Consider the following 72,089-nt stretch of genomic DNA (forward strand, 5'->3'; position numbering starts at 1 on the left):
AGGTAATCAGATTGTCCCACATGGGGCTCACAGTCTTAATCCACATTTTCCAGATGAGGTAACTGAGGCACAGAGAAGTTAAGTGACTTGTTCAAGGTCACACAGCAGACAAGTGGCAGATTAGGATTAGAACTCAGATCCCTCTGACTTCCCAGGCTCACGGTCTATCCCTTAGGCCATGCTGCTTCTCCTACTCAATCATATTTATTGAACACTTGCCATGTGCAGAGCACTCTACTAACTACTTGAAAGAGTACTTACTATATAACAGAGTTGGAAGGCATGTTCCCTGCCCACAATGATACTCCCTTCTTCTCATACGTTGAGCTTAATATGGAATAGGGACTGTGTCCAACCTGATAACCTAGCAACTATGCCAGTGCTAAGAACAGTGCTTAGCACATGGTAAGCACTTAAAAATACCATAAAACAAAATAAGCAAAACAAAAAAACCAAATACTTCACCTTAGTGTTACTTGACATGACAATAGTCCCAGAAACAGACTTCCCTTCTTTCCTGACTTTTTTCTGATTCTGTTGTGTAATTTCAGGAATGCAAATGGGAAACCACTTTTCAAAAGTTGCAGAACACATCCTCTAGAATTACAGATGCTAGGCTGGAGCCTACTTTCAGTGATTACCTGATACATTTTCCCTCAAGAAAGTTTCCCTCATTACAGTTTTGGTTATCTTCATATCCAGCTGTACTACCTTCATACTGTTGCTCATTCTCTAAGTTATCCCCAGGTTCCCATCAAAAGTCCTGCATTCCCATGGCACTATTAAAATGTACTAAAATGAGAAGTTGAGACACTCAACCTCTAAAAAACTGGTCAAACTGGCTAAATTTGCAATTTTCTAAATTGACAATAAGAACAATGGATTCTGAGTAAACATTTTCACAAAATGTATTTTGAACAATTTCTTTAGCCACAGCAGAGGAAATTCATTTTATATACGAACCATCAGCATGTATGTTTAAGGTGGCTATTTACCATCTCTGGTTTTATTTGTGTTTCCTTTTTGCTCTTCTGGGGAATTCTTCATTGCTTCAACAAGTCCATTTCTTACATTTCCTCTTTTGCTGCTTTAAAGGTTGACCCATCTGAAATCCATAAATTATTTCCCAGTCATCAGTGTTTCTTTGCAGGTTAAATTATTTAATGGCATTGTTTTTTTGAAGGGTTCAGATTACCTGCTGACACTTATTGGCAGAAAGAAACACGTTTGTCCACTGGGATAAAACTTTTTTTCTTATTATTATTATTAAAGAAAAAAAGCAATTCCAAATTGGGTTTCTGTCTTTTAAATTCTAGTAGTGGAAAATGAAGATGTCTGCCTCTTTAAATGACAAGTCGCCTAGGTATCAACATAAAACATCAAGTTGCATTCTCTTTCCCTCTTTTTCTCCCCCCTCTATTCATCACACTCTCCCACCCACTACTCTCTTTCTCTAATGTCCTCTGTTTCAGATGGCTTATCTACTCATCTTCCTATTCTTTATTCCTCTGGGTTTAGAGGTTTTCATTCCAAATGCCAGTTGTGTCATGGAGGAAATAAATCAGGGATTATGAAACTGAAGAGGGTGGAAGAATGAAGTTTGATCTCAGCTTCCTTTATCACCTGCCGAGTTGTTCACCCAGAAATCTTGTAGATGCCGATGAATAGGATCACCAACATGTTCCCATCTATTTTCGTCATTTCACCCTAGAGCCAATATGGATAAGGAAAGAAAGCAGGTGATGAGCCCCATGCCTAATATGTGCAATTGCGGTACTCCACCTGAGCTTCAGCTTTCTTAGTTAAATGTGAACATTGCATCCAATGCCACATTTTAATATGTTTGGGATATAAAAACCTTCTGGGTTCAAGAGCTGTTCTTTCCAAAGAGATGTCAATATTGATGTAGCAGTCCACTGGTGAGCTGGAAGAGAAGGCTCAGAGAAGTGGAAAGGGACTGACTCGTGCAAACCTGCACGTTTTCTATCCATGATTTAACTAAACACATTTAGTATCACCGTACTAAACACAGCACTTAACTCTAATGCTATAGAGAAAGCACAGGCTCTTAGACTTAATGGTCCTACCAACTCAGCTTTCCTGTAACTCTCGCCCGAAATTGTATGGCCATGAATAGCCTGAATACATTAATTGGACTCAATTATTCATCTCCAACCAATGAGGCAAGTGTGCTGCAGGAGGGTGAGCGGGTGGGAGTTCTTTCTTTCAGAACTGGCAGGACATCGACCAGCATAAAAAATCTCATGAAGAGAGGGAGGGTTGATGCAAAGAAGACCCTCTAGTCCCATGCTAAGACCAAGAGAATACTAGGGTAAGGAAGAGGATGGGGTCAAGAATCCTATATTACATCATATCTGAATTTTCAAATAACACCTTGAAGGTCTGAGCCACAACTTTTGTCTTGAAATTTTACAGTATTCCCTTTTTCCTCAGGGACCCACAATGTCTCCAGGGCCCCTCTTCCTCACTCTGTGGATTTGGACCACCTCTCCTGCTCCCCCAGCACCCAACCTGACATTCAGTATGTAAATCTATTTTACCATCAGCAAGGCTGCATAGCTAATGGGAGAAGGAAAAAGATTTGTCACCCCAAAATAGGGCAAAATATATTCTCTTTTCAGGTCCTGATGCAGAATATGGCTGTTATATTGTTCTGTTGTACTCTCCTGCTCCCGTTCCCCTGGCACCCAGGGTTACTAGATTTTATAGAGCCCTCACGTGATATCTACCACCATTATGTCACATTGAGCAAGGCATAATCTGATAATATCACTGCACCTCATGTCTGCTTCATAGAAACAGCTGTTACTGCCAGGGGGAAGGGGAGAGAAAAGAGGGGAGTAAAAGAAAAGAAAGGGAAAGGAATGAAAATGTGGGATAAGGGGAGGTAAAGGAGTGGGATATGAAAGAAAGGGGAAAGAAGGGGGATGGGAGATTTGGAAGAGGGATGGGACAGGAGGGGTAAAGAAAGGAAAAGGAAACATATGAGGGGGAGCAGGGTGGGAGGGGAAGAGAGAAAATGGGAAGGGAAGCAAGATGAAGGAAATGGATGAAAGGAAAAGAAAGAACAGAAGCACTGGTCTAGAAATCGGAAGGTCATGGGTTCTAATCCCGGCTCTGCCACTAGTTGACTGTGTGACCTTGGACAAGTCACTTCTCTGTGCCTCAGTTACTTCATCTGTAAAATGGGGATTGAGACTGAGAGCCCCAAATGACACAGGGTCTGTGTACAACCCAATTTGCTTGTATCCACCCCAGTACAGTGCCTGGCACAAAATAAGCATTTAACAAATACCATAATAATGATAATTATTATTATTCCCTCCTTGCTCTGATGATCTGGCAAGCCCAAGGGCCCTCCAGAGTGCCCAGGATCTCTTCTGTGAGGGGGCAAGAGCTCCCTGGTCAGAATGGTCAAGGATTCCCTGAAATGGATGGCATAGGGTGGGTGGTCAGGATTGGGTGTGTCTACACAAAGAGTCCAAGGGGCCTCTGGGAGAGGGACTGGGATGGTGGCCCTCCCAACCTTGGAATAGACTTTAGGATGGCAGCCTTTTTTTTCCCCTTCTTCTTTAGAATAGTATTTGTTGAGCATTTACTATGTGCCAGCACTGTACTAAGTGTTGTGGTAGATAAAAGCTAATAGGGTTGGAAACAGTCCATGTCCCACTTGGGGCTCCCAGTATTAATCCCCTTAGCAGCATTGCACAGTGGTTAGAGCAAGGGCCTGGAAGTTAGGTCACAGGTTGTAGTCTCGGCTCTATTTGTCTGCTGCGTGACCTTGGGCAAGTCACTTCACTTCTCTGGGCCTCAGTTACTTCATCTGTAAAATGGCAATTGAGACTGTGAGCCCCATGTGGGACATGGGCTGTGTCTAACCAGATATGCTTGTATCCAACCCAGTGCTTAGTAAAGTGTTTGGAACATAATAAGCACTTAGCAAATACCATAATTGTTATTATTATTACAGATGAGGTAACTGAGGCCCAGAGAAGTGAAGTGATTTGTTTAAGATCACCCAGCAGAGAAGTGACAGAGCTGGCTGGGATTTGTACCCAGTCCATTGATTCCCAGGCCCATGGTAGTTGGCTCTCCCAGGCCCAAACAAGACTGCCCCTGTGGCCCCACTCTTCCCCAATTCTCCTTGGGCCAGACCACCCCAACCCCCACAAATAGTGATGGGCACAGAATCAAGCAGTTAAGGGCCAGCTGCAGTGCCTCTTATATAGCCTGCTGTGGTGGTGCCTTGCTAGGTGGTGTCCCTGCATGTGGTGTACAGTTTGGTAGAGGCTACTTCTTAGTCTGAGGCTAAGTGACAGTTACAACTTCCTCCCCCCGCCCCCCCCCCCCCAAAAATGCTGGTGCTACAATACTGGCCTAGTAGCTAGAACATGGAACTGGGAGTCAGAAGGTCATGGGTTCTAATCCCGGGTCTGCACTTGTCAGCTGTGTGACCTCAGACAAGTCACTTCACTTCCCTGTGCCTCAGTTCCCTCATCCATAAAATGGGGAATAAGACTGTGACCTCTATGTGGAACCAGGACTGTGACCAACCCGATTACCTTGTATATACCCCAGCACTTAGAATGGTGTCTGACACATAGTAAGCACTTAACAAATACCATTATTATTATTGTTTTTATTATTCTTGATGCTTCGAGGACCGAATCTGAATGATCCAGCTCCCTCCATTTGAATGGATAATTGTTATCTCTTCCTATCTCTACTGGCTGGATAGAAAATGCTTTTTATAATTCATCTTTTCAAGCTTTCAGAGCTTTAGATGAGTAGGGTTGGCTTTAATTGACACTTCCTCCTCCCTTCGTCATCATACTTGTGAATCTGAAGAATACTTAGTACAATGCTCTTCACACAGTGAGGACTCAGTACATTGCATTGATTGATGAGTGATTCTGTTTTGTTTTCCTTTGTTGGAAACCTGGCAGTTAGTAGTGTTCTTAGGAGGTATGCTATTTACTCTTAGACTGTAACTTACCCTCTAGCAGCAAGCAAAAGATACTTTGAGAAGGAAATACAGCTTTTAAGCCCACTAAAGAACAAACCATTTCATTAGTAATGAACTTAACAGCCTCCTAGACATCTGAAAGATTCCAAAGATACCTAATTTATTCTTGAGATGTCATTCATGTCTTGGGTGACTCTAGCAGCAAAGAGAGATCTTTGTGTGTAATAATGATATTTATGGTATTTAAGGCACTTACTATGTTCAAAATACTGCTTAACTCTGGGGTAAGTCCAAGAAAATTATCCTAACCCATAATGGGTTCACAGTCTGAGTCATTTTACAGATGAGGAAACAGAGACACAGGAAAGTTAAGTGACTTACCCAAGGCCACACAACAAGCAGCTGCTAGTTGTGGGCAGGAAATGTGTTTGTTTATTATTTTCTACTTTCCCAAGCACTTAGTACTGTGCTCTTTACACAGTAAGTGCTCAATAATTACGATCGAATGAATGATTGAATGAGGTTGCAGAGGTGTCATTAGAACCCCATCCTTTGACTCCTAGGTCCATGCTCTTCCACTAGGCCATTGCTGTTTTCATTAAAAAGATTTAAGAATATGTATTATGGAAGTGGATTGCCACATCTGGGTATAGGGAAGGGGAAGGGGAGAAATTCTGGATTAATTTTTTTTCCTAATGAGCATGTGTCTTGCTAAGGCAAGCAGTGACTCTCTCATTTTCTGTCTTTAGGCTACCACCACATCTGGAAGAAGAACGCTCATGAACACTGGATGTCATTTGTCTTGGGCCCAGCTGTAGCTTGGATATTTCCATCAATCCCATCTGTAAAAGTTGGCTCTCTTCCTGGACAGTCTGCATCATTAAAAAAAATGAATAAATCCACATTGAGGATGTGGAAATCATGATTTCTTGAATGCTTCAAAAATATCAAACAATCAATACTGATTTATTAGTGCTTACTCTTTGCAGAACACTGTTTTAAGTGCTTGAGATAATGCAGTAGAGTTAGTAGGGATGTTCAGCGCTTGAGATAACACAATGGAGTTACTAAGCACGTTCCCTATCCTCAAAGAGCTTTACAGTCTACCAGGGAGACCCATATTAATATGAATTAAAGTAATAATAATTGTGCTATTTGTAAAGTGCTTACTATATGCCAAGCACTGTGCTAAGTGCTAGGGTAGAAACAAGGTAAACAGGTCCCATATGGGTCACTTCGAGGATGAGTTGAGGGAACAACTTCCCAGAAAGGGTGCCTGCCCTTCTTTCTGCACCTGTCCAAACCTTGCTGACCTTTCAAGGGTATTTTTCAGACAGAAAAGTCTTGAGGTTGCAGATCAGAATGCCCCTTCAGTGGTCATAATGGACTTCTGGACAGCTTCAGTGGACTTCTGGGCCACAGGTAATTTTCTGAAGGTGGGTGTGCCTTGGGAAAATGGAGAATTTGACCAATGGCTAAAGAGGCCCTGACCGATGCCTCTTTAATGGGGACATTTATAGACTCACACAGTAAGTTCTCCATAGATGTCAAACTAATAGCAGGAGGATAAAAACCTAGGCTAGATCAAGATTAGTGGATAGTTAGATGTGGAGTCAGTGTGGGGCTAGGGTAGCATTATCATGGGCTACTTTATCTCTCTCACCACATTTGGCTTCTAGTTAGGCTCAGACCAAGGAGTTGACAGGTCTAGGGTCTTTATCCTAGGGGAAGAAAAAATGAAAACACATCCAGTCGAGTACACTGTTGAGTTTGGGATGGATTAATGGGAATTTTCTTGCTTTTAATTTATAGGCCAAGTTTGCAATAGATCCACTTCCCTCCAGGGATGCTACTTAAGATATTATATAACACACTGCAAATCTAAATCAAAGGCTGCTTCCAAAATACCTTTAAATGTTGGCTGAATGCAAACAGGTGAAGAAAGCCAGCATTCCAAGAATTCACATATCTTTTTCCAAACATGCCTCTCGCATATGTAGGACAGCTAAGCCCAGATATCAAAAGCTGAAATGGATACAAGCCCAGTTCAGTAACCAAGGGCGGCAATTGTGTCTATCACCATGGCACCTAGCCCTTTGGTTGAGAAACATTTCTTCTTTTAATAATGATAAACTCAGAAATACACCATTCCAAGAGAGCTCATTTATAAAAAATGCACGAGTCATCCATAATAGAGGGGCTTGGGTAACCATTATGTAGATAGGTTCAGTTTGTTAAGTGGAAATACCAGGAATTTGACAATTTGTCTATTTGGAGAAAAGTGTAGAACTAGAGGTCAGTGCTCTTTTATGTATCTGGGCTCCAAATCTTTCCCTTTACAATTTTGTTGATTTCTGGGTTTGGCCCTGGTAGCTTCCTTTGGCCTCAGTGATAAAAGGTCTTTTGTGTAATTCTTTAACATGTTGAACCTGTTACTTTCCATTTCTCTCAAAACACAGACATATTGGGGTGAATGAATCACTCAGTTAATACATGATATCAACATGTCATATTAGATAGCACATGGGTCTAGAAGTCAGAAGGTCATGTGTTCTAATCCCTGCTCTGCCACTTGCCTGCTGTGTGACCTTAGGGAAGTCACTTCACTTCTCTGTGCCTTAGTTACATCATCTGTGAAATGGGGGTGGAGACTATGAGCCCCATCCGGGCTTGCGAGTCAGAGGTTATGGGTTCTAATTCCGACTCCACCACTTGTCAGCTGTGTGACTTTGGGCAAGTCGCTTAACTTCTCTGTGCCTCAGTTATCTCATCTGTAAAATGGCAATTAAGCCTATGAACCCCATGTGGGACAATCCAATTACCTTGTATCTACACCAGCGCTTAGAACAGTGCTTGGCACATAGTAAGCATTTAACAAATACCATCATTATTATTATGTGGGCCAGGGAATATGTCCAACCTGATAAAGTTGTATCTTCCCCAGCATTTGGTACAGTTCTTGGCATATAGCAAGCACTGAATAAATACCACAATTATTATTGTCCTTGGGTGCCTCATAAAGAATGGACAGTGTCTCCCAACTTTTTTTTGTTTGGGAAATATCCAGCCCCAAACCAGAATCACAGTCGAATGGAAAGAGCCCTGGACTAGAAGTAAGGGGACCAGATTTCTAATCATGACTCTGCCTGTAGGCTATGTGACCTTAAGTAAGTCACTTAACTTCTCTGTGCCTCAGTTTCCTCATCTGTATAATGAAGATTCAATACCCTCTCAGACTGTGAACACCAAATGGGACAGGGACTGTGTCACATCTGATTGATTTGTATTTACCCCAGCATCTAGCACAGTGCTTGACACAAAGTAAGTGCTTACCAAATATCACTATTATAATTTGTAGGAGAAGCACTTCCTGCATCTTAGAAATGGCTCTGGAAAGGAGGGGGAGGAGGGACTTTTATGACCTACCTAGTGGAAGGTTGTGATGAAATGAACAAAGGCGATGAGATGGGGTAGTCCCTAATCTGTAAACTCTTGTGGACAGGGAATTGTCAGTTCATTGTCCATTTATTCATTCATTCAGTCGCATTTATTGAGTACTTACTGTGTGGAGAGCGCTGTACTAAGTTCTGTGGAGAGTATAATTCAACAATAAACTGTCATATTCCCCTCCTACAATGAGCTCAGTCTAGAGGGCGGGGAGACAAACATCAAAACGAATATATTACTTTTTGATTTGGCTTCTAGTTAGGCTCAGACCAAGGAGTTGATAGGTCTAGGAAAGTGAAGAAAAAGTGAAAGCATATCTAGTTGAGAACACTGTTGAGTTTGGAATGGATTAATGGGAATTTTCTTGCTTTGAATTTTTTGTCTCCCCACCCTCTAGACAGGTATGTATGTAAGTGCTGTGGGGCTGGGGGCGGGGAAGAGCAAATGGAGCAAGTCAGGGAGTTGCAGAAGGGAGTGGAAGATAAGGAAAGACGGGGCTTAGTCTGGGAAGATCTCTTGGAGTAGATGTGCCTTCAATAAGGCTTTGAAGAAGGGGAGATAAATTGTTTGATTTGAGGAGGGAGGGCATTCCAGGCCAGAGGCAGGATTTGGGCTAGAGGTCAGCAATGAAAAAGGGGAGATTGAGGCACAGTGAGAAAGTTTACACTAGAGGAGTGAAGTGTGCAGGCTGGGTTGTAGAAGGAGAGGAGCGAGGTAAGGTAGGAGCAGGCAAGGTGATGGAGTGCTTTAAAGCCAGTGGTGAGGGTTTTTGCTTGATGCGGAGGTGAATGGGCAACCACTGGAGTTTTGTGAGGAGAAGGGTGACATGTCTTGATCTTTCTTCTAGAAAAATGATCCAGGCAGCAGAGTGAAATATTGCCTGGAGAGTGAAGAGACAGGAGACTGGGAGGTCACCAAGGAGACTGATACTGTAGTCCAGGCGGGATAGGAAAAGTGATTTTATTAACGTGGTAGTAGTTTGGTTGGAGAGGAAAGGGCAGATTTTAGTGATGTTGTGAAGGAGGAACCAAGAGAATTTAGTGACATTGAATATTTGGGTTGAATGACAGAGAGGAATCAAAAATAATGCCTTCTACAGTGGGGGTGCTGTTTATAGTGACGGGAATGTCAGGAGGAGGACAGGGTTTGGGTGAGAAGATAAGGGACTCTGTTTTGGACATGTTTAGTTTGAGATGACAGAAGGACATCCAAGTAAAGATATCTTAAAAGCAGGAAGAAATGCGAGCCTGGAGAGAGGGAGAGAGATGCAGATTTGGTTATCATCCCCATAGAGGTGGTAAGTTGAAGCCATGGGGCCAAATGAGTTCTCCAAGGGAGTGGGTGTAGATGGAGAATAGAAGGGGAACATACTCTCCGAAGTGTTTAGTACGGTGCTCTGCACACAGTTCTTTGTAGGGGAGTTCCCAATCTTGGAATTATACCACATGCACACTTAGTGAAATTAAAAGTGAGTCCCCTTCTTCCGTCCCCCAATTTTAGATTACACTTTAGATCTCTCTAGGTTCTGCCACTGTGTCTCAGCACATTGTTTGGATGGTAAAGTCCTAAGTTATAGATCATTAACAGAACTGGGAAAAACAAGATCATGTTTTTTAATCTTAGCACCAGTCAATGGAAAGCAAAGACCCTTATTCGTAAATAATCTGTACTGAGCTTCTTTTCTTCCCTCCTCGGTCTTTAGGTCTTTTTCCCCACACTGTTGAAACTTTTCTGAATGAAGGCAAAACATATAAAAAGGTCAATACATTCATTTTTCTCTTAAATAGATGGTGAAAATGCTATAAGTCCTGGGCACTTTTCTTCCTGTCATTTTTCATCTCCACGTGCTTAATGCTCTTGCCCAGGCATCTATGTTTTATGCAGTCAGTCCCAGAGCTCTGGCCTGCAGACTGTGGACTCCTGTGTATGAGGGAAGGTGTGCAAAACCCATCTTCTAGACTGTGAGCCTGTTGTTGGGTAGGGATTGTCGTTATCTGCTGCCTAAATGTACTTTTCAAGTGCTTAGTACAGTGCTCTGCTCACAATAAGCGCTCGATAAATACAACTGAATGAATGAATGAAAATAAAGAGGTTTCTATATGCCAAGACTTCCTGGCACTTTGTATAAGCCCAAAGTGTCTGTCTCCATTTCCCAGAAATACTTCTGAGACAGAACTAAACACTGGGAAATCAATCAATTATTGAGAGTTTATTATGTGCAGAGAACTGTACTAAGCACTTAGGAAATGCTCAGGTTTCAAGGATTAACAGTAATGGTGAAAGGACACAGTGTGACCACAGAATGAAAGCATCTTGAGTTTTCTTACTGTGAGTGGACACTTGGAGTCTTTCACAGTCCTGGAGACCAATTCAGGGGTGAACTGCCCCTTCAACGACTCTGACAATTACTTAGAGGTCTTTCCAACAGGACCTTGAATTCCTTGCTAATTCTTTGAGTAAAAAATTAGCTGAGGTATTTCACAGGTGAAGGATTTGCTCTATTCTTCTTGGTAAAATTATGGTTTGCAAGTACCCAAAAACCTGGTATGTCTCCTCAGGAGGTAGGTCTGCCATCCTGTCAAAGTTCAGTGCTTTGTTTAATTGCAGTATATAAAAAGGCAATGTACTAATAACACTTCACTGTTTGGACCAAGTTCTTCTTATCCAGCTGCTCTGATGCCTCTGTAACAATGTTATGAAGTTATATTTGACATGATGCTCAAATGATGATTGGGATCTCTCTCAATTTTGGATGTTCTGCTCCACTCCTGTCCTCTTTTTTTACTTCTCAGACACCAAGGTAGCTAAGTATTAATTGCCATCTGAGGGCAGGGGATAGTGCCTACCAACTTTGTTGTGTGGTACTTTCTCAAGTGCTTAGTTCAATGCTCTGCACTCATTAAGTGCTCAATAAATAACATTGTTTGATTGATCATTTGATTGGTTAAGGATGCCCAATGATTCTAAGTGGGCAGCCATAACTGTTTTCTTAGTCAACTAAAGTGTGTTACCCAGCTCAGAAACAGAAACCATACAGGGCAAAAAGATTTAATCAGCCATGATGTCTTTCATCTTCAGTCTAGACCTAAGTGAATTAGATGGGTTTATTAGAGTGTGTGGATTATCCAGGCCTGTCTTTCTTCTCCTTAACTAATTAGTCTTTTGGACATTTTATGGTTACAGTATAGAAAGCTGAGAAGTAGAAGGGGTTGAAGTTCCAACTTGTGAATTTTGCTAAGATTCAATAATTAAAATTTGTTTTGGGTTTCTTCTATAGATTTCCATCTATGTATCCCTTTACATCCCAATGGCATGGAAAATTAAAAAGCTGGCCACACAGTAGGATTAACTACAGGTAATAATAATAACAATGACAGTATTTGTTAAGAGCTTACTATGTGCCAAGCACTGTTCTAAGCGCTAAGAGATAAATGGCTTCCAATTTATACACAAAATTATCCTTCATGCTTGGCGCCAACAATGTTGGCAGATTTGGTTGAAGAATTCAAGACCTGGCCTATCTAGACCAGATACCCACAACAATTTATCTTTGCTCTGAGGTTGTATTTACTGTACCTGGTTCCTGGCTCTTTACGAGATTCTTATTCTTAATAGTGCAATCTTCCCTAAGCCGTGGTTCAAAAAGAAGCACCCTTCTGCCGATCCCTGTATGTAGCAGAATGAAGCATCAAGTCAAACAAAAACATCAAGATAGAAGAGTTTCATTTCTGAATGATTTGGGACAAAACTCAAAATGAGATCAAATTCCAAAAACTCAGACTAACATCCCCAACAAGGCTAGGGTCCAGTGCGACCCTGTGTCTCTTATTATGTCCCCCAAACAACTGCCCTACAGAAAGCTGAAATTGGGAAAAAAATGAAAGCAAGGAGGGGAGAGGAAATTAGATATGTTTCAAAGTCATGGCTTGAGAACTAAGCCTCAGACCAATGCTCCATCCCAGTTGAAATCCGGGAGCCAGTGACTGAGGATACACAAGCTTGACACATACTGCTACCAAGAGAGGAGAGACTCTTTTTGAGCAAAACCTTAGTAAAGAATGAGAGACAAGGAGACAAAAGAAACAAACAGTGCCTGGAGCTGTAAACAGCAAACTTGACAACACAACAAGGGACAGACTTTGTATGTACACAGTGTGGTCAGGACTGTGGAGCCGATATTAGCCTTTTCAGACAAGCATGCATTAATAGATGTATGTCACTGTCGGTGCTGTCTTCTTCAAATACAGAATGTTATATATCTATATCTATCTATCTATCTATCTATCTATCTATCTATCTATCTATCTACGTATCTATATATCAATAGTTCCAAATACACCCCAAGTCCCAAATTATCAGGTAAATGTCCAACACAAATATATAAAACCGCATAAGCACTAATGACTTTTAGCCTTAATAACACATATACTATATAACATGAAACTATGAATCTCTGCACACATCTTCAGGCGAAACATTGAACTCAAGATTGGCTCTCCTGCAGAAGTGAAAAATCTTTGACAGCTGTTCTTACTACTGTTATGGGTCGTCTTTTTGATCTCTTTCCTTCAGTCACCATCTCTGCTCTCATCTTCATCTCCATCTCTAGTAGTATGTTTGCTTATATCCTCCCACTCTAACACACACACACACACACCCTGAGAGAAGCAACGTGGCTCAGTGGAAAAAGCCCGGGCTTGGGAGTCAGAGGTCATGAGTTCGAATCCCAGCTCTGCCACTTGTCAGCTGTGTGACTGTGGGCAAGTCACTTCACTTCTCTGTGCCTCAGTTACCTCATCTGTAAAATGGGGATTAACTGAGAGTCTCACCTGGGACAACCTGATTACCCTGTATCCCCTCCAGCGCTTAGAACAGTGCTCTGCACATAGTAAGCACTTAACAAATACCAACATCATCATCTTTCGTTTTCTCAAATCTTACCCCAAATGTTTATATCATTTTGATGGCAATTTGTATTCATGGGCTTTGGGTTTACTGTAATTTATTATGACTTTTTGTCCCACAAAATAATACCAGGACTCAAGAATAGGCCTTGTTTTTAGTGATATTTTTATTAGCTACTTCTCCCCATACCTTTGGATTTTAGGAATAGCTGCTCATATTTGCTTTGGGTCTTTGAAAGATCTAACAACTCTGAAATCTTGTACTACACTCTAAAATCATATGTCAATGTATTTACTGAGCATTTACTGCCTGTAGAGAACTGTACTAAGCACTTGGAAGAGTACAATACAAGAGAGTGGTAGACATGTTCTCTTCCCACAGTGAGCAATCTAGAGGTATGATGCATGTGCTATGTTTACAGAGGATGCTGAGGGTACACACTTATCTACACACCTTAGCCAACCCAGAAATAACAGGCATAAGTAGTGTGCACTATGTGTATTTGCACAATCAATGGCACTTGTGGAGGGTTTTACTGCATCCAGATCCCTGTACTAAGCTCTTGGGGGTGCTCGATAGAATAAACATGATCCCAGCTCTCAAGGAGCTAACAATCTAATGGAGGGGCTTTACAACCCAGGGGAGAGCTGGTAATCTAGTGGGGATCTGGCACACAGCAAGATATAATGACATCATGCAGAATCCTTAGGACCAAGACTGTGTCTCCCAGCAGGCAACCCTTAGCTCTCTCACTTGCTCCAGAGACCATTCGCCTCCCAGAATCTCATAAACCCTGAAACTTTTTTCAGGTGAGCTGTAGGACTCAGGAACTGGTCAGGAGCTAAGAGGGAGCAAGATTGAGAAGCAGTGTTACCTAGTGGAAAGAGCAACACTATGGGAGTCAGGAGACCTTTGGTCTGATTCAATTTTCAACTCTTGCCTGCTGTTTGACTTTTCAAAAAAATCCCTTATCTTTTCTATGCCTCAGTTTTATCTTTCATAAAAATGGAAATGTAAGATATGACAAGTTCTCTGAAGGCAGGGATCATGTCTACAAATTATAGTATTATACTCTCCCAAATATCTAGTAGAGTGCTCTACACACAGTATTCAATTAAGACCATTGATTGACTGATATCTGTTCTCCCTTCCCTTTAGACTGTGAGCCCCATGTGGGACAGGGAATCTTGTCTGATCTACTTATATTCCATCCATCCCAGTACTTAGTAAGTACATAGTAAGCCCTTAACTGATACAATGAATACTGAAATGAAAATTTCAAATAAAGTGTTGTGCTGTGACCTATCAGTCCCAGACATCAGTCAATACAAGCCTCAAACTCAATCATCAATCAATCAATATTTTTGAGTGCTCACTGTGTGTAGACCCTGTACTGAGCACTTGGGAGAGTTGGTACAGTTGGTAGATGTATTCCCTGCCCAAGAGGAGTTTACAGTCTGGACGGAGAGACAGACTTTAAAATAAATTATGGATATGTAGGTAAGTGCTGCCCTTCTCAGGGTCACACTTGGAGAGTTTCCAGTACCCTACCAGTCTCAACTATGGGAGGGAGAGTCAAGCAGAGGCATACCCATTCTATTCCTACCTTAGTCAGTAGCTAGCATTAATGCTCAACAGCAGTGACATGGGAGAGAGTCGAGGGTGTAGACTCAAGTTTATTGCGCGGAAGGAGGCAATAGTAAACCACTTTTGTATTTTTACCAAAAAAATTCTATGGATCCACTACCAGACTGATTGCAGATGGAGATGGATCGTTCTGGGACAGGCTTGTCCATGGGGGCGCTAAGGGTCGAAGATGACTTGACAGCATAAGACAAGTAAGTACTGAGGGGGTTGAGGGTAGGAAGGGTGGGGTGAATATCGAGTGCTTAAAGGGTGCAGATTCTAGTGCAAGGCATGAGGGAGAACAGTTCAAAACTAATGGCCACTTGAGCTAGTTACCTTAGCTCTGTGGTTTTTGAGACCCTCTTGCTTCTCTTAGCTCCAATGCCTATGTATGTCAAATAGGTATCTCACTCCCAACATTACGTTACTATGAGATAGATGCTAATCCCGACCAGGTTTAGCTCATACCCAACCTTTCCAATTTGTAAGCAACCGTATATTCAGGTCCTAAAAGAAATCAGGCAGCAGAGCTAAAATAAATCAGGCAGTGAACCTAAAAGAAATTCCATTAACTCTGCCTTTCCTTTCTACTGCCTCTATTACGTTTTCTGAGTATTTGTGTATGTGGAGGAATTGTGCTGTAGGCAGATTTGTGTTCCTTAAGGCTAGTGATGTGGGGATCAGCAAAATGTGATGGATGTGATTAGGAGACTATGGAGAAGGGGCCCTGAGAAGTGTGGCTGAGACTGAGGATGCATTTTTCAGAGAACAGGTTTCCTTGAACCATTAAGAAGCTTACTCTAATTGTATTAATAAAGTCTAGGTATTTTTTTTTTCTTGGGGGTGGGTATAAAGATCACCCTATGAACAAGTATATAAAGGAAAAGACACAGAAGAGCCCACACTTGGCCATACAAAGATCAGTGTAGAGAGGATGATTTAGGGAGACTTTTTTCCCTCCCACGCTAAGATGAAGATGATGGTGAAGTCTCCCATGGAAAAGAAATAGGTGAACCTTGTCCCCAAGAGTTCATGACTGAGGATCTAATAATCATAATAAATCTGGTGTCTGTTAAGTGTTCATTATGTTCCAAACTCTGGAGTAGGTGAAAAATAATCAGATTCCTGCATAGAGAAGAGTGTGAAAAACCAGGGCTTGGGTGTCAGAGGACCTGGATTCTAACCCCAGCCCTGTCACTTGCCTGCGATGTGATCTTGGGCAAGTCAATTTTTCTGTCCATCGGTTTCCACATCTGTAAAATGGGGATTAAATAACTGTTCTCCATCCCCTTTAGATTATGAGCCCCCTGTGGGAGAGGGACTAATTATGAAATCCAATACAGTACCTTCCCCACATGGAGCTCAACCTAATGGAGCAGAAGAACAATCCCCATTTTGCAGATGAGGAAACTAAGGGCCAGAAAAGGAAGTGACTTTCCCAAGGTCACGCAGCAGGCTGTCAGCAGAGATGGGATTGGAACCCAGGTTCTCTGAGTCCCAGGCCTGTTCTGGGACTACACTGCTTCTCATACCATTCACCTCCAGGAAGGAACTGATCAATGGCCATTGTCATTCTCTTTTCCTCTGGTTCGGATTCCTTTTGGGGCTCAAGGTTGCAACAAGATGTTCTGTGCCCCACCAGCTCTGGTTTTAAGACTGATATTTTTGAAGACAGTTATCTGACCCCTTCTTGGGCTCAGGCCGCAAGCCAGAAATTAGAAAAAAAAAATCACTGATGATGGTTATTTCTGATCTGAAATCAAAAGAACGCTGTTTCTGTTAGGTGACTTTAATGCATTCATGATCAGGTAATGGGCTCTACAACACACCAGGCTATTTTTTCATATGAGCTCTGTAATGGTGCTTCTGTAAACACACAAGGATAGAAGAGGAGAAAAACGCCACTCTGCCCTCTTTTTGCAGCTCAGCTCTCTCCCGAAACTCAGTTTTACGGCTCTGACCTGTCTCCTGAAAGCGAGAATAGAAAAGCAGCTGATCAGAGAGTGCTGGTGTTAGCCTAGCTTTTAGGTCACAAGCTACATTAATTTGCTTAAGCCTCTTTTAGGACTTCATCATTTTCACTAGCAGAAACTAGGCTAGGCCCTGGCACATATGTGCTCAGACATGCAGAAGCAAATGCCAAAATGGATTAGCTGGAATAGCTCTATTAATTTATGCCTCGACAGTAATGACCTTAAGGCACTGAAGAATTATATATTAATTTGTTTCTAGTGTATAACACTGCTAAGTTAACACATTTAGGAGAATACACTTTCCTCATCTCCAGCTGTGAAGGTAAATGAGGCAGATTGTAGGCAGAAGAGGGAATTCTAGAATTTTACCACTAGATGGCACGTTGTCCTCAAGGAATAACTAAAACGTAGGTGCCGCAAACCCTATTTCTGTGGTAATTATTTTAGAAACTGAAAAGCGTACTGTTTTTCTCCTGTGACTCTTGAGGATATAGATTCATATATACTTATATTTTATAAATATATATAAATACATATACAGAGTATATGAGTACAATGACCGCTTCAAAATCCTCACTGTTCTTCTCAGGCTTCCCTTATTGTTAGTCTCCATGACAAAGTGGAGGACACTGCACTCTAGTTTTATTGATGTTGGGAAGGTGAGAGTTCTCTGTCAAAAGTCATAATTTCTCACAAGAGGGAAACTTTTAAACAAATGCTGAGGTAAATGTTGTGTTTGTGGGCAGTATGAAGCACCCAACCTGCTGAAAAATATGTCATTCACCTAGCATTTCTCTGTACTTTACAAATAGATATCCTCTTTTGAAACAGTGAGTTAAAGTGAAGATCAGGGTCCATTTGAGTTCAGAATTTTGTTTCATACCATTTTCTCTCTCTCCTCCCTTTCCATCTTCTCTTCCCTCTCTCCGTCCCTTTCCCTTTTCTTCTCATTCATCCTTCCATTTCTTTCTTCTACTGTCTTTATCTCTCTCTCTTCCCTCCCTCCCCCACACCTTTATTTTCCCAAGATTTGTTAGTGGTATCCAGTCTATGACCAGTTCACTATCAAGCTCCCTGATTTGTCTGTTGCAGAAATTTTTCAGTTAACAAATTGTTACAATGTACTCCTGTCATTTCAGTTTCTGGTCAACACAGTTGTGCCTGCTGCTTTCCTTCCAGTCCAGAAAAGTCAGTGACATCACATATCTGTTCCTTCTTCTTCCAACTCTTTCCCATTTTGACTGTGTGGTCTCTCTGTCCATCCTCCCACACAAGTGTTGGTCAGGAGAGGAACTGGAATTTAGTGACACATCTCCAAGGGAAGAATGAAAATGGACATACCAGGAATTTTCTGAGCAATTGTTCTGGGTAGCATTTTCAGCAAAGGAAAGGTTTCAGGGAAAGCAGACAAGCACCTGAATATCTGAATACTGATCAGAGCTGCATTTACCCTAAGAAACTTTGGGGCTCTCAGATGGACAGCTACTTCACATCTCTCTGGGGAGTGAGAAGGGGTGGGGGTAGGGGGGTAGCTTCTCAATAAAACCATGATCTGCCACAAGATAGTTCTCCTAACTCGGGTCTGGCTGCAATTTTTGGTACCCCTCCCATGATTTCTTTTACTAAGTGTGTTCTATCCCCTCTGACACACACTTCCAATGTAGGGGTCCTATCTCTCAGAATGGCAAGGTGAGGAGGAGAAAGGTTAAGGGGAGGAAAAATAGCATTTTAACTTGGAGGGTGGCTGAGATTAGCCTACTCAGCCTATGTGAACATGCATAAAGCATATGCAAATACACTGTGGGGATCCTATTTCACATACGTGAATGCTGCCACCAGGACATTCCATGGTTTTAATGCCATTGTAGCTTGGCCTCCAGGCTACAATAAGTGCTAATTTACACTTCCAATAATTCACTCAGAATAAACCCCAGCCCTGACTGCAGTGTTTTGTTTTTTTTCTGGATCACGGCGGTACTACAGCCGATCCTGGGGATGGATTTTGAAATTTAAAGGTAAAAGAAAATAAGCCTTTCTCTGTGATCTCCTGTGACATTCATCCTGTTGTTCGATGAATAATTGAGTAGTTTATTTTAATCAGGAGTTTCTTACAGAGAAGCGTACTGTAAAGGGTTAATTGCTAGGCTGAAGCAACTCCAGGAATTCATCTTACCAGGGTGATAATCGGGTAACAGGTGAACATAAATAGTGGGGGGAAGGAGGAAATTAGAGCAAGGGATGCTAAAGTAAAGATGTCATGCTCCTTGGCACTGTATAAAGGCACTTAACTTATCTTTGTGGCAGAACCTCTTATTGAGTCCTGTATTTCCCCTAGCAGATTCCTCTCTAGAATATCAGGCTGCATCTCTTTGGCTCGACCCAGCTCATGGAAGAAAGAAACTGATTTTCTTCACACTCACATCTACCAGGCCAGAGAGTGCAATTCTTTGCATTCAGTCTCTCCAACTAAGGCGAGACACCGGTCAGTTGTTCCGAGCTGTACAAGCTGTGATGACCTCTACTCTCCATAGACTTCAACTAGATTTCTCTATTTGACTCAATCAAAGTGCACTGAGTCAGATCTCCTAAAGGAGCCACTTTAAAAGGGGTGCTCAGTGGGAACTAAGTAAAACTCATCCTCCTACTCTGGCCCCTGGAGTTCCAGAATACAATATTCTGAGCCCTATCATAGAATAAATACATGTGTGGATTGTTTAGAGAGGATCAAATGGAGGGTGGTGGAATGCTTAGAGCTTGGAAATAGGGTTTAGGAGGGAAGCCCAAAGGAGCAGGCTTGATGACTATGATGATGATGTTGATAGGAGGACCAGGATAGCTGAGTACTGAACATAAAAGATTCCCTCAGAAACCCCGTGTAGAGCAGGGCTTGATTTGATTATCTGCACCTGGCCCCAGTGTTTAGCATAATGTTTTGGCATAGAGGAAGTGCTTACAAAATACCATAATTAACTTTGGCCAAGAAGTCGAGGGGGCAGGGAGGCGGGCATTTCTGCAAATCTGTACTCCAAATGTAAGATTTTTTTTTTTCCTGATGTTTCTCTTTTTAAGCTAAGGACCCATTTCCCTAGAGGGAAATTTATTAGCCTCTTTTTGAACGTTGTCTTCCGAGTTATGGTCAGGAAGACCTGTAAGTTCAATTCAGTCATAGTACAATCTGGTGCTCACATGTCCTTCTCCACCTGGTTTATATTGACAGTCTTTCAGCATCTCTTAGGGAAATATCTTTTTAGGTTTTCAGCCTGACAGTCTTGATCTGGAAGCCCTTGCTACTAAGAGGCAGACCATTCTGTAGAAAGAGTAAACTCTTCATTTCCCAAAGGGTTGGAAGTATGGGAAAGCAGGCATAAATGAAAAAGCAGAGGAAATTTTACAAATTTATCTTAACAAATGGTTTAGTCTTCTTTTCCACCCAACTCTATATCAGAGACACTAACAAGGAGTCACATGGAAAATTTCTCACTCAAGTCCTTGTTTTTCCTTCCACTTTTTCTGATGAAGATGTTTATAGAGTAATGGAATAGTCAAAACATGGACCAGAGAAGGATACAATTTGGAGCAAGAAGGATCCTGGAAAATCCACAATCAGTGTAGCCTGCACTTGCATGATCAAGTAGCAAAAATTACTTATCCTCTGGGAGTGTCTTTTGTGGAGAAAAAGGTGACAAGTGGGAACTTCAGGGTAATCATCTGAAAACATTTAATAACAGTTCCCCAAAATGATGAGGAAACCATCTTCTCCACTGTCCCAACCATTCTGGAGTTGAACCCCATTTTTTAGCAGATCTCAGGCAAGGTAGCCCCTCCCAAATTGATTCCATTCCGTGTTGTTGGCTCAGGAAAGATGAATATTCAATGTTAAATGAATGAATGAATCAGCTATATGGAAACAAGGATACTTGTTGCCCCAAGAAGATCATTGAAAATTTTATCTCTATTCTTAAGTTGGCTTCAAACCCAGCCTCAAACATACCTCTTCAGGTTCAAAGAATCAGTTGGAGGAAAAGGATTCCCATTGTATGGAAAGTTTGACAGGTTTGGTGCCATCCAATTTGATATTTTGTTGATTTTTTATTTACATTTCACATTCTAAAACTCAACCAGTTCCAAAACTATCCTGATACATTAAAAGACTCCCATTTGATTATATCTTTCTACCCAAAAATGGCTGCTGACAAAAAAAAAATAGAGTAAACTCTCAAATTCAGAAATGAAGCCTCACTAGGTACATGAACAAAGGGTTTTTAATTGTTATGGCTATTTGGGAAATTATTTTTTTTAAAGGAGACATTTTGTTATTTTGGAAGTCTTGTTTATGACTTTAAGAATAACACTTTTTTTTTTAACTCCAGATATATTGAATAGCCCATCGAGTTCTATATTGCAGGAAATGTATCAAACCACGAATATTGATCAAGAAACATGGTTGTTGCAGATCAAAGAGAGCATTACTTGTAAAAATGTGCATTTGGGTCAATATTTATTCCTTTCCAAAATTACACAATTATGTTTTCTGCTCTTAAACTCAATTTGACCAATTTACTTTAATGCAATTTCCTGTGCTCATGTATAATTCACTTATATGGTTACGCTATTCTCTGCGGCATATCCATATGAAACATATCCAAATGAAACCTCTCCTTTTCAGAAACTCTGAGATAGAAATTAGTCGCACCAGCTAAAGAAACACTGAACTGGTGACACATGGAAATGAAGGTGACTGAGCAATTGTTGAACTTTATCCTTGCCAAAAAGCTTGAGATGGCTATTCTTTAGAAGAAGGGATACAAAAGAATTGCATGGTGTTCACATACATTTGTTCCCCCCTAATTCTCAGAAAAATAGAATTTAAGTGTGGTTAACCAAATAATGGTACTTAGCCAAAGTAACCATAAAAAAGACCAAAGGGATGGAAATAAGTCAAATAAGGAGAGATTGAAGGAAGTGAACTTTAGCAAGGGAAAAATGAAGGCTATGGGGACTTATCTCTTTTAACAAGTACAAAGTGATTTGTTCTTTTTAATGAGAAAGCTGACCTATTGTTCTTCATGTCAACTGAGGACACTACAAAGGGAAATGACAAACTGTGGTGAGAGTTGGGTTAGTCATAAGATATTAATAATAATAATAATGATATAGATAATATTTGTAGTATTTATAAGGTGCTTACTAAGGGACAAGCACTCTACTGACAGCTGGGTTAGAAACAAGATAATTAGGTCCCACAGGGTGTTCACAGTTTCAGTAGAAGGGCCAACAGGCATCGATTCATCCTATTTTGCAGATGATAAAACTGAGGCATAGAAAAGTTAGGTGACTTGCCCAAGGACACACAGCAGACAAGTAGCTGAGCTGGGATTAGAACCCAGGTCTTCTGATTCTCAGTCCCTTACTCTTTCTACTAGGCCACATTGCTTTTCAAGATGGATTCAGTGGGTGAAATGACCAGCAAGGGATGTTGTAGAATCTCCACCCCTTGCCATCCTTAGAAATCCATCAGTCTTGAATTGTTTTTGGCTTCCAGTTGCTGGAGGGAGTGGATTGGTCAAAGACATCTTCATGGGCTTCCTATTCTATAATTCTCTAGAAATTGTCTTTCATCTGATATCAATCAACCTTTAGTGATTTTATAAAAATGTCCCTTAAAGTCAGTGGTCTATGTAGGCAAAGAGAAGCAGCATGGTCTAGAGGAAGAAGCATGGGCCTGGGAGTCAGAAGGATCTGGGTTCTTAACTGTTTTTCTACTTGCTGGCTGTTTGACCTCGGGTAAGTCACTTCACTTCTCTGTGCCTCACTTACCTCATCTAAAGTGGGGACTGAAACTGTAAGCCTATATGTGACATGGACTGTGTCCAACCTGATTAACTTGTATCTACCCCAGCACTTAATAGAGTGTGTGGTGTATAGTATGTGCTTAACAAACACCATAAAAAAAGACATATACCTTTAGTACAGTGCCTGGTACATAGTAAGCACTTAACAAACACCATTTAAAAAAATGGCAAATGCCTTTTTAAGTTTCTGACATGTAGCAATATTGTCCTAATCCCTTTGTGTGTTTTTCCCTAAGGGATGGATGGCCAGGGCATAACAAGCCTTGCTGCCACAACCACCAAAGCCACCTGGAACCATGCTCATGTAAACTAACTTACACCTTCCTCAGCACTTCTGAATATATATGCTTTTTCTATTTATTTTAATAGAGCTGAAATCATTTTTATATTTGTCTCTCCCATAAACTCTCTGTATGCAGGTAACATGTCATTTCATTAGTTTGTATTTCCAAGTCCATAACAATGCACCACACTGAGCGTGACAGAAATGTTAAAACTAATGATGTTACTAGACTACAAATCAAAAGGTCATGGGTTCTAATTCCACCTCTGCCACTTGTCTGCTGTATGGCCTTGGGCAAATCATTTCACTTCCTCTGAGACTCAATTACCTCATCTGTAAAAGGGGGATTGAGACTGTGAGCCCCATCTGGGCTTGGGCGTCAGAGGTCATGGGTTATAATCCCGACTCTCGAGGTACAACCCTGAGAGGGGACTTTTGTCGGAAAATGGTAATTTTCTGACAAAATAAATGCACTAGAATTGAGTACTCATTCAATCATATTTATTGAGCATCGTTTGGCAAAAACGGTACAGTTGACCAACCCCATTTTTGCTTTTCTATGAGAAAATTATTTCCAAAATATCACAGATCACAGATTTCAGAAGTCACTTAGGTCATAGGTCCAAAAAAGTAGTATAGTGACAGAGATGGTAATGGGAGAGAATGTAAGATCAACATGAAGTAGGGGAAAAAGCTGCAAAGCACTATCTTAAGATCATGATCTCTACTTGGGAGTCCTGCTGTCACCTCAAATTCAATATGTCCAAAAGCAGTGTGAAAGCAGCATTGCCTAATGGAAAGAGCATGGCCCTGGGAGTCAGAGGGCCTGGATTCTAATCCTGGGTCTGCCACATGTCTGCCAGGTGACAGAGCCTCATCTGTAAAATGGAAATTAAGACTGTGAGCCCCGTTGGGATATGGACTCTGTACCCTTTTCCTCAGCTCCCCCTCCCTTCCACATCACCTTGACTCCCCCCTACCACCTGCTGCCCCACAGCACTTATGTATATATATATATATAATTCTATTTATTGATATTGATGCCTGTTTACTTGTTTTGATGTCTGTCTCTGCCCCTCTAGACTGTAAACCCGTTATGAGCAGGGATTGTCTCTCTTTATTCCTGAATTATACTTTCCAAGCACTTAATACAGTGCTCTGTACTCAGTAAGTGCTCAATAAATACAATTGAATGAATGAATGAACCTGATAAGCTTGTATCTATCCCAGTGCTTAGTTAACAGTGTATGGCACTTGAGTGTAAGCACCTAACAAATACCATTTTTTTAAAAAAAACCCTGAACTCATTATCCCTAAAAAATGATCTTCTCCTCCTGAATTTCCCATCACAGTAAACAACACCACCATCCTCCATCCTCCTTGTCCCACAAGCCCACAACCTTTTCATTATCCTTTATTCATTTCTGTCAGCCCAGATTTTGTTAGTCACTAAATCTTGTTTTATTACATCTTCACATCTCCAGAATTTGTTCCTTCCTCTCTATTGAAACTATACCCCACCCTTTCATGTCGACCACTGCATCATCTTCCTCATTATCCTTCCTGCTAGCAGCCTCTCCCTTCTCCAGTCAGAACTCCCTTCAGATGCCCAGATTATTTTTCTAAATATTTATTCTGTACATATCTTCTCACTGTTCACACTCCTCCAACTGTTGCTCATCCATCTCCACATCAAGCTGAAACTCCTCACCCTCACTCCCGAGACAATCTAAGGGCCCTCTCTCCCCTAATTATCCTATTCTTCTCTCATTACAACCCAGACCACAGACTTTCATTTGATAATGCCAATCTACTTGAAGTGCCTTTATCTTATCTCTCTTATTATCACTATGTCTCTCATGCTCTTGTTTTCCTTTCCTATCATAACTGGCAGGCCAGCACTCTCTACATCTTCAAAGCCATGCTACAATAATTCATCCTCCAAGAAGCCTTCCTTGCCTAACCTCTCATTCTCTCCATTCTATTTTCCCTCCCTACTGCATCACCTATGCATGCACTTAATCCAACCCCCAAAGTGTTTAGGTACTCACCCCATCACCAACTACTTGATACTTAGCTACACAAACTTGTACTTGGTTGTCTTCCTTACTTGTACCTTTTTAATGACTTTTCCTGCAAAACCATAAGCTCCTAGACAGTAGGGATTGTGTCTACTTGTTCTATTATACTCTCCCAAGTGCTTAGTACAGTGCTCTGCTCAGAGTAAGTGGCAATAAATTCCACTGATTGATAGAAATGAAGGGGAACCCAGAAAAAAGCAAGACAGCATAGGTACAAGGATAGTTAAGTGAAACTGAGTGGCAGGGATAAAGGAGAATTGAAAGGGGAAACTAAGGAAACATGAAAAAAGAAAGAGATGGGGCAGAGAGCAGAGGAATAGTACAATCCAGGAGGACAGAAGGGGCAGACAGAAATACAACAAAGCAAACCAGGAGAGGAAGCGACAGGAGAGCAGGCCAACACAAGGGTTTGAGGACCAGAGGGAGAGGAGGAGATTAGCAGAGGAAGACAAAAAGAGGGACAAGACATAAATCCAGATATGATGTCAACCAACTTATTTGGAGGTTACTGCTGACCTTTCAGACTCCTGTCTCTCCCCTCTCCAGTCTATACTTCATTCTGCTGCCTGGATCATTTTTCTACAAAAATGTTCAGGACATCACCCTGTGTGAAAACTCCAGTGGTTGCTCACCCATCTCCACATCAAACAAAAACTACTCACCAATGGCCTTAAAGCACTCCACCTAGATAGTCAACCAACTTATTTGGAGGTTTGGGAGTTTAGAAACTCAGAAGTAAAGATCATAAGAGTGCATTTTGATTTTGTGGAAAAAAATCTGTAAGTTCCTTGTGGACAGGGTATTGTCTACCTATTTGATTGTACATTATGTTCTCCCAAGTGCATAGCATGATGCACTACACACAGTAGTAATAATAATAATAATGATGGTATTTGTCAAGCCCTTACTATGTGCAAAAAACTGTTCTAAGCACTGAGGGGGATACAAGGTGATAAGGTTGTACCACGTGGGGATTACAGTCTTAATCCCCATTTTACAGATGAGGTAATTGAGGCCCAGAGAAGTTAAGTGACTTGCCCAAAGTCACACAGCTGACAAGTGGCAGAACTGGGATTAGAACCCATGACCTCTGACTTCCAAGCCCGTGCTCCTTCCACTGAGCCATGCTGCTTCTCAAGCACCACAGGTTGTGGATAGAGCATGGGCCTGGGAATCAGAAGGTCATGGGTTCCCAGGCCCATGCTCTGTCACTTGTCTGCTGTGTGGACTTGGACAAGTCACTTCACTTCTTTGTGCTTCAGTTCACTCATCTGTAAAATGGAGATTAAGACCCTGTGTGGGACAGGGATTGTGTTTGACCTGAGTTGCTTGTATCCACCCCAGCCTTTGGTACAGTGCTTGACACAAAGTAAGTGCTTTAATAAACACCAAAATTATTATTAACACTGATTGATTGAAATGAGCCCTAGAGTCATTAGAGCAAACAAGGAGAAGGGGCATTAGTATATACCAAATGATCTTCATAATGCAAACTCATTTGTTATTAAATGATGCCCTTTTGAAACAGTTCAATTGATTATTGCTTGAAACAAATCCCCATTTTTATATTAAGAAAATAAATGAAATATTTTATCAAAATGTTTTGGCTTCAATTTGTAGAAGAATTTGGTTCTAGAAACTGAAAAAAAAAAACTGAATAAAACAAATAAGGATAGTTGAATTGCAGAAGAATGTTTCTGAGACTATTGCTAAATGCCTGAAAAAAGCAATTCAGTTTTCCCAATATTAATTATTGGGCCATATCCTGCCATTGATTTGTGTGTGTAAAAATCAATGCTGGGATAAGGACCTTAATAATTGACCGAAGTAATTTTGTGGTATAGTAGTCATTGACATTCAAAGAGTCAGAAAACAGTGAAGGCAATAGGGATATACAAGGCTGGTTTCACTTTGGATTCCTTTGAAATCTTAATAACTACTCTCCACTCTTTTGAGGCTTGGAGAGAAAAATAAAGAGGAAGAAACCCAAGTATTTATCCATTGTTTGACGGACTTTTTGAGGTAGAGGAAACCATTGTTGTCCAAAAAATGTCTTGATCAGTATGGACATTCTGGATGCTTTCTTTCCTGAAAGATGATGTTACGTTTTGCCAGGCAGATCAATTATTATTGCCAGGCACATAATCTCAGTAGGTTTGGGTCCAGTTTGGACCTAGATATATGTATATACATATATGTATATATATATGAAAATTGGCATGATCTTAGTCCTCAGATCCTACTTAAAGTCAATGGAGCATATAGCCTTTTAGTAAGGTGAGTGTAAGCTAGTTTATTTCATATATCTAAATATGAACAGAAAATGGAAGCAATGAGTAGCTATCATTGAAGACAAATTGTAGATTGAGCAACAATTACACCAAATAACCAGTTCTGCTTTCTCTCTAATTTTCATGACATTATACTGGCAAAATGAAAATTTAACACAGTACCCCCCCACACACCCCCTGAGCCCTTATAAAAGTTCAGGAGAAGACATCAAGAAGGGAATGATAAAGTGCAAAGACAACTTCTCATAAGGAGAGAATAAAGAACTCAGCAAAGACGTGGAGAGGGCAGCACAAGGAAACAACTAGACTGATTAAAATTGAAAAATAAACATGATCCTGATTAGGAACTTAGTATTTAAATATAAGCATGGTGGCTCCTCGGTCAACAGGAACCAACTGCTATCCCTGTAGAACCCAACAAATGGATGACCCAACCTGGAAAAATTAAGCAGAGAAAAAGTGAATCCAGAGTGATTTGAAGGGAGTAGAAAGAAGACCACTCAGAATATTATCAGGCATGTGCATGAGTGAGTAAGAGAGTTTATAGGATCTCCTTCCCCAGAGGTCTTTAAATCTGGAATAAAAATAAGACCTATCTGTACAATACCGTCTCAGGACAAATGCTAGCCAGAGGCAGGAGAATGACTAGCTGACCTTTCAAGGTCTCTATTAGACTCATGCTTCTGGCAGGCTCATAAAGGCATTATTTAGCAGCATTGCAGGCATGATTGGACAACCTGCAAAACTTTCCCATTTCAGAGAAGTGACTCGTTACGGGATATTCCACTGCCTGAAATTGTGGTTTAGAAGGACTGTATTTGAGGGTCTCATTGAATGTGTGGCTCTATAGGTCTTCATCTTGAAATGCCACAGAGGTTTTAAGATCAGTTCCTTAACTGAAACAGGGTAATGGTGATGTTTCAGTGAGCTGCCCAGCAAAGTTAATTAGCTCCTATTTTGAAGGGCATTTGGGTTCAAGAACATGTAGCTGCCATAAACTCAACTGCAGTGGGGAACTGTGAGTGTGTTTATGTCATTGCCAACATTAACAGCACTTATGATTGCTTACTCTGTGCAGAACACTGGTCCTTGGTCCTTGGGAGAAAAAGAATAGAACTAAAAAATACTTCCCTTGTTGGTGAGGAGATTTTTACCTCAAATGATCCCCAAGAACTGAATTTTCACACACTCTTCAAAATAGTAGCCCTTACTTGAGAATGCTAAACTATTTTGTAAACACTTGACAAGAGAAACCATCCTCTCTCTGGACTAAACTTAATAAAATAAAAACTGAGACCTTGTCTAATTTTCCCAGTCACCCAGTATTAATTATCAATGGTTTGGATTGAGTGCTCGTTGTGTGCCACGAATATAAACTCTTGGGAAAATACAATAGAGTGGGTAGATAAGATCCCCGCTCACAAGGAGTTTACAATTCAGTTGAGGAGACAGACAATAAAACAAGTTACAAATACCTGAAGGAGCAGGGAATGAGGATATGTACATAAGTGTTCAGGATTGGGGGGGGTACCAGAGAATTTAGGGTATATGGATGCAAGTGCATAGGTGAAGCAAAATGGATGAAGAATATGGTGGGGAAATGATACATTAATCATGAAGATGATGGAATTTTTTAGAGCCTTGAAGTTGGAGAGTGTCAGATATGAATCTGGAGCAAGAGAGTGGTCATGAGTAAGGTATCAGTAGTGAGACTGACTAGTCTCTCTCATTTATCTCACATATTCAATCCATCACTAGATCCTGTCGACCCCACCTTCCCAGCATCACTAAAATCTGCCCTTTCCTCTCCATTCAAACTGCTATGTTAATACAATCACTCATCCTATCCCACCTGGATTACTGCTAACCTCACAGCCTCCTGTCTCTCCCCACTCCAATCTATACTTCACTCTGCTGATTGGATCACTTTTCTGCAAAAATGCTCAGGATGTCACCCTGTGTAAAAACTCCAGTGGTTGCCCACCAATCTTCACATCAAACAAAAACTCCTCACCAATGACCTTAAAGCACTCCACCACTTTGCTCCCTCCTGTCTCACCTTGCTACCCTCCTTCTACAACCCAGCCTGCCCACTTCACTCCGTTAATGCCAACCTTCTCGCTGTGCCCTGATCTCACTCATCTCACTGCTGACTCCAAACTTCCTCCTTCCTCAAATCCGACAAACAATTGCTCTCCCCCTCTTCAAATTCTCACTGAAGGCACATCTCCTCCAAGAAGCCTTCCCAGACTAAACCTCCCTTTCCTCTTCTTCCACTCTCCTCTGTGTCACCCTGACTTCCTCCCTTTGTTCTTCCCCTCTCCCAGTCCCACAGCACTTATGTACATATCTGTAATTTATTTGTATTGATGTCTGTCTCCTCCCTTATAGACTGTAAGCTTGTTGTAGGCAGAGAATGTGTCCGTCTTTTGTTGTATTATACTCTAAGCACTTAGTACAGTGCTCTATATACAGTAAACAATAAATATGATTGATTGAATGAATGAATTAGACAGATGAGATTGAGGCAGAGTAAATAAATTGCTGTAAGTGTGTCAATTTGATCTTTTTTAAGGTTTTTTTTTAAACACTATATGTCAGGCACTGTAGTAAGCACTGGAGTAGACACAAGATAATTGGGTTGGACACAGTATCTGTCCCACCCAGGACCCACAATACTAATCCCCATTTTACAGGTAAGGTAACTGAGGCACAAAGGAGTTAATTTATTTGCCCAAGGACACACTGCACACAAGTAGTGGACCCTGGATTAGAACACAGGTCCTCTGATTCCCAGGCCCGTTCTGTTTCTACTAGGCCATGCTGCATCTCAAAATAGGAGATTGCGATAGGAGAGAAGCAAGGATAGGTGGGAGGAAGAGAGCAGACTGAGGGTCTTAAGAAGGTTGATTGTGAAGAGTTACTGCTTAATGTGGAGATGGATGGGCCAGCCACTGGAAGGTTTTGGAGGAGTAGAGAGATGTGCCTAGAACAATGTTTGTAAAGAACTGAGCCTAGCATTAAAGTGAAGCATGGAGTGGAGAGGGTTGAGGCTAGAGGCAGGGAGGTCAATAATGAGGTACTAGTACTAGTAGAGGTGGGATATGGCAAGTGTTTGGACCAGTTTGGTGGAAGTTTAAATGGAAAGGAATAGGTGAATTTTGGAGATGTGGTAAAGGTAGAAATGACATGATTTGTTGAGTGAATAAACAGGTTGAGAGAGATGGGTTGAGGATAATGCCAGAATATTAATAGTTGTGAAAAGGAGGCATCAGCATAGATTTTTCTCTCACTAAACACTTGAAAAATCATTTCTTCTCATAGCCTCTCAGCACGGGCACTGCTTTGCACACATTCCCTCCCAGATAAAAGCTCCATTCACAATTTTACATAAATCCTATGTGCCCTAACCTACATGGAAAAATAGGCAAAATTCACCTCTCTCGTTTGTCCCGTATCTACTTTTTTCCATTTGTTATAAAATGCATCTTTCACATAGGTTTTCAGGTATAGAACAAGGTTTTAAAGCTCTTTTAATCTAAAGAAAATGATTCTAGGGAAGGGGAAAGATAGGGTCTCTAAAAGCAAAGCAGGTCTACTCAGGGAGATAAGCAAAAACACATCATGTGTATGATCAGGGAAGCTGGTTCAATAAAGCAAGCCTTAAAAAGTTCAACTGGTTAGAGCTCCAAGAGACAGGTTATGAAATGACTGATGTCAATCAAATATCTGATTGCAAGTAACAGAGGCAAATATTATCTTTTAAAGGAAAAACATGGTTGAAATGTCATATAGAAACCAATGCCAGTCACTGGAGTGTCAGTACAGTGAAACCTTTCTAAGGGCTGACACAGAGAGAGGTTGTGAGAACCCAAAAGTAGTACTTAAAATATTAGAATTCACCTTCATGCACCTAAAAACCAATATTTGATAAGAATATTGGAGGCACTACATATGTTTCAAACACAAAAGCAAGGTGGGAGATATAATAATAATAATAATTATGGTATTTGTTAAGCACTTACTATGTGCAGAGCACTGTTCTAAGCACTGGGGTAAATACAGGGTAATCAGATTGTCCCACAGGGGGCTCATATTTTTTAATCCCTCATTTTTACAGATGAGGTAACTGAGGCACAGAGAAGTTAAGTGACTTTCCCACACTCACACAGCTGACAAGTGGCAGAGTCAGAATTCGAACCCAGGACCTCTGACTCCCAAGCCCATGCTCTTTCCACTGAGCCATGCTGCATAACATAACACAACCATAAAGAGCCCCTCTCCCCAGAAAACACCAGGTTCTCTGAAACATCTCTTTACCATCCAGTCCATCACAAGCAATATTTATTAATTCTCTTCAGTGCAAGTGATGTTATGATGGTACTGCATCAAATTTGGATCAAAAAGATAATACACACCCTCTAAGATCTTACAGTTTAGTGTAGCAAGTAACAGTGCATTTACATTCCATTTAATCTCTTCAGATTATTAATTGTTTCTTTCATTTGCTGACCTCCCTGACTCCTGTCTCTTCCCACTCCAGTCCATATTTCACTTTGCTGCCCAGACCATTTTTCTTCAAATAAGTTTGATCTATATTTCTTCACTCATCAAAAGCCACTAATGGTTGTTTTTCAGCTTCTGCTTCCAACAGAAACTTCTTACCATTGGCTTTAAAGCACTCAATCACCTTTCCCCATTTTACCTTACCTCACTGCTCTTCCACTACAACCCAGCCTGCACACTTCACTGCAAATGCCAGCCTACTCACTGTACCTCCATTTTATCCATCTCACCATTCACTTCTCACCTATGTCCTGCCACTGGCCTGGAATGCGTTCCCATTTCATAAGACAGACAATTACTCTCCTCACCTTCAAAGCCTTGTTAAAGGCAAATCTCCCCAGGAGTTCTTCTGCAACTAAGCCGTAAATTCATCATCTCCCACTCCTTTCCACATCACTCTTGCACTTGGATTTGCTCCCTTTTTTCACACCTCCTTCAGCTCCACAGCATTTGGCTTAGGGGCAAGAGCCCGGGCTTGGGAGTCAGAGGACATGAGTTTTAATCCCAGTTCCACCATTGGTCTGCTGTGTGACCTTGAGCAATCCCTTGACTTCTCTGTGCCTCAGTTATTTGATATGGGGATTAAGACCGTGAGCCCTATGTGGTACAACCTGATTACCTTCCATCTACCCAGTGCTTAGAACAGTGCTTGGCACATAGTAAGTACTTAACAAATGCCATAATCATTATTATTATTGCTATTTGTAATTTATTTATTTATATCAATGTCTCTCTCCCCCCCTAGACTGTAAGATCATTGAGGCCAGGTAATATGTCTGCCAAGTCTGTTATACTCTCCGAGGAGCTTGGCACACACTAAATGCTCAATAAATATGATTGATTGTTTCAGAAAATTTATTGATGCATCAATAACAAAATTATTCCAGGGTGAGTCATCCATTTTAGATGTTTCTGGACTCTAGTTCTACTTTTCTCACTTCAATTCTCTGCCTCTTTTTTTTTTTTAATGGTATTTGTTAAAGTGCTTACTATGTGCCATGCCGAGTACTAAGTGCTGGGGTAGAAGCAAAATAATCAAGTTGGGCACAGTCCATGTCCCACATGGGGCTCACAGTTTTAATCCCAATTTTACAGATGAAGTAACTATGGCACAGAGAAATGAAGTGACTGACCCAAGGTCACACAGGCGACAAATGGCGGAGCCCAGGTCCTCTGACTCCTGGGCCCGTACTCTTTCCATGAGGCTGATAATGACTTTTGACTGACAATGCTTTGATCATGATGGGCAGGGAAAATTATTATTATTATTGTTAATTAATCATGTTCATTCAGCACTTATTGTGTGTGAAACACTGTAGTAAGTTCTTGAGAGAGTACAGAATCAAACATATTCCCTGCCCACAACAAGTTCACAGTCTAGAGGGGGAGACAGACATTACTATAAATAAATATATAAATTACAGGTATATACAGAACTAAACATATGTGCCATGGGGAAGGGAGAGAGGATGAATGAAAGAGCAAGTAAGAGCAGCACAGAAAGAATTGGGAAAATAGGAGAGGAGGGCTCAGTCAGGGAAGGCTTACTGGAGGAGATGTGCCTTCAATAAGGCTTTAAAGTGAGGGAGAGCAATTATCTGTCTGACATGAGGAGGGAGGGCATTCCAGGGCAGAGGTAGGATATGGGTGAGAGGTCAACAGCGAGATAAATGAGATTGAGGCACAGTGAGAAGGTCAGCACCAGAGGAGCAAAGTGCGCGGGCTTGGTTCATTCATTCATTCATTCAATAGTATTTATTGAGCGCTTATTATGTGCAGAGCACTGTACTAAGCGCTTGGAATGAACAAGTCGGCAACAGATAGAGACAGTCCCTGCCGTTTGATGGACTTACAGTCTAATCGGGGAAGACAGACAAGAACAATGGCAATAAATAGAGTCAAGGGGAAGAACATCTCGTAAAAACAATGGCAACTATATAGAATCAAGGCAATGTACAATTCATTAACAAAATAAATAGGGTAATGGAAATATATACAGTTGAGCGGACGAGTACAGTGCTGTGGGGATGGGAAGGGAGAGGTGGAAGAGCAGAGGGAAAGGGGGAAACGAGGGTTTAGCTGCGGAGAGGAGGGCAGTGAGGTGAGGTAGGAGGGGGCAAGCTGGTTAAATGATTTAAAGCCAATGGTGAGGAGTTTTTGCTTGATGCAGAGGTAGATGGGCAACCACTGGAGTTCCTTGAGAAACTCATGAACCTCCAAACATTTCATTTTGCCAAAGGTTTGAGAAGGGAAAAGATTGATGATATTGCCTGATTTTTGGATTGTCTATGGATTTAAATTGTGTGTGCTATACCTTTTGAGCATCTGGTCTATATTTGCAATATTTTCATGGTGCTAAAATAATCATATCTTCTTCTCTTTCTATTGGCACTTATTTAACATCAGGAAACTACTAATGAAAAAGTTTCTTTTGATGGTCAAATAACACTGTATTCATATTTCACTCAATCTTCTTATTAGATAGAAAAGAATTAGCTATGTTAGGGGATATAGAGACCTGGAGAGGTGACATCTTGCCATGATCACCTCTATCCTGGAGTGCAAACAAGATCATCCCCCATCTCCTTTAATTTAAGAAATTAAACTTTCCATTAAGCTACACTGACTTTAGCACCACAGACAAGGTGAAGGGGCTATCTGAAGAAGGTGAAAGCTATTTTTACCTAGTAAAGGGTTCATCAGCCAAAAATACAAATATTCATTTTAATTCAATGTAAAGCATATATAGACAAATAATAGTCACTCACCTATTGCGTATCTTTAATAAGCACTTCAAAATAATTTATAGACATCCAATAATCCATAAATCTCTGGCCAGCACAGAGTAATCCCAATTAGAATATTCTCCAGTGTATTTCAGAACTTGAAAATGCTCAGACCAAGCTAATCAAACTACACTATATTGGTGTAGAACACCCCTTAGAAGAGCTCAAGGCACTTCATAATCCTTTCCTTTGTTGAACCACTATAGGATTTTTAAAAAATGATGGTACATACTGGCATCACATAATTTCCCCATACTATTGTGATTACTATAACCTTGTGTTTCATTTTTTCCCCCTTTTACATATTCCACTTCTTGTTCAGTGAATTTCAACTACATCCTCTTCTTGGGGTAGGGCATAAGAGATGAACATCATGTTATTACAGCCTCTACTCCAAGAAGAACCCCATCTCTCACCAAGCTATTGGTCTGTCTTGCCAGCAGTAGCAGCCATTTTAGGCACAGGGCACAGGCATCCATTTCATCCTTCCAACCAATTTTAGGAGGTGAGGTAGGGGTAAATGGGACAGTAATCCTACAGAATCTCTCCTTGTCAGGGATTCTGGTCCCCCTTCTAAAATAGGGGAATCACTGCTGCCCTGCTCTCCCTCTCTCTAATGGATGCAAGGTCTCGGGGCAGTTCCCAGATTTCTAGTTTGGGCATCTGCCTAGTAATAACAGTATTTATCAGTAATAGTATTTACTAAGTGCTTCATATGTTCAGAGCACTGTACTAAGCACTGGTAAAGAATGTACAAGGGGGACTGAGACACCAACCCTGTCTCTTGAGGGGCTTACAGTCTATAAGGACTCACAATCTATGCCTACTACACCTCAGAGTGCAGGCCAGAGACTAATAGGAGCATCAGGTAGCCCACCAGAAAAGTTTGCAACACTCTGCTGTTCTATTTCCTTCCCACCAACAGAAAAACCAAACAATTAGAACAGGGACCAAAGCCAATACACAAACCGAGATGAATAATTCAGAAATCATTTCCCTTTCTCCTCTCCCTAGCTTAACCCAACCTGAGACCCATTTCATGTTCCCTGGCTCCTTTGTGAAATAACTGCTCTCTTTCTCAGTCCATTGCCCAATTTCTTTCCGTGTGGAATCTGACAACTGCTGCAATGTGCCAACCTTTTTGAAATACCTCATTATTTCCACTATCCCACAGCGAATGCAGTGCTCTGGCATTTGCCGAGCCCGAGGTATCTACAGATGGCATTCCTTTCTTGAAAATCCCAAGCTCTGCGTTCTTTGTGCAATGAATTATTTAATCTAAGGCATCCGCATGTTCCTCATTCCTTCCAGTAAAAGCTGGAAATCGTATCCCCATTTTACAGAGCCGATAAATGAGGTCCCAAATCTCCCAAGTTATTCCTTAATAAAGAAAGCCAGGTCCTGGGTTGCTGATAAAACAAAGCCGTGCCTGATTCCTTTGCTGAAAGCTGATACACAGGGTTTTGGGGAGGGAACCATAGAAACAGTTAAAGCCCTCACCACGGTCAGTTGAAGATGAGTTTAGCAGATGAGTCACATTGTTTCCTTTCTGACCTGTTGGTTTATGCATCACTTTATAACTTTCCATACTGCCTATCACAAAACAATATGAGCTTCTTTTCTAAAATGGCCCAAAGGATTAGAACATCTTAAGAGAACAAAATCCAGAAAGTTAGCCAGTAGGGAATCCATTTTTCAGTGCTATGCAACTGATGGTGTTTAAATATATGCTTTTGAATTTAGGTTGGAAAGATCTTGTCCAAAAGCACATGAAGTGGACTTATGTTTGGTTCACTTTTTACAGTGGATTATATCAGATAGTTCTCCCTCCTTTTAGTCTCCAGACAGTTGCCTGGCCTGTGATTTCCTCTTTGTTTTAGGACCAGACTGGGAAAGAATGCTATGCTGTGAACAAAGCTAGGTCTAACGCTTACAAGCTGGATTGGAGGCAGAAATAAACAAGGTGAAGCTTGAAAGAACAAATGCAAGCTAGTTCCCTCAAGAATAATTTTTTTTCAAAGTTTTCAAGGTGGGAACTCTGCCAAGTCAGCCCAGGGTCAACAAAGGGCTGGATGAACCGTACGTACATGTGATATCAGTCTAAGTTTTTGGGAAAAGAGCAAGCAGTCTATTCTGTAATATAACTCATATGGATACATGTATATTTGTATTGATGAGTAGCTTCCATCATTGTGTAGATATGGCTGACAAGACCTATGAGTGAAGCTTTCTAAGTGCTCTGAATGCCATAAGCAATTACTAAGTACTATTGTTACTACCAACGCACCATTCCACACACTGCTGTTGTTGAAATAATCCCTTGCTATGGCAACTCCTTGACACTTGCAGCCCTTCTCACTGTTTTCTAATAGGCCTCTGGGTTTCTCAGTCTTCCTAAAGCTCATTCGTGGAGAACAATGCCATTCCTAATTACTTCACAAAAAGGTTGGTTTGCTGGCATTGTTTCCCAACACTGTGCTGCTCTACAACATTGATTCAATGGACCTTTAAATTATATTCTCCCTAGGTCTTGTCTTTGTCTTATGTTGTCGAGTTATCTAGTGCATATGCTAAATTTTAATCCACCACTCAGTGATTTAGTCATTCACTGGTATTTATTGAATGCTTACTATGTGCAGAACACTGCACTAAGCTCTCAGGAGTGTTCAGTAATAATAATAACAATGATGGTATTTGTTAAGTGCTTAGTATGTGCCAAGCACTGTTCTAAGATCTGGGGTAGATACAAGGTAATTAGGTTGTCTCAAGTAGGACTTACAGTCTTAATCCCCATTTTACAGATAGGGTAATTGAGGCCCAGAGAAGTTAAGTGACTTGCCCAAAGTCACACAGCTGATAAGAGGTGGAGCCAGGACTAGAACCCATGACCTCTGACTCCCAAGCCCAGGCTCTTTCCAATAAGCCTCACTGATCCTCTCAGTACAACAGAGTTAGCAGATGTTTTTCTTGCCCACAGTTTGTTTACAGTCTAGAGGGTTAAGGTATCATCCATTCTTTGCACATGACTTGCTCAGTGAAGTTGAGTTTCAGTGGGCACTGTTTCTAAGCTGGTGAGCTGACTGCAGCCCAGGACTTCACTGACTGTCCATCTTGCCTTTTGATACTAAGCATCCCATGTAGGTGACCCTAAAAACACCTCTCAAAAAACTAAAAGTGCCTTGAGTGCTAGATCCAATTTTCTCCACCACTTTGAGATTGAGATACTTTTACAGCTTTATAGTTTTTCTGTTTGAAATGAAACTTGGTCCCTCATTTCCCTATCAATTTCCCCGAAACATGTTGAACTTCTAGATTTGTTTTCTACTTTGCCTATCAATCCCGGAATAAAAATGATGGTATTTGGCAAGTGGTTACTATGTGCTAAGCACTGTTCTAAACACCGGGGGTGATATGAGCTAATCAGGATGGACACAGACCATGTCTCACATGGGGCTCAGAGCATTAATCCCCATTTTAGAGTTGAGGTAACTGAAGCACAGCAAAGTTAAGTAACTTGATCAAGGTTACACAGACAAGAAGTGGCAAAGCAGGAGTTAGAACCCAGGTCTTTCTGACTCTTAGGCCCATGCTCTATCCACTAAGCTACTCTGTACCAAAGAGTGCTTGGCTTGGGTGGCAGAATTCATTGGAGGAATTAAGCTCTATATTGCTGATGGTATGTGAGCATAGTTGTGAATAGAAATTCCCAGGAGTAGCCTGACTGGGCTCTAAGCTCTGCCTCCTGTTGAATACAGTAGTTTGCACTCAGTAGGTGCTTAATCAATACTACTACTAAAAATAGTGCTATATAAATTTAGGCTTGTTACCACATATTGACAGTTCATAGCTTTGCCCTGTCTCTGTGGCACAGATCATAATCATTTCTGTGCTTTCCAAGCCACATTCAGCAGCATTTAGCAGTTCCTAAGTAACTGTCTAAATGACTTCCCACATTGCTGAGCCTTTTGAGCCAGGAGAGTTTCCAGGGGGAGTGGAAATGTATTCTGCTACCGGACTCCACCTTTCAAGCATAGCAACACTGAATAGGTTCAAAAGCACTGGCACTATTACCCAGCCTTAATCTATTTTAATGGTGGTGGGAGTCTTCCAAATAGAGGCCATTTCTCTGTACTTGCTTCAAAATTCAAAAGTTCTGGACTTGGATCTCTATTTTTTTTTTCCTCCCACATATAAGTGATTCTAAAATGTTTACATTTCCCCAGCATGCATCACTGGGGGATGGAGCTACGCACTTTGTAAAATATGATTGAAGAATCCCTGCTGTGCATGTGTAACCCAGCATCAGCGAAGACAAACTTGCACTGTGTTTGATTATAACCAGTTTCCACAGTTAGCTATTGTATGTCCTCCATGTTCCAAGTTTTAAGTAGAAGCCCCAAAGTTTTAATCAATAGAATATAGGGAAAAAGATACTCCTCCCATTACAGTATACAATGCTTGAGACTTCATTAAAGCCCTGCAGATTTTTGTTGCCATTCAGTGTTTATTGGAAGAGCTTTCCTTTTAATGGTTGTTGTGTGGTCATTTGAAGGTGGCCAGTGACAATCTACATTTCTCTCAGGGGGACTATATGAAGGAATGTGACAGGCCATTTTTTTTTTCCTTATCCTTTGGGCGCTACAGCATGGTGACTTGGGTTTAACTGACAACAGGAGGATTTAGGTTAAACCATAATTTCTAATTCTAGGTAAGAGTTAGAAGAAGATCACAGAGCCCAGAGCTCCAGAAACTGTGATTGTTTTCTAGGAATGGAGAGGACTCTGGGTAAATGGTAAGTATGAACTGATCTGTCACTTTCCAGGCTCCTAGACTAGCCCCTCTCTCTCCCTTCAGCTTTTCTCTTCTCCCAGATACCAAGAGGACTTTCTACTTGTGGGAGAAGACAGATACCAGAAAAGAGATTAGGGGATGAAAATATTTGAGAACCTTTAATTAGCTGTTAGGAAAATATCCTAAATAAGCAGTGGAATGGGACAATGAAGGCACTTATAGAATCTGTGAAAATTTCTGATTATTGAACAGTGGGCTGCCTGTGGATTCTTTAATTTACAAGATCTTGGAAAATCTAAAATGATAACACTATTTTAAGAAGCTGACTGCTGTTTACTTTTTTGAGACACAAAGGAGGTTGTGGAGATGGCATGGAGTGAAGAGAGATGGAGGATGGGATTCCATTTTATGAACTGAATCCCCATCTTCATTTTGGAAAGGATAGTGACCTAACTTTCTTCTGCTGTGTGGTTTTGGTTTTTTTTCCCCACACTACAGCTACCATTCTGTGTCTACATTCCCCTAGAACTGTATTTATATTTGCACTGTGAAGCGTGAATATGCTGTTGTCCTTTGGGGAAAGGGATTCATCAAATAATCCTTTTTGTTTAGTATTATTAAGTAGACCATGGCCCTTACTTTGCTTGTTTTTGCTTTGAGCCCTTGGGACATGAGGTGGCCTTGTTCACTTCAGTGGGTTTTAACATAGTGAACAAGATTTAAAGAAACATAAATTCACTTGAGAGAGAAGGTAACACGGCATAGCTGAATAATGGACTTTAATAGGCAAACCAAACAGTTAAATAAAAGATGCATGCTGCATGCTAAAACTTAAAGAATGCATATTCAATGCCATGTATTATTAAATACAACAGTGAACATATGGGTACCTACAATTAATGTATATAAATAGCTGATAAAATTGCTCAGTATTAGAAAGCTAGCGGCAAAAATGACCTCATATGTCAAGCCGACAAGGAGGCAGCTACCATTTTCTTTGTACACCTTACAGATGATAAATTAGTTTTATGGTCTGCATGGGGCCCTTATCACATTACAGCACCAAGTGCTTGATAAAGAAAAAAAAATACCTCCGCTCAAAAATCGAACTGAAATTTGGAGTCCCAGGGTAACTCATTTTTTAAATGTAAAGAATTTTAACCTACTTCCTTTGGGTAAGATTTATTGCAGCAGAGAGAAATGTGGATCTCTGTTATGTATTTTGATTAAAACTTGATTTTTGTTTTTATTGACAGTCAGTAGAATGTGAATCCGTCATAACTGGCTGGGTATTGATTGAGAGCAGTGTGGTCTACTGGTTAGAGTCGAGGGTGAGGAGGAGGTGGGATTCCAGATTTCTACTTCCAGCTCCCCTAACCGTTTGCTAGCTGACCTTGGGCAAGTCTCTAAAATTATTATCTGCCACCGAACCCTGCCTTTAATTCCCAGATAGGGCCACAAGGGAATCACCCAGGAACTAGTCTTATGAAAATATCTACTGGGAGTCACACTAACCTCAAAGGATAGGAGGTGAATTCACTGATGTTGGAAAACCCACTTAAATGAAAAGCACTGCAAGCAGGGCATAAAACCTAATCGAGAAGGGGAATGTCCAAATCTACTTGAAAGCTCTGCACAAAGCATACAGTCCTATCCCTTCTAGACTGTAAGCAGGAAATGTGTCTACCAACTCCATTATATTGTACTCTCCCAAGTGCTTAGTACAGTGCTCTGCACACAATAAATCCTCAATAAGTACCACTGATTGATTGCTCTGCATATAGTAAGTGCTCAAATAAATACAATTGATTGATGGATATCCCTCCACAGAGGAAATAAAGTCATGCGGTGAGTATTATTATTACTTCAAATGAGATGTGGCTCTCTCTTATCTCAGATTTGAGGTATGCAAACATTTTATACCTGTGACAGGATTGATTATTTTGCTGGGGCCCAGCACTGGGATCAGGATTTGAAAAAGTCAGGAGAGCACTGATGCCTCTCATTCGCTCTGGCACCTTTGTGATGGCTATGAGCACAGACACAATGGAGAGAGGTGAGCAGGAGCAGCTGTAAAGGCTTCCACATCCCCTGACTTAGTGGAATACCCCAGGGAGAGGGGCTGTGGGGAGATATCTGTGGCAACTGGTTTGGGGCAGGGCAAGGCAGTCAGGAATTCTGAGTTTTTTTCACAAAATAATTCTGTTGACCACTCCTGGCACATGAACGGAGTGTGGCATACTAGGACATCTGGTTTGACCCGCCAGTTCCTATTGGCCATTGTCCAGGCTGGTTCGCATAACACTTCTGCTATTCTACCAGATCCTGCGCCACCTTAACAGTCAATCAGCCAGGTTCAGAGACACAGGGCTGTACTTGAGCTGAAGAATTCAGGATTGGGAAAGCTTAATCAAGCTCTGAATTCAGAGCTTTGGGGATTTAGGAGCTGTTCTGTGCCTGTAGTTCTTGTAAGTGGATACCCTGGGGTTTAAGAATCTCCCAAGGACTTTGACAAGGACCCTTAAATATCAGAGTCAGAGGACAATTCTCAAGCAATACAAGGGTTGGGGTGGCCCCTTTCAGCTTTTTATTATTATTATTTTAATGATATTTGTTAAGCACCTACTCTGTACTAAGTCCTGGGGAATATACAAGATAATCAGGTTGGACAGTCCTTGTCCCACAAAGGGCTCACACATGATGAGGTAACCAAGACACAGAGAAGTGAAGTGATTTACCCAAGGTCACAGAGCAGACAAATGGTGGAGCTGGTTTTAGAACCCAGGTCATCTGGACTCCCAGGGCTAAACTCTTATCTACCAAGCTATGCTGCATCTTGGAACAGATGTCTGCCAGGGCTCGTCTAACAACCAAATTGCAGCCTCACTATCCAGGCCACCGTCCTCAGCCCTGGCATAACCACTCCAGAGTTCAGTGCTACTGTTTTCACTCCTTCTCTTCTCTCACCTTCACCTCTGTCCTCTGTCTGGCTCTGCCTCCCTTCGGAGAGCAGAGATGGAGTGGGTCTTTTTTGGAGTTGAGACTCTGGACAGATCATGATTCTTAGATGTCAATGCAAAACAGCCCTACGTCCTTCCTACAACAGCTGCAGTCCCAACCCCAAGAACATGTATCACTGTAGAAGGGGATGATGGTCGAGCATTGCTCTTTTCACCCACTCTCCCCTTCCGCGCACAGAAAACCGGGTAGTAATCACTGTCAGCAGCATGGTCTTCCAACACAAAGGACAGCTGCATATTCAGGACATGGATAGGGCAATCTCGAATGCTGAACTGTCTGGGCACATACTGGACAGGTGGCAAACCAGCAGGATGATGAGGTTAGACCCAATGCGAACCTTTGGAAGTCATTGTGGAAGTCAATGTGGCTACAGTGAATGGTGTTTGAAAAGAAACTCCAAGGCAGGCCAGAGGGGACAACTTGCCTCTAAAGAACCATCCTGCCAATGTGTGGCTTCTCTTAGCTGGCAACAGACTTCCCATCACTTAATGAAAACTAATCAGAATGGTAATGACAAAGATGAATGAAGCATTTTTCATGCTCTCTGAAACAACGGTCATTAAAAACAAAATAGGCCTCCTCTCCAAGGCCTGCCATCTTGACAGTCAGATGACATTGTTCCGAATAGAGGACATGCTGCTCAGAGTCTGAATGGGGAAGAAAAGCAGCAGGGTTTTCAAAAACAAAACCTCACTCTCTCTCTCTCTCTCCCTTTTTTCTCCTAACTACAACTTTCCTTATTAACAGCAGTCAACCTGATTTAGAATGGAAATGAGAGTGCACCATTAAGGTGTTGTCCATCACGTCAGCTGTTAGCGACACAGTATATGACATTAATCAGAGAGCATGTGGTTAGTCAGCCGAATGCTAAGTTTGGGATGTTTGTTTCAGCTGAACTCATTTCTTTGTCTCTCTTGGCATATTTATAAATATTTAGTTACTTGTAACACTTACTGAGGGGACAACATGTCATGACCTTGCTTAACTGAAAGGTCATTAGGCCCAGCTATTAAAAGCATTAACATTGCAGTTTTCAACACAGATTCAGATTAAGCACTCGCATACACACACATAAGCGCAAAGAAGGAGAAGAATTTATGCTTCTGAATATGGCTTGCAAGGAGGGAGTAAACCTACTGAATTTAGCAATCAAATTTGTTAAGGCTTCTCTAAAGCCTAAACTTCCAATTAACAAGCAAATCATCATCAGACAGTCAGTGAATGGCAAATTCATTCTATTCAACATCTTTTCAAAAGTAGATTTTGGGCACTTATCTCCATGAAAACCCAGCAGGAAAGTTTTCCAAGAGAGTGATCCTACATCTGCCTGCTTTTAATGACTGTAATGGCAAGCAATATTCTACAATTACTTTGGCGATCTCATTTCAAGCATGCAAATCATATTATTTAAGAGCCCAGCAAAAGCCATTTATTTCTTGGAATCTCTAGCTAACTTTTGTGGGGTGATGGAAATACTGTGCCGAGAATCAAAAGCCCTGGTGTCACAGAACCTTCCATGGTATAGCTGTAAAATTTATCCAACAAGGGCAGATGAGAAACCTGAAAATGAACAACAAAGAAAAGAAAAGAAAAATCCTTACTTCATTCCCAAGCAGGATAGGTGTTCTCTTGACTTCAGTGATGAATGAGGAGTTCATAACTGGTTCATTCAGTCATACATGCTCTAATAACAAAAAAAAAAAAAAAAAAAAAGACAAACCACTCTATAAAGTTAATAAAGTCATAACAGTGGGGACTCTAGGAAATGAGAAGTTCTCTTAATAATAATAATAGTAACAATAGTGATATCAATAGTTGTTAAGCACATACTATGTTCCAGGCACTGTATTAACCACTATGGTAGATACAAGATAATTGGGTTGGACACAGCCCCTGTCCCACATGAGGCTCAGTCTTAATCCACATTTTACAGATGAAGAAACTGAGGCACAGAGAAATGAAGTGACTCACCCAGGGTCACGCAGAAGATAAGCGGTAAATTAGGGATTAGAACCCAGGTCCTCTGGTTCCCAGGCCCATGCTGTTTTCACTAGGCCATGCTGCTTCTCTCAAAACCAAAATTGTTCTGAAAATACTTGCTAAATATCAGTAACTCTTTCCATATAGTATTTTCTCTTTGGCTATCTTGAGGTGGGAACCACTGCGTGTAAGGAGTGTAAGACAAAAGTGTCACAAACAGGGGAGCTTATAACAGGGGGTCTGGTTGACTACCCTGATAGCCCTACATACATGTCTGATTGTGTATTTGCCCTCCCTCAATGTAAATCCATACATGTGAAAATGAGCCTCTTCCATTCTGTTTCCTCTGTCCATCTGTATGTATTTGTCTGCCTTGTTTCCCCCTTCTGATGGTTAGCTTCTCAAGGGCAGGAGCCTTATTTTTTTCCAGACTCTAAATCCTCCCTAGGGTCTGCTTCACTGCCATGCACCAAGTGTCAGCTCTCAATAAATATTTGATGCAGTTGCCGGTTTCAAACAAAGGAGATTTTGAATCAACCAATAAAACACACTAAAAAGAAATAATATGAATAATGAAACAGCAGTTTTTGCATAGGATGTCTTTGGTTCATTGCCCCTTAAAATTAAATTCATAATAGAATCCAGAAGGGTCTCAGTTATGGACTATGGCCACCAGGGTTAACCTATGTGGGGGAATGTCTGTAAGAAATTATCTGTGATGGCAGCCTGGAGGTTGGTGTGGAAGGTTTCTATCCAAAGCCAAAACCAGGCACTGCTGCATCACAGGCCTCCTAGGCTAGTCGTCATAGGCACTAAACTGTGAGAGGATCCAGTCAGTCAGTCAACTGTATTTATTGAGCACTTACTGTAGGTAGAACATTGTGCTTGGGAGAGTAAAATATAACAGATACATTCCCTGCCCACATTCCCTGTAAACAAGCTTACAGTTTGCTAGGAGTTCAAGAACAAGATTAAGTTTTAACCTACTTCCTCTAAGGAGTGGATTTATTGACTGATGTCTGTCTGTCTCTCTCTCTCAAAAGTTATGAGAGATATTAAAGCCAATTACCGTATACTGATGCTTACTGTTGCATTACAACCACAACTCGTGCCCTGGAGGTGGTCCCTGGAGGTCCAAACCAGGACAGTGTTGGCAAAAATTTACTGATGTTGCCATAACTATACCTGCACTGAGGTTAAATGTGTGATCTCAACTCTTAGGTGGTCAAACTGATCATCTTCCATTTGTCCTAATTATAAAACCCAACTAGCTAAACAAGTACCTCAAATGGGAAGATTACCTGTTAAATCGTATGGATTGGAAGGGGTGGGGGAGGGATATTAGTTGCCTCTGCTAATACGTCCACATATTTTCTGCGGGTGTATAATTAAAGTCCATATCAACAATTCTTATGGAAAGGCAAAATCCCAAAAGTGATTGTCAGCTGGCATCCCAAAATACTCTGCAAAGAGAAGGATTCTCAGTGGCACATCTGACAGGTTTGGCTCACATTCATATTTGCTAGCTTCCCAGTGGTGGGCTTGCCAATAGCTTAGCAGGAACATTACTTATGCCCAATATCAATCAATCATTCAGTTCTTCAATCAATGACTTCCAGAGATTTTTGCCTCTCCCTTACCATTCATATCCCACATTGGCCCCCAAGCTGAGGCAAGCAATGGGCAGAATGAGTCAGACTAATTTCTGTTCCTTTAGTCTCTGCCAGCCCCAGGCAAGAGAGATCCCAGGATGGTTGGGCAATGAGGCTCCCCGGTGTGATAGAGAACAGCACCGCAGCTCGACTCTTCTTCCAGCCCAGATAGCATTCAGTTTTGGATGGAGATTCCACCCAATTAGAAGACTTTTGTTTGAAACTGGGATTTTCCGCTCTCTCTGGAGGGGAAAAAATTAGTGGGGGAGAAGAATGCCTTCCCTTCATTATGTTTATCGTGTCTGTGTCCATTTGCATGAGAACTAGACATTGTATGATTGTGCATGGGGGGGTATGCCTTATCAAATCTGAAATGATGGCACCTAGGATTGTCAGTCATTTTTCAGTGGAATCAAATCATTCTAATCTTATGAATATGCAATGAAATAAAAATACCAATCCTACCCCAAAAGGGTTTATGGCTTTAAGTAGACTTGTGCTAACCTCTTATCATAATTGTAATTAGAAATAGCAGGCCAGTTTCCTGCTGTTCTGGCTCACATTTGACACGTGAGCAGTATGAGGTTGTGTCTGTGTTGAATTTCTGATTTGCATCCTTTGAGTCCTCATTTCCTATATGGTTGGAAAAGGCACTATACTAACAGTAGCTTTCCCTCCTGAAAACAAGCATATTATCTCTTTACATTTGCTGAACCAAGCCAGTATTTCATCATTCTGTTGTGCAACATTGTTATGTTCTGTTGTGTAATGTAATAGAATGACATGACCCAGGCACACCAGATACATCAGCATTATGGACCCAGGAAAGAGACAGTGATAAAGTGGTTTAGGATATATGTGATTCAGATAGTACTATGAGTTTTTGCAATTGATTAAACCCATTTCCTGGGTGCCTCATTATAGCATATCATATGGGACAGGTGAAAGTGGAAAAAAAAAATGTGCATAGCCAGGCCCCAGGAGAGACCATCCACAATAGAAAGTTGGCTGTGAAATATTTTCTCTTACCTATTCTAATGAATTAGATTGTAATCTCCTTGAGAACCGGGATCATCCCTTTTGCTTCATTAAACTATTGATCTCATCTTTTTTTTCCATCAATCCCTTACCTACATCCTCCTTCTGGTCCCATTCATATCTGACAAACACCACTCACCCCATTTTCAATGCCCTACTAAAATCATATCTTTTACAAGAGGCCTTCCCTGACTAAGCTCTTACTCAGAGAAGCAGCATAGCTTAGAAAATACAGCACAGTCCTTGGAGTCAGAAGGATCTGGGTTCTAATCCCAGATACACCACTTGCCTGCTGTGTGACCTTGGGCAAGTCACTTAACTTCACTATGTCTCAGTTTTCTCACCTGTAAAATGGAGATTGAGACTGTGAGCCCCATGTGGGACTGAGACTGGGTCCAACCTGATTAGACCGCATCTACCCCAGTGCATAGAACAGTGCTTGACAAATATAATCAACACTGTTATTATTATTACTATAATTACTTTGCTTGTCCTCCCTTCTACATCACGTATGCACTTGGGTCAGTAACCGTTAAGCATTTTGATTTTTTACTCCACTCCTACAGCATATTATATGCTCTACACACACACATATATATATGGGGTACAAAATATTTTAACATTTCAAATTCTTTAAATGTTTACAAATGATTCCAACCGCTCACACAAAGTTTACTCATTCATTTTGTCCTTCCTTACTCTTAAAATACATTTTCATTCACCAACCATTTCTATTTTGCAGGTAGAATAACTTGGCACAGAGTTTCAGTGACTCACCTAAAGTCATAAATTACTCATTCAATTATGTTTACTTAGTGTTTACTGTGTTCAGAGCATTGTACTAAGTGCTTGAGAAGTACAATTCAGCAACAAATAGAGATGATCCCTGCCCACAACGGGCTTGTGTGCACGTTAAGAGTGCTAGGCCTCCTCTCTCCTCTAGAATGTAAATTCATTGTGGGCAGGGAATGAGTTTATTGTGATATTTTACTCTCCCAAGCACTTAGTACGGTTCTCTGCATACAGTCAGTGCTCAATAAACACGACTGAATGAAAGAATGAATATAATGTGGTATAGCTAAAATTAACCAGAGTGACCATATTTGTACTGTATACACTTCAAGGGAATTTTCCCATAGCATCTCTTCTTACCCAAGTCCACACCAAATACAACCTTCTGTATCCATCAAATTTTACATCTCAGCAAGCCAAGAAGAACGATTATTGTTTAATAGTATTTACTAAGCAGTGACTATGTGCCAGGCACTGTATTAAGCATGGTGTAGATAAAAGCTAATCGGGTCGTTGGACACAGTCCATGTCCCACATGGGGCTCACAATCTTAATACTCATTGTACAGAAGAGGTAAGTGAGGCACAGTGAAGTGACCTGCCCAAGGCCACATATACAGACTATTGGTGGAGCTAGAATTATAACCCAAATCCTTCCGACTTCCAGGCCCGTGCTCTATTAGGCCACGCTACTTCTTGTTTTGTCCATACAGCAATATACCACCTTCCAGGCTTGAATTCAGAGTACCTGCCAGAGTGATCCAACAATCTCATATTTGCACCCCTTCCCAACCTTGTCCTCCTTAGAAGTTGACACTGATGGTCATATGACATCAGCGAGAATTTGTGCTTTCCTCCCACCATATCATCCTGGGACAAAATCCTGCATGAGCAGAGCTGGGAGGTATTTAAGCAGAGTTTGCATATACACTTGGCCTCTTACCTCAATGGACCATCAAGACAGACCACTGGGAACTCCATCACCCTCCCACTTCACTCTCAACTTGCCCCCCATGAGTAGGATTGGGGGGACTTAAGCAGTGGCAGGTCATCCCCACCATTTCTAGATTGTTGCCCAGGCATTGGCTGTGACTACTGGACTCTGTATAGTTTGAGCAGTAAGAAGTGAATAGTCCTTTCAAAACCAGGGTTCTGAAAGTCCTATTTTGTTTCTCATTGTCCTGGTCTTCTTTGCTTGTCTTGATTTTCTGATGTAATTGCTGTCTCAGTGCCCATGCTAGCTTCCAAGTGTCCCTTTTAGAGTATGGAACGCCCAAGAGCCAGAATTTGATCTTGTTTACCTTTTATTGTCTGCTTTCCCAGTGCTTACTATAATGCTTTTCACACGATAAGCTGTCAATAAATACTATGGAATGTCTGAACTCTCTTGATAAAAAGAAATTGAGAGGTTTTTTTCTTTTCATTTTTAAATTCTTCAGCAAGCTTCAAGATTAACTGCGTATTCTTGGATGAGTGTATAAATGGTTTGTTCTGTATGCCATAAGCACCAAAGGGAGATATTTTAGAGGGCTGAACAGATAAAGAGGAGACTGGGGATTTCTGGAGAGTGGCTACAGATGTGGATGCTCTGAAAACCGGCAATATCTAACTCTTTTCTTTAATGTGTTTTATCTGGTTTTATTTGCTCAACCCTTTGTTTTAGTTCATGCTCAAGTTAGCAAATTCAGTCAAGTTCAGAACAGTGGATAGGGGATTTAAATCCAGAAAGTCATCTGATTTGTCCTTTTAGACTCAGGTAGTTTGCTCAGAGGCTGCATAAACAATGAAGCTGGGAAGGCCATGTGACTGAGTCCACGTCAAACCATTTTAGGGATTGCTGTCAAACATACTCTCATCTACTTAAATGACAGAGGGTACAATAGTAGTAAAAGGAGGCAAATGGAATTATGAAACATAGTAGAGAGAATGAACAAGTCAGCATCCTCCATGCCTTTCATAATGGTAAATTTGTCAATTTGATCTCCTGTAATTCTCTTTTCCAAAAAAATCAAGATTGATCATCTTTACTGCTAACTACCTTGATTGTATTTCTCTGGCTTTTTTCAAGCTGCTGTTCTCTAGAAATGAAAGGAGTCTAGTTTCTAAGATAAGCATCACTGTTCTGTCTTCCAGCACTTTTGCTACATTCATGCAATAAATTTAGTTTGAACTTCTACTGCATCAATGTTATTAATTGAATCCTTTCTGTGTGCAGAGCACTATGCTAAGTGTTTCGGAGAGTAGAATGAAATGGAGTTGGTAGACACTTTCCTTGCACCCATGAGTTTATAGTTGAGGGGGGAGACATACATTAATATCAATAATTTATAATTTATAGATATGTACTTAAGTGCTGTGGGAATGAGCGTGGGGAGAATATCAAATAGCCAAGGTCACAGAGCCAAGAGGGAGCGAGCCTGGGAAAGGAGGGATTATTTGAAGAAGGCCTCCTGTAGGAGAGGTGACATCATTCTTACCACATGTTAGGAACACATCTGGTCTAATTTATTGTCATGGATGGTTTTAATACACTTTTATGAGAACCTCGGCGAAAATTTTGCATTTCTCTGACCAATACGCATTATCTTTCATTTAATCAAAACTATTGCCATCTCTCCTAATCATTGAAATCCCCCTAGATTTTTATCATTACCAAAATAAATAAAAAAAATCCGCTCCTCACTAAATTTTTCTAAACTAACATTTATATCCTATTCAAACAAATCTGTTTGGTGTTTCTCTTTTACATTCATCAGAGATCCTTGCAGTGGGCTTTCAGAAAGCCACCTGGGAGATACCTACTAGGAATTACAGCATCAGGGGACATTTAAATGGACTTGGTTGGATTAGACGTTAGTTATCCCAGACCTCTAGGAATGTACTATTCTTAATTTGTTTGTACACTACTTCCCCTTAATCAGAAATGTAGGTCACTGGACTAAAGCTACTAAGCTATTCCTCAGCTCTCTTTAAAGGAAATGAGCACCCTATTGATTCCTTTGAGGGATGATTCGTTGTGTGAGAATATGTAAAGAATCTTCCTCACACATGTGCTCACACATTCTGAGAAGATAACTCATTCAAGGCAATAACTACATTGTGCAAAGCTCTCAGATCCCTTCACCAAATGAAGGCATAGAACAGGGTCATGGCCAAATTAGCCTCCTTGTGGGCCCTTGGGCTCATACATATTTCAGAGCCCCTCCTGTGACATCATAATGCCAGGGAGCATTATGCATGTTGTCGGTAGCCTCACACCTCAAAAGAGGATGGATCTAATGGTGAAGTTCACATATAGCCCATGTGCTGCTGAAAATCCAAAGCCTTGAACTCAAAATTCAGTTCCCTAAATTGTCTACTGGGCTGTCATGTTTGTTACTTGCAATACTTGTCACTGTTTTCATATTATGCCACTTAGCCTTATGATTGTCTCTTTTTTTATGGTGTTTGTTAAGCACTTACTATGTGCTAGAAGGCACTGTACTAAGCCCTGGGGTAGATAGGAACAAATCAAGTTGGGTAAAGTCCACGTTCTACAATCTTAACCCCCATTGTACAGGTGAGGTAAATGAGGCACAGAGAAGTTAAATGACTTGCTCAAGGTCACACAGTAGACAAGCTCACCTCCTCCAGGAGGGCTTCACAAACCAAGCCCCTTTTTCCTCTGCTCTTCCTCCCCTTCCCATCATTGACTCCCTCCATCTGCTCTACTCCACTCCTCACCCCACAGCACTTGTGTATATATGTACATATTTATTATTCTATTTATTTTATTAATGATGTGTACATATCTATAATTCTATTTATATTGATGCTATCGCTGCCTGTTTACTTGTTTTGCTGTCTGTCTCCCCTCCTAGACTATGAGCCTGCTGTTGGGCAGGGATTGTCTCTGTCTGTTGCTGATTTGTACAGTGCTCTGAACACAGTTAGTGCTCAATAAATACAATTGAATGAAGACAAGTGATGGATCTGGAATTAGAACCCAGATCTTTCTGACTCCTAGGCCCATGCTCTATCCACTAGGTCTATTCCTCACACTGCTTCTCTTGCAGTTCCTGCTCAAAAGAGTTATTTCTTTCTTGATTGCACTGTGCCATGCTAGTCCATATGCCAGTCATAGATGCTTGACTATCTGAGGATACACTTTCCTATGCCTTTGAAACATTTCTCTGAATATCCCATTTCTTTTCAGTTGCTCAATTTCAGATCACCATTCAGCAGCTGTTGGGTATCCTATTATCATTGTTTTGTGCCTGGTCTTCAAATAGGCAGGTTTTCTGTCCTCATATGAATGATGGGAAAGTTCCCAAGCTGAGTAGTTCTTTGTGGCATTATTGTTTGTAAAGTTCATTGCCACTGTGAATTCTGATGCTTTAAGCAGATGCTGGTACAAACACTGTAACTATAGCCTCATGACTAATGATTCCCAATCAAATATAAATAGGTGAAAAGGAAAAAGGGGAAGCTAGGGGTCTGGAGGCAGGGAGTATCCTAAACTAATGACTGAATTAGAAAGAATTGGAAGAGGACAAAAGGATAGATGGGTTAGAAATGGAAACTGCTGCCACCAAGGAAGGCAGGAGGATTTTTGATTATACTGTATTCACTTGCATAATAGTCTCCACAACCCAATCCAGAAGCAGTTTGACCTCGTGGATAGAGCATGGACCTGGGAGTCAGAAGGTCCTGGGTACTAATCCTGGATCTTCTCTGTAGATCAGTGACCTCATCTGTAAAATGGGGATTAAAACTCTGAGCACTATGTGGGACATGGACTGTGTCCAACCTGATTACATTCCATCTACCCCAGAGCTTAGAACAGTGTCTGGCACCTAGTAAGTTCTGAATAAATACGATAAAAAAAATTCCCTCTCTCCACCCATCATTTTTGAGGCAGAAATGGAAGATGGTTTTGTAAACAGTAATAATGGTGTAGGCCTGTGGGCCTGATAAATAAAATTGAGTAATCATAATAATGATAGCATTTGTTAAGGACTTACTTTGTGCAAAGCACTGTTCTAAGCACTGGAAAGGATACAAGGTGATCAGGTTGTCCCATGTGGGGAATCACAGTCTTAATGTCAGTTTTACAGATGAGGTAACTGAGGCACAGAGAAGTTAAGTGATTTGCCCAAAGTCACACAGCTGACTAGCAGAGGAGGCAGAATTTGAACCCATGACCTCTGACTCCCCAGCCCAAGCTCTTTCCACTGAGCCACGCTGAGTAGGGTCAGAACACCTGCAAGAATAGGCTTGTGCCCCAGGAATATCACTGAACTTCATGCAGATGGGTCAGACTCTGAGTAAACTCTCACAGAAATATGCAAAATCCAGGGTGTGACAGGAAGTGTCAGAGTGCATTAATGCTGAACATATATGCTTGTAGAGATGTGCATACTCTGAGTTATGAAGAGAGGAGTTCCAGTACAAGTTTGTGGAGTTGAGCAGATTCCACACAAGGAAGAGAAGAAAGTGGTTACTGTAATTTCTCAAGTGCTTATTATATGCATTTTTTTGAAAGAGCCAACAGAAGTAACAGGCTCTCATGTGCCTTATTACTTTGTTCTTCTTTCTTTTCTCTTTCCTTTTTATCCTGCTCTCTTTATTGGTAGACTGGATTTCTCAAATAATAGGCCCTTCCTGTTTTGGGGTTGTAAACATTATGGAGAAACACTAGAGCAATTATGCAAGTAAATGATTTATTAGGGGAGAAGGTAAAGGGAAGCAAAGGCAATGGAAAGCTGTGTGGTCTAATGGAAGGAGCACAGACCTGAGAGTGAGAAAACTTTTCTGCTGTGACCTTGGACAAGTCACTTCACTTCTCTGTGCATCAGTAAACTGGAGGTTAAGACTGTAAACCCGATGTGTGGACCATGGATTGTGTCATTATCATTATATTGTATCTACCCAAGTGCTTAGTACAATGCCTGGCACTTAAACAGCATTTTTTTTTTTAAAAAAAGAATTAAACTCTGTCACATCAGCCATAGGATATAGTAAATATAAAGCAGAACATATCAACAGAAGACTCACAGTTTGCTTCTAACAGCCATATTGGACTCTTCCCTTCAGACGAAAGCAACCCATGGTCTTTCCACTTTATAGTCTTAACTTTTACCTCCCGCAGCTGGTTCTGATACTAAATTGTGATGATGACATTAACATCTGGGGAGTGTGAGCCATCTAACATATTGGTATCTGGTGGGTCTGGAAGCAACTAGCAATGAGAAGCAGCATAGCCTAGTGGACAGAACACAGGCCTGGAAGTCAGAAGGAGCTGGGTTCTAATCCTACTCTGCCCTTTGTCTGCTATGTGACCTTGGGCAAGTCTCTTTACTTCTCTGTGCCTCAGTTACCTCATCTCTAAAATGGGGATAAAGGCTGTGAGCTCCATGTGGGACAGGGACTATGTCCAATCTGATTATCGTGTATCTACCCCAGAATTTAGAACAGTGCTTGGCACACAGTAAATGCTTAACAAATATCGCTACTATTATTATTAATAATCCTGCTAAGCTGGTTGGTTGAAGACTCTGAAGACATTTTTTCCAAGAGCCATTGGGGGAAATCAGGGCTCAGAGCAGTTTCTGAATTCTACTCCGAATAATTTGGAGTGGTGCTTTTTTTTCCCCAATGAGTGGCATATCATGTGTGGGTGTGGATGTGTGGTTGCCTATAGTGCTATGTACTTTCAATTTCAATTTCTGCCTTTTGTTTCAGTACATATAGTAATGTAAATTCAGGGAAAGGACTGACTTGCCAGTTTCAGTCTGAACAGAATGTTGAGGTAGTTAACTTTGGAAAGAAGGGAGAAATAAATAGAAAGTTTCTTTCCCTTCTGTCTTTGGATGCTTCTGTTGCGATTGATGAATCCTTCAAGGATGCATGTGACATAGCTGACAAGAGCAGAGAGGAAAGTTATGCTGAAGGTGACATTCACACTGTGTATTAATTATGAGTATCCATCTCCCAAGTGATTGCACATTTATTTTGAAGAAAGGAATCAACTGAGATTTTTACTTTTCACTGGAGACTAAGGAGGTTTGGAGTTTGGTTTATGTTGTGATTGGCAAATTCAAATTCAGGTGTTAACATAAACCTCTTCTTAAGTTTGCAAACCATGAGCTTGGAGTAAAACATAATTTTTCACTGTCAATTATTTTAGAATATAAATTGTTAGACTTTGGATTGTCAAAAGAGAAGTAGATAGTGGAATAGGAAGTAGTAAATTATTTCTTTCTGCTAAACAATTCTTAGAATTTTCACATCTAAAATCCTTACTGTTCATGATTAGTTACCTATGTACTATCTATTTTGTATATGGTTATCCTTATTTGTAGATACAGCTACTAATGATGTAAACACTTTAAAAAAAACTCTCTAGTATCTTAAATATACCCCAGTGCTTGACATATACTAAGCGATTAACAATTATTATTATCATTAGTATTGCCATTAGAGCAGTGTGGCCTAGTAGAAAGAGCATGGACCTGGGAGTCAAAGGAAGGACCTGGTTCTAATCCTGACCCCGACAGGTGCTTGCTGTGTGATCTTGGGCAAAACACTTAACTACTTTGTGCCTCAGTTTCTTCATCTGTAAAATGGAGATTTGATGCCAGCTTTCCCTCCTACTTATTGTGTGAGCCCATATGGGACATGGGTTGTGTCCGACCTGATTAGCTTAAACCTATCCTAGCTCTTAGAACAGTACTCCACACATAGTAAAGGTTTTGTCTTGTTTCATGCTATCAAGTCATCTCCGACCCATAGTGACATCATGGACACATCTCTCCCAGAACATCACAACTCCCTCTGCAATCATTCTGATAGCATAGACATAGAGTTTTCTTGGTAAAATTACAGAAGTGGTCTAAAATTGCCTCCTTCCTTGCAGTCAACTTGAGTCTCTGCCGTCGACTCTCTCCCAGGCCTCTGCTGCCCAGCACAGTGGTGTTTTGACTTGTAGCAGATTGCTTTCCACTCCCTAGACACTGGCCAAGCTAGGAATGGAATGGGTATGCCTCTGCTTGACTCTCCTCCCATAGGCAAGACTGGCAGAGGACTGGAAACTCTCCAGGTGCAACCCTTGGGGGGGGCGGGGGGTAAGAGTTTTAGAAATATCATAATGATAATAACAATTGTTCAGACCCCAATATCTACAGCTCCCTACTTAAACTCTCTTTCCTGGTGCTTAAGGAAGGCAGGCTTTTGTCTAAAACAGGAAACATTTAATCTGCATTGTGTTTAACATAGGTTCAATCAAATGGTAGGAACAGTATATAGATTCTAAGAAGGGAGAAGGGAGGAAAGGGAGATGGAGAGAGATTTATATGATCTCCAGCTGCCTCAACAGATATAAAGACAAAAGATTGAGGACCACTGTAGCCACTGGGACCCCAAACCTTAATACAATCCAGAGAGAAGGTCACTCCACACGCAATTGCCCTCTCTCTGCAAAAACAAAAAACTGTTCGTTCATTCATTCATTCAATCATATTTACTGAGCACTGTACTAAGTGCTTGGAAAGTACAGTTCGGCAACAGATAAAGACAATCACTACCCAATAATGAGCTCACAGTCTAGAAGGGGGAGATCTAGAAGGGTAAGACAGACAAGAAAACAAGTAGACAGGCATCAATAGCATCAAAATAAATAGAATTATAGCCAGTGTGTTTGCTAGAGAAACTCCAAATTCAAAAGAGCCTACTGATAATGCCTGCAAAGATGTAAAATTGTGTTATACAAAGGGTCAAAGATTTATTAGTCTCACAACTTTCTCGTGCCTTTTTGCCCCCTCTCTTCATTTCCTGTCTGCCTGATCCTTCTACTACCTGAGGGAGCTGGCACATGGAGACAACAAAGTAAACCTTCTATTGCAAAAATCAGTAAAGTTGCCTCTTGGATTCTCCTTGTCAACAGCTCGAGGGTGATGTCAGGCTCCAACCAAATCACATTAAAGGTGACTACTAAAAGGGGTACACCCACATTGTCTCCACCTGCTCTTTCAAATGCTCCAATTAAAATGATAAAGTTCTGACTGACTGAATCTCAGTTCTTCCCCCTTTAGATATCTTCCATTAGATCTCAATGTTTCCAGCCTGTGACATCACCATGAGAAGCAGTGTGGCTTAGTGGAAAGAGCCGGGGCTTTGGAGTCAGAGGTCGTGAGTTCTCACCCCAGCTCTGCTTCTTGCCAGCTGTGTGACTTTGGGCATGCCACTTCACTTCTCCCTCCTCACATCTGCCAAACTAACTCTCTTCCCATCTTCAAAGCCCTACTGAGGGCTCACCTCCTTCAGGAGGCCTTCCCAGACTGAGCACCCCCTTTCCCTCTGCTCCTCCTCCCCTCCCCATTCCCCCTTCTCCCGCCCTCTGCTTTTCCCTCTTCCCCTCTCCACAGCACTGTGCATACTGTATATATTATTTATTACTCTATTTTGTTAATGATGTATATGTATCTATGATTCTATTTATCATGATGATATCTACCCCAGCCTACTTTTGTTTTGTTCTGTTTTGCTTTGCTATTTGTCTCCCCCTTTTAGACTATGAGCCCCTTATTGGGCAGGGATTGTCTCTATCTGTTGCCATATTGTACATTCCAAGCGCTTAGTACAGTGCTCTGCACATAGTAAGTGCTCAATAAATGCAATTGAATGAATGAATGAATTCTCTGTGCCTCAGTTACCTCATCTGTAAAATGGGAATTAAGACTGTGAACCCCATGTGGGACAACCTGATTTCCTTTTTTCTACCCCAGCACTTAGAACAGTGCTTGGCACATAGTAAGAGCCTAACAAATACCATCATTATTATCACCTGCATCACCGCGATGAGCTACATAGTACAGGGTTCCCTCAGAGCACTCTAAAAACCAATTTCTACCAGTTCCATTGTGGCCAGAGCCAGAATGTATTTCATTTCTTGCTGAGATTTTTGGACCCTATTGTTGTGGACAATGGCACAAGGGGCCAGCAATATTGGGGCACATTTTAAGGGTAGTAGTGACAATGATCCATCAGGTGCTAGCATGGCACTCATACACTGCAGTATGCTATGGGACTTGCACAAGAAGTAGTCAACTCTGAGTCCAATGTAAACATTTTGGAATGATTATAATTAGGCCAGACGATTTCCTAAGAATCGAAGGAGATTGAACAGTAATTCTGTCTTTACTGATCTAGACTCAATAAGGATATGGGGATCTCCATATTAGGAACAGCATTGGCATCACCCCTGACCACTATCAATCAGGATTATCAGAAGGGCTTCCCACCTTCCACCATGCTAACCCAATAACCTCACTGGAAGAGAAGACACCTTCATTAGTGTTTTCTTCTCTATGATGGAATGCAAAACGTCCCATTATCCTTTCCTGTTCTCTCTCTCTCTACCCTCCTTCACTCTCTTCTCTCCTCCTTTCCTGCTTTCCTTTCCTCTTTTCCCCCTTTCCTCTCACCATGATCCAAACTTCACTGCTACTATTTTCTGTTCTTCCCTTCCATGGTTTCTCAGCCCTGCTCTCTCTGCTGCCCCACCTTGATTACTCCTTCCTTTGATTTCTGCTGAGACTCTGCCTCAGCACCCCAACCTCTTTGTTACTTTTGAGTTCATGCTCTTCTCATCTTTTCACCCCTTTCTCCCTTCTTCCATACGGTTCTTGAACCCAGTACCCTGTTTCTCTATCTCCCCAAGGTTTTTTCTCCCACTCCCTTTCCCCTTGATTGTGAGGTAACACAACAGAATTTTCCAACTCAGGATGGCAGTGTGGAAAGAATAGTAGTAGTAGTAGTCAGCAGGCAACCCGGGGGAGACTGAATTACCACATAGTCCCCTATGAGGAAGCTGTAATACATTGTATTGCCTTGTCTCCATCAGGCCAGTCTAGCATTCACACAGTAAAGTTTCCTAAATTGCACCAAAAAGTATTAGTTACCAAACCCCTCCTTTTTTTGATAGAAAATGAGTCTGGGAAAACTATGGCAGCTCTGCGGCAGAAGGAATCTGCTTGAATGCTTTATATATTTGTCAAAGTGAGGTATTATAGACATAATATATGCTATCAACTAGGTGTGGTGGGGTTTGGAAATGGAGCCAAATGGTATGTTTATGTAGAAATGGTGATTTTGTTTTACATGAATGGACTCATTTTTTCTTCAGGTTTGTTTCACATGAGCACAAGAGCACTATTTGCCTAATTTGGAAATGAACTTTTTATTTTATCTGAAACTTTCTCTGAGGACCATTTTCATTTTTAATGAAGGCAATTATCTCTAGTAAACAAGTGAACAAGTATATGCAAATATGTTGGAAAAGTTAGGATGAGAAGCTATTTGGTTTATTTCCAACCTCCTTTCATTTCCTTTCACTTTTTTGGTGATTAGCAAACCAAGGGCAGAGGCCACAGGGATTTGTCTAAAATGTGTATGCTTCCTCCATTTTGTGCTAGAGGTTCGTTAGTTTATGTATTCCATCCTTGTGTCCATCATTTCCAATTTGCTGCCTTTAAATGAGGAATTTTACAGTATCTGGTTGCTGAGAACTAGTTATTTTCCTTTAGTCAAATGTTTTCCTACTTGAAAATGTCACTGTACAGATAAGTCATAATAAGATCAACTCATGAATATTCACAGGCCATTTTTTGAGTCATCGTATTGCCCAGTATTACACTATTACCAGCTACATCACCCATATTCCTGATTACTCTCCCCCATTAAATCCTTAATTGCTATTTCAAAAGGGTAATTTTTCATAGTAATTCTTGCCCACTTTAGTGTCCTGCATCAAGCCACATACAGCTTCTTCTCCTGTCTGAGATATATGTGTTACTCATTTTAGGCTTTGCGTTTCGATTGAAGACTTTTGGATTTTTCTGGATTCATCTGAAGCATCTTCCAAATGAGATGAATTCTGAGATTGTTCCTTGAACAAGGATCAAGATACTTTAATATTTCCCTTAGGATATAAGGATTTGATATGTCAACTTTTCAACTGGCTTGAAAACCATCAAATCTAAATTTAAAACTGATATAAATCTACCTATCTATATATCATGAGTGACTGCATGCTTTTTTCCCCCCCATTGGTCTTAGGTACTAGTTTAAAAAATGCTTTCAATTTAGAAGCATCTCTTTTAGAATAGCATCTTTCTAGAAAAAATGAAAAATATATAATGGACCTTATTGAATTTTCTAGGAAAGAAACACTGATTTGAATGACAGGAAAATGTCTTTTAGAGCTTGACGGAGTATTCAATCATAAAATACTATTGGTTTCATTTTTTTTTTTGTCTAAAATCCTAATACAAAGTCAAGAACGGACCAAAATTAAATCCATATAGATAACAGATTTGAATTCATTAATTTATGCAGGAAATCATCTCCATTTCATTGTATTTCATTATACACAAGCACACACATACAAGCATACACACTTCATGGCAAGAAAAATGAAAAAAAAAGATTATCTGTAGGGATGCTCTCATGGGATTCAATACATAAACTCAATTGCTTCAGGGTTATTGCCAGCCCATGACGCTATACTGATTACCTCAATTTGCAGTCACTTGTGTTTCAATTTTTAAGGATAACTTTTTGTTCCATTGTCCTCATATTTTGCAAGGGTTTCTGTTTGATTGTTTCCTTCATTCCAGAAGACACATTTATCCCAGACGTCTTACTTGATGCTTTTAATATTTTCCAAGCTATACTGTTGCGTAGATTACTATTTAACCACTCCCATGAATATTCTGGTTTGGCAGAACACAGCCATGCTTCCTCTTTATCTGGGAAGAGGAGAACAGTCAGCTTCTTATGCTAGAGAATAATCTAGTCTCTTGCTTGTCTGGACCCCTGGCTAGGTGGCAGTTGAATATAAACTAGCTCAAAAAGGTGGTGGAGAGAAGAGAATATTCATTTAGCTAGGAAATTTTAGGTCATAAGCTCTGTCCCTGCTTAGCACTGGTCTAAGTCTTTAAATCAGAATGAATAAGAGAAGGCCCATGTGCAGCTTTGCAGGTAGTAGAGGGGTACTTCCGGAGTCAGCTTGAAGTGTTCCAAGGTGAAGGTCCATCTGGGTTATTTTCAATTCAATCGCTCCAGTAACCCCATTCATACATCTATCTGTAAATTGTGTTTGGTCATTTCACATCCACCCATATGCACGTCTGAACATTATAACTTTTTTAATGGTATTATTAAACACTCACAACATGCCAAGCACTGTACTAAGCATTGGGTATATTCAAGATAATTAAGTTGGACACAGTCCCTTTCCTGCATGAGGCTCACAGTCAAAGTAGAAGGGAGAACAGGAGAATAGTACAGAATAGAACCCACTTATGGAAGCTCTTAACTATCTACAAATCCAGTTTTCTTTTCTTCTTCTCCATAAATTATTTCTAGTTGGTCTTCTCTGTTGGACTGTGAACTCCTTCAGGCCAGGGAGGAGGGGAGGAGGTCATCAAAATGTATCATACTCTCAACAGTACTTAGCACAGTGCTTGGCATAGAGTAAGCACACAAAAAAACCCGTTGGTTGATTACTAACGAACATTTATATATTTTTCTTCTGTTGCTTCCATTTTATGATGGCAGAGTTCTCATTATGTTTATTTCCCTAATTATACTGTACATTCCATGGGAACAGTAACTATCCTATGGAAAGAGCATGGGTGGGCCTGGGAGTCAGAGAGGCTTGAACTCCAATCTTGACTTTGCCACTTATCTGCTGGATGACCATGGATGAGTAACTTCATTTTTCTGTTCTTCAGTTTCCTCATCTGTAAAAATGAGGAGATGATACCTATTCTACCTCCCTGTGAGTCCCATGTGGGACTGTGTCTGCTTATATTATGTCTTCCCCATTGCTTATTACAGTGCTTGACACAGAGTAAGCACTTAAAAATGCTGCAATTATCATGATGATTATTACTTTGTTTGCAACCATGGATGAGTAACTTCATTTTTCTGTTCTTCAGTTTCCTCATCTGTAAAAATGAGGAGATGATACCTATTCTACCTCCCTGTGAGTCCCATGTGGGACTGTGTCTGCTTATATTATGTCTTCCCCATTGCTTATTACAGTGCTTGACACAGAGTAAGCACTTAAAAATGCTGCAATTATCATGATGATTATTACTTTGTTTGCAATTTTTTCAGTAATGCCCTAGGGCACTCAGTTTATAACACCTGCCTGTCCATCTGACTGCCTGAAGGAAAAAAAAAAAAAATGACTGGTTAAAAGAGTGCAGGAATGAGAGTTTATTTAGAGCGGTAATGACTTTGAAGAGGAAGAGAAGTAACATGAGTTTTGACATGGTAAAACCCTACCACTCAGATGTGTTTCTCATAGCTTTTGTTAACTGTATTCCCAATTCCATGACAAGCCAGAAAAGTTTTGCAAGTATTTAAGTTTTCTCCTGCCTTATTAATCAGATTCCCTATTTGAAGTCTGTGTGCAGTATTAACTCTTCTCACAAACCTGGTTGAATTCTGTTGCTGTGTGGCCAAATGGAAGATTAATCACAGAATTAGCATTTTCAAGTTGCCAACAATTTTCTTTGCAGATGTGCAACGATATTACCGAAGTCTGTTGTTTTGCCCTACATTTATTGTTAATAATTAATGTACATTTCTGGGTAAAATTATGTGCTATTACCATCTGGTTAATTTAATAGAAATAGTCAAAGCTGAAGCACTTTATTAAATATGTTGGAAATAATCATCATCATTGCTATAATGTTGCAAGTATCTTTTTTTTTGTAATCAAAGTGGCACAAATTAGAACAATTCACCGTATGCCAACTTAGTTACTGTCTGTTACCATGTTCTATTTAAAAAAAAATAGCAGTATGTTTTGCTGACAGTCATAGATTAGTATAATTTGTAATTCACTGATTAAAAAGTAGACTGAAAGTATTCTACTGAATTTCACTAACGGAGTTTCTGCTCATGAAAGTAAATCATATCATCTAGGTGAACTGAAATCATTTTCCACCTTCTCATATTAGTCTTCATATTGACTATCAAATGGAAATTCTGGAGAGTAACAAGAATATAATTATTTGGCATTTTTCTTCCTGGAGCTGTCTCAGGAAAACAAATGGCACAGGGTAAGTGCTCTTTTCTGAATTTGTAAAGTGCCAGGATAATGAAGAAAACACCATTTAGCTATTATGCAGTAAGTTCCTGATAAGTTGGACCCCCAAGATTGAAGTATACAAAACCTCTCCCGTTCTAATGAGTGCTTGCTAATGTTTTAGCTGTGCACTAAGTGACAATCTCCAGGTTGAGAAGAAAATGTAGACAAGCTGCCTTATGGTTAGTCAAACTTTCCCATGTTTACTCATTGCTCCCTTTTGCTGGGTTGGATTCATTCCTTCAATCGTATTTATTGAGCACTTACTGTATGTAGAACATTGTACTAAGCAGTTGGAAAGTACAATTCAGCAACCAAGACTATCCCTACCTAACAATGGGCTCACAGTCTAGAAGGGGGGATACAGGCAACAAAACAAAGCAAGTAAACAGTCATCACTAGCATCCATATAAATAAATAGAATTAGATATATATATATATATACATCATTAATAAAATGAATAGAATAATAATTATGTGCATATATATACCCAAGTGCTGTGGGGCAGGGAGGGGGTAGATCAGAGGGAGGGAGTAGAGCGATGGGGAGGAGGAGCAGAGGAAAAGAGGGGCTTAGTCTGGGAAGGCCTCCTGGAGGAGGTGAGCTTTCAGTAGGGCTTTGAAGGGAGGAATTGTGCTAGTTTGGCAGATGTGAGGAGAGAGGGCATTCCAGGCCAGAGGGAGGACATGGGCCAGAATGGTAAGTTCCTCTTCAGAAGGCTGGAGAATGAAGTAGTTAACTTGCCTTCCCATAGTAAAGGGTAGATAAGTGTAAAGAATTAATAATTGGGGTATTTATTAAGCACCTACTATGTTCCAAGCACTTTAATAGATACAAGATAATCAGGTTGGATAGGTAAGAACGAGAACAGCTATTTGATATCCACTTCACAGATGAGGAACCTGAGAAGTTAATTGACTTGCCAAACATCACAAACCAGGAAAATGATGTGTACTTTCCACCAGGCCACATGATTTTCTCAGTTATATGGGTTTGGGATGATTTAACCAGGGTTTTGCTGGAAGGCAGTGAGAGGGAGTAGGCATTCTAGGGTATCCTTTTCCCTTATGGTTTTTTGGTGGAATTCAGTGAGATCTTCAGTTCTCAAATTTGGGCATTTTTTTTTTCCTGAATGAGTTGACCTTAATAACAGTCTTTCCAGTACTCAACTTAGAAAAGGTTCCAAAATGTTGGGGTAACTGAAGAATGTGTGTGTTCTTTTGGAATGGGGGAGACAAAAGACATAAGCCTTGGGAGGAAGCAGTACAAGCTAGTGTAAGTGGCTGTATGCTGTTAAATCAGGACACATCGATTCTAGTCCTATCTCTGCCGTTATCTCTAAGGACTAAGGGAAATGCTATTACCTCAGGTCCTTAATTTTTCCATCTATAAAATGGGATTACTTTTCCTTAACATCCACTTGAGAATGCCTTGGGAATAACTATATATATCTTCATTACCCTATTTATTTTGTTAATGAGATGTACAACACCCTGATTCTATTTATTTGCTACTGTTTTAAGGAGATGTTCTTCCCCTTGATTCTCTTTATTGCTATTGTTCTTGTCTGTCTCCCCCAATTAGACTGTAAGCCCATCAAAGGTCAGGGACTGTCTCTATCTGTTACCGATTTGTACATTCCAAGCACTTAGTACAGTGCTCTGCACATAGCAAGCGCTCAATAAATACTACTGAATGAATGTATTGTTTATTGTCGTCAGTGCTGCCACCCACCACTCTGGCCTCACCAGCCGCTTGACTTTGAGTTTGATCAGGTCGGCCCTTAATCAAGCCTACCCCCAACCCTGGTCATCGCCCGCTTATTAACACTATTGTACTGTATCATACTGTATCATGTTGCTATATTACCGATTTCATTTGTTACTGTTTATTGTTGTCAGTGCTGCCACCCACCTCTCTAGCCTCACCATGTCCCTCCTCCCCCCCTCCTCCTGCCCGCCCCTTCCTATCCTCCCCTTCCCCTTCCCCTCTCTCGCTCAGCTCTTTCCCGCTCTTTCCTCTGCCTCCTCCCGCCCTCCCCTTCCCCACCCTAGAACCCCACTTTACCAGGGCTACCCCTCTTCCCCCTCCCCTTACTCTCCCCCCACCAAACCCCCTCCTCACCCCCTCCCCCCTTCTCTCTTCCCCACCCATGCCCCATCCCAGTCCTCTTGTCCCACCGCTACCCCTCATCCCCCTCTCCCCGTCCAGGGCCCCACCACCTCCTTCCCATCCAAACCCTCCCCTCCCCCGGCTCTCCCCTCCTCCCTTGCACCCACAGCTACTTTCAAGTGTGGCCTCTGGAACCCCCGCTCTATTACAGGTAAGCTACCTTTCGTCCATGACCTTTTCCTCTCCCGCTCTCTCCTCCTCCTCGCCCTTTCGGAAACGTGGCTCTCTCCCGACGACACGGTCTCCGCCGCCGCTCTCTCCAGTGGAGGCCTCTCCTTCTTCCACTCCCCCAGACTCACCGGTAAGGGAGGAGGCGTCGGCTTCCTCCTCTCGCCCCGCTGCCGTTTCCGCACTATCCCTCCTCCCCCATCCCTCTCCTTCCCCTCCTTCAAAGCCCATATCATTCGCCTCTACCACCCCCTCCAGATACTTGTCACTGTCATCTACCGCCCTCCCGGTCCCACCTCTGACTTCTTCAACCACCTAGACCCCTTTCTCACCTTCCTTCTTTCCTTCTCTCTGCCCACTCTGATCTTCAGAGACTTCAACATCCATATGGATGTACCCGACGACTCCTCTGCCACCCGCCTGCTATCCCTCCTCGACTCTCCCGACCTCCTGCTCCACCATACCGCGCCCACTCACCGACTCGGTCACACCCTCGATCTCATCATCTCCTACCGCTGCACTATCTCCTCCCTCACCAACTCTGAAATCCCTCTCTCTGACCATAACCTTCTCACCTGCCTCATCTCTCACACTCCCTCCCCCTGCAAATCTTTGCTACTGCCCCACAGAGACCTCCACTCTCTTGATCCCATCCTTCTTTCCAAAAGCATCTCTCCTCACCTTGCCTCCCTGTCCTCACTTCCCACTCTCGAAGATCAGGTCTCCGCTCTCACCTCCACCCTCTCCATTCATCTCGACTCTCTCGCCCCCCTTTCCCTCCGCCGCTCTCGCTCCACTAACCCATAGCCCTGGATCACCTCCTCTGTCTGCCTCCTACGCTCCTATGCTCGAGCTGCCGAGCACTGCTGGCGAAGGTCCGAGCACCAAGCCGACCTCACACACTTCAAATTTATCCTTTCCTGCCTTAACTCTGTCTTCTCCTCCGCCAGGCAAAACTTCTTCTCCTCCCTCATCGACACCCATGCCTGTCACCCCTGCCAATTGTTCCGGACCTTTAACTCTCTCCTTAGGCCCCCTGTTCCTCCCCCTCCCCCATCTCTCACCCCCAATGATCTGGCCACCTACTTCATCACAAAAATCAACACAATCAGGTCTGAGCTCCCCAAAGTCACCCCTCCCCCTCTCCCCACCAACCCTCTCCCCTACTTGTCCATCCTTCCCTGCAGTATCCTCAGAGGAGATCTCCTCCCTCCTCGCAAGTGCCACCCCCTCCACCTGCGCCTCGGACCCCATTCCCAATCACCTTTTAAAAAACATCGCCCCTGCCCTCCTCCCTTCCTTAACTTCTATTTTTAACCACTCAATCTCCAATGGCTCCTTCCCCTCTGCCTTCAAACATGCCCACGTCTCCCCCATCCTAAAAAAACCCTCTCTCGACCCCACTTCCCCTTCCAGTTATCGCCCTATCTCCCTATTACCCTTCCTTTCCAAAATCCTAGAACGAGTCGTCTACAATCGCTGCTTAGAATTCTTTAACTCCCATTCTCTCCTAGACCCCCTCCAATCTGGCTTCCGTCCCCTCCACTCTACCGAGACTGCTCTCTCTAAGGTCACCCAAGACCTCCTTCTTGCCAAATCCAATGGCTCCTACTCCATTCTAATCCTCCTTGACCTCTCAGCTGCCTTTGACACTGTTGACCATCCCCTCCTCCTCCACACCTTATCTTTCCTTGGCTTCACGGACTCCGTCCTCTTCTGATTCTCCTCTTATCTTTCTGGCTGGTCATTCTCAGTCTCCTTCACTGGAGCCTCCTCCCCTTCCCATCCTTTAACTGTTGGAGTTCCTCAAAGGTCATTTCTTGGCCCTCTTCTGTTCTCCATTTACACTCACTCCCGTGGTGAACTCATTCGCTCTCACGGCTTTGACTACCATCTCTACACAGATGACACTCAGATCTACATCTCCGCCCCTGTCCTCTCCCCCTCCCTTCAGGCTCGCATCTCCTCCTGCCTTCAGGATGTCTCCACCTGGATGTCGGCCCGCCACCTAAAACTCAACCTGAGCAAGACTGAGCTCCTCATCTTCCCTCCCAAGCCCGGTCCTCTCCCAGACTTCTCTATCACCGTGGATGGCACGACCATCCTTCCCGTCTCTCAGGCCCACAATCTCGGTGTCATCTTTGACTCATCTCTCTCGTTCACCCCACACATCCTATCCGTTACCAAGACCTGCCGGTTTCACCTTTACAATATTGCCAAGATCCGCCCTTTCCTCTCCACCCAAATGGCTACCTTACTGCTACAGGCTCTTGTTATATCCCAGCTAGACTAGTGTGTCAGCCTTCTCTCTGATCTCCTTTCCTCCTCTCTCGCCCCGCTCCAGTGGTATTCTTCACTCCGCTGCTGGCTCATCTTCCTGCAGAAACGCTCTGGGCATGTCACTCCCCTTCTTAAACAACTCCAGTGGTTGCCTATCAACCTCCGCTCCAAACAAAAACTCCTCACTCTAGGCTTCAAGGCTCTCCATCACCTTGCCCCTTCCTATAATAATGTTGGTATTTGTTAAATGCTTACTATGTGCAGAGCACTGTTCTAAGCGCTGGGAGAGACACGGGGGAATCAGGTTGTCCCACATGGGGCTCACAGTCTTAATCCCCATTTTACAGATGAGGTAACTGAGGCCCAGAGAAGTTAGTGACTTGCCCACAGTCACACAGCTGACAAGTGGCAGAGCTGGGATTCCCACCTCTCCTCCCTTCTCTCTTTCTACTGCCCACCCCGCACGCTCCGCTCCTCTGCTGCCCACCTCCTCACCGTCCCTTGGTCTCGCCTATCAGCTGTCGACCCCTGGGCCATGTCCTCCCGCGGTCCTGGAATGCCCTTCCTCACCTCCACCAGGCTAATTCTCTTCCCTTCTTCAAAACTGTACTTAAAACTCATCTCTTCCAAGAGGTCTTCCCAGACTGAGCTCCCCTTCTCCCTCTACTTCCTCTGCCATCCCCCCTTTACCTCTCCGCAGCTTAACCCTCTTTTCCCCTCATCTCCCTCTGCTCCTCCCCCTCTCCCTTCCCATCCCCTCAGCACTGTACTCGTCTGCTCAACTGTATATATTTACATTACCCTATTTATTTTGTTAATGAAATGTACATCGCCTTGATTCTATTTAGTTGCCATTGTTTTACGAGATGTTCTTCCCCTTGACTCTATTTATTGCCATTGTTCTTGTCTGTCTGTCTCCCCCGATTAGACTGTAAGCCCGTCAAACAGCAGGGACTGTCTCTATCTGTTGCCAACTTGTTCATTCCAAGCGCTTAGTACAGCGCTCTGCACATAGTAAGTGCTCAATAAATACTATTGAATGAATGAATAAAAAGAAGCAATATGTGTGAAAGGGCTTGGAAAGCTAAAGAGGTAAGCCCATGTGGGCAATTATCCCAAGACTGACTGCACTTTAGAGTACACTGGTGGGAATGGAAATAGTTTCCTAGCAGCTCTTCCTAGAATTTTTTTTTATGGAGACAAGACCCTATGTGACTACTTCTCTCACCTGACCTGATGATATTACAGTGGCACACAACATGTTTACCTCATTATCTTACCTAACTGGCATGACAAAACAGGGAAGAGTCTCTCCCTATAAAATTTGACAGCTTCCCAGCCCAGCCATTCCCTCTAATTGCCAAGTTATGGACAGAGCAATAGTAATACTGTTGGTATTTGTTAAGCTCTTACTTTGTGCTAGGCACTGTATTAAGCACTGGGGTGGATACAAGCAACTCAGGTTGGGCATATTCCCTTCCCCACATGGGGCTCACAGCCTCAATTCCCATTTTCCTGATGAGGTGACAGGCACGGAGAAGTGCAGTTACTTGCCTAAGGCCCGCCGCTCTCGCTCCACTAACCCACAGCCCTGGATCACCTCCTCCGTCCGCCTCCTACGCTCCTATACTCGAGCTGCTGAGCGCTGCTGGCGAAAATCCAAGCACCAAGCCGACCTCACACACTTCAAATTTATCCTTTCCTGCCTTAACTCTGCCCTCTCCTCTGCCAGGCAAAGCTTCTTCTCCTCCCTCATCGACACCCATGCCCGTCACCCCTGCCGATTGTTCCGGACCTTTAACTCTCTCCTTAGGCCCCCTGTTCCTCCCCCTCCCCCATCTCTCACCCCCAATGATCTGGCCACCTATTTCCTCACGAAAATCAACACGATCAGGTCTGAGCTCGCCAAAGTCACCCCTCCGCCTCTCCCCTCCCCCCCACCAATTCCCTCCCCTACTTTCCCATCCTTCCCTGCAGTATCCTCAGAGGAGATCTCCTCCCTCCTCGCAAGTGCCACCCCCTCCACCTGCGCCTCGGACCCCATTCCCTCTCACCTTCTTAAAACCATCGCCCCTGCCCTCCAAACTTCCTTAACTTCTATTTTTAACCACTCAATCTCCAAGGGCTCCTTCCCCTCTGCCTTCAAACATGCCCACGTCTCCCCCATCCTAAAAAAACCCGCTCTTGACCCCACTTCCCCCTCCAATTATCGCCCTATCTCCCTACTACCCTTCCTTTCCAAAATCCTAGAACGAGTCATCTACAATCGATGCTTAGAATTCCTTAACTCCCATTCTCTCCTAGACCCCCTCCAATCTGGCTTCCGTCCCCTCCACTCTACCGAGACTGCTCTCTCTAAGGTCACCCATGACCTCCTTCTTTCCAAATCCAATGGCTCCTACTCCATTCTAATCCTCCTTGACCTCTCTGCTGCCTTTGACACTGTCGACCATCCCCTCCTCCTCCATACCTTATCTCACCTTGGCTTCACGGACTCTGTCCTCTCCTGGTTCTCCTCTTACCTCTCTGGCCGGTCATTCTCGGTCTCCTTCGCTGGAGCCTCCTCCCCCTCCCATCCTTTAACTGTTGAAGTTCCTCAAGGGTCAGTTCTTGGCCCTCTTCTGTTCTCCATTTACACTCACTCCCTCGGTGAACTCATTCGCTCTCACGGCTTTGACTACCATCTCTACGCAGATGACACGCAGATCTACATCTCCGCCCCGTCCTCTCCCCCTCCCTTCAGGCTCGCATCTCCTCCTGCCTCCGGGACGTCTCCACCTGGATGTCGGCCCGCCACCTAAAACTCAACATGAACAAGACTGAGCTCCTCATCTTCCCTCCCAAACCCGGTCCTCTCCCAGACTTCTCTATCACCTTTGATGGCACGACCATCCTTCCCGTCTCTCGGGCCCGCAATCTCGGTGTCATCCTTGACTCGTCTCTCTCATTCACCCCACACATCCTATCCGTTACCAAGACCTGCCGGTTTCACCTCTACAATATCGCCAAGATCCGCCCTTTCCTCTCCACCCAAATGGCTACCTTACTGTTACGGGCTCTCGTTATATTCCGGCTAGACTACTGTGTCAGCCTTCTCTCTGACCTCCCTTCCTCCTCTCTCGCCCCGCTCCGGTCTATTCTTCACTCCGCTGCCCGGCTCATCTTCCTGCAGAAACGATCTGGGCATGTCACTCCCCTTCTTAAACAACTCCAGTGGTTGCCTATCGACCTCCGCTCCAAACAAAAACTCCTCACTCTAGGCTTCAAGGCTCTCCATCACCTTGCCCCTTCCTACCTCTCCTCCCTTCTCTCTTTCTACCGCCCACCCCGCACGCTCCGCTCCTCTGCCGCCCACCTCCTCACCGTCCCTCGGTCTCGCCTATCCCGCCGTCGACCCCTGGGTCACGTCCTCCCGCGGTCCTGGAACGCCCTCCCTCCTCACCTCCGCCAAACTGATTCTCTTTCCCTCTTCAAAACCCTACTTAAAACTCACCTCCTCCAAGAGGCGTTCCCAGACTGAGCTCCTCTTCTCCCTCTACTCCCTCTGCCATCCCCCCTTTACCTCTCCGCAGCTAAACCCTCATTTTCTCCTTTTCCCTCTGCTCCTCCACCTCTCCCTTCCCATCCCCACAGCACTGTACTCGTCCGCTCAACTGTATATATTTTCATTACCCTATTTATTTTGTTAATGAATTGTACATCGCCTTGATTCTATTTAGTTGCCATTGTTCTTACGAGATGTTCTTCCCCTTGACTCTGTTTATTGCCATTGTTCTTGTCTGTCCGTCTCCCCCGATTAGACTGTAAGCCCGTCAAACGGCAGGGACTGTCTCTATCTGTTGCCAACTTGTTCATCCCAAGCGCTTAGTACAGTGCTCTGCACATAGTAAGCGCTCAATAAATACTATTGAATGAATGAATGAATGAATAAGGTCACACTTGCCTAAGAAGTGGGATTAGAACCCATGACCTTTTTGACTCCCAGGCCTATGCTCTAGCCACTCTGCCATGCTGTTTCTCTAGGAGTAACAGCAGCCACCATGGTCCCCAAAAACCACTATGTGAGGCAAGAAATAATAATAATGATGATGATATTAATGAAGTACTTACTATGTGCAAAACACAGTTCTAAGCACTGGGGGGGAGATACAAGGTGATCAGGTTGTCCCATGTGGGGGTCACAGTCTTAATCCCCATTTTACAGATGAGGTAACTGGGGCAAAGAGAAGTTGAATGACTTGCCCAAAGTCACACAG

At 42.0% G+C, this 72,089-nt stretch overlaps 2 long non-coding RNA genes across 2 annotated transcripts; one reads left to right on the forward strand and one right to left on the reverse strand.

The window, feature by feature from the left end:
* Positions 1-2,458: 2,458 nt before the first annotated feature.
* Positions 2,459-5,889, forward strand: LOC114810319. The gene is made up of 2 exons (XR_003758028.2): positions 2,459-2,542; positions 5,737-5,889. It is a non-coding gene; the product is annotated as an uncharacterized LOC114810319 (long non-coding RNA).
* Positions 5,890-16,738: 10,849 nt separating this feature from the next.
* Positions 16,739-44,285, reverse strand: LOC114810320. Its single transcript, XR_003758029.2, has 2 exons — positions 44,211-44,285; positions 16,739-16,933 (listed from the first exon to the last, which is right to left on the reverse strand). It is a non-coding gene; the product is annotated as an uncharacterized LOC114810320 (long non-coding RNA).
* Between the last annotated feature and the right edge of the window lie 27,804 nt (positions 44,286-72,089).

The sequence above is a fragment of the Ornithorhynchus anatinus genome, chromosome 3 (assembly GCF_004115215.2).
Source record: "Ornithorhynchus anatinus isolate Pmale09 chromosome 3, mOrnAna1.pri.v4, whole genome shotgun sequence".
Taxonomy (NCBI): Eukaryota; Metazoa; Chordata; class Mammalia; order Monotremata; family Ornithorhynchidae; genus Ornithorhynchus; species Ornithorhynchus anatinus.